Consider the following 50,498-nt stretch of genomic DNA (forward strand, 5'->3'; position numbering starts at 1 on the left):
TGATCAGATCGTGTATTTCATGTGTTCTGTCTTTGTGAATTGCGGCGTAATGAATGCCGTCATATAATTGTCTTAGTCCCTCCGCTGCATAATTTGTGCGGTTCTGAACTACAACAGTAGTAGATTTGTCAGCCTTTTTTATTACAATGTTTGTCTCGTTTCGGAGACTGGTCAGCACATTCCGCTCTTTTTTTGTTAAATTATCTCTAAATTTGTGAAAGTGGATTTTACATAGCTCCATTTTGGTTGCATAGAGATAATTTTCTAAAGCTGTGCACGTTGTGTTGCCGGGATTATAATTCATATTGATATATAAGGGATGCAATTGTTTATCATCCTCATTTGTATGAAAGAGTATCTTACATCTCATTTTCCTGGCAGTTCATTGAAGCTACAGATCAAATTCTGTCTTATATTTTGCGTCCCTGGTGTGGGAATAAATTTGAGACCTTTGCTAAGTAAAGATGTTTCAGCTTCAGACAGAGTATAATCTGAGAGATTGAGAACATTGTTACTAGTGTTCTCTGACAGGCGTTTAATACGCCTGATATTGCGAGCTTTTCTGTTGTTTTATATTTTTTCTGATTTTGCGTTTTGGAGAGCCTCCTGCCAGGCATGTTAGCGTAGTGCCGATCTGGGAGCCAAATCTGCATTGATTGCTAAGAAAAGTGAACAAGGTATGATCAACAGGGGTTCCCTGGGGGTGTAATTCAACCGCGCAGATTAACATGCGGGTTTATCTTGGGGGCACCGACAGGCATGCGTTTACTTCTTAGGTGCAGTAAAGATCTGTGAATACCTGCATGATGCAATAGGTAAAAAGCATGATTATATTGTTTGACATCAAGCTTGCTGCGGGACAAAGTATAGGTTCTGTCCAGCAGGATGGGGATATGGTGTGTGTTCAAACCCTGAGGTTAAGAGTGACACTGAGAATTCTTGTAGATGTTGCAGTCAGGTTAATTTCTAGTTGGCGCACTTGGATCTTATAAAAAGGGTTTTTGTAGTTTTGTGGAGGGTACGTCCTAATTAAGCGTAATTCCCCGCTATTGAAATGTGACCGAGCTGCATATAGGTGTTGAGTTTGATTTATTAGCATCCATGTGAAATTGTGAATTTCAATTTCCGCTGAGATCAAGGGAAGTGGGGGATTGGTGTGAGTTACGGTTTGTTAGAACCGAATGACAGCCTGAGAATTGGCTGTATGAGGTTTTTGTATCCCTTGCAGGTATGTGTGGATGGTGGACTTTGGTTTAATTTATGAGATGACAAGCGCATAAAAACGACGACATCCTAACATCCAGACATGTCTTAAACTTATTAGAACCCGACATTCCGGGCACACACTATATTTTAACGAACTTCTTTAACAAACTGAACTTTCTAAATCAAAATAGCAAAATATCATTTATTTCATGAACTCCTCTAATAAAGTAAAATACTTGCGCCAGATCCCACTATAGATCTGCCAGAACCAAACTAAGTTTAGCACAGAGGACAAAGCGAAATATACAATACACAATCAATATATACGATAGAGTATTGTCTTGCAATCAAACACTGCGCCTGTCATCTCATAAATTAAACCAAAGTCCACCATCCACACACACCTGCAAGGGATACAAAAACCTCATACAGCCAATTCTCAGGCTGTCATTCGGTTCTAACAAACCGTAACTCACACCAATTCCCCACTTCCCTTGATCTCAGCGGAAATTGAAATTCACAATTTCACATGGATGCTAATAAATCAAACTCAACACCTATATGCAGCTCGGTCACATTTCAATAGCGGGGAATTACGCTTAATTAGGACGTACCCTCCACAAAACTACAAAAACCCTTTTTATAAGATCCAAGTGCGCCAACTAGAAATTAACCTGACTGCAACATCTACAAGAATTCTCAGTGTCACTCTTAACCTCAGGGTTTGAACACACACCATATCCCCATCCTGCTGGACAGAACCTATACTTTGTCCCGCAGCAAGCTTGATGTCAAACAATATAATCATGCTTTTTACCTATTGCATCATGCAGGTATTCACAGATCTTTACTGCACCTAAGAAGTAAACGCATGCCTGTCGGTGCCCCCAAGATAAACCCGCATGTTAATCTGCGCGGTTGAATTACACCCCCAGGGAACCCCTGTTGATCATACCTTGTTCACTTTTCTTAGCAATCAATGCAGATTTGGCTCCCAGATCGGCACTACGCTAACATGCCTAGCAGGAGGCTCTCCAAAACGCAAAAACAGAAAAAATATAAAATAAGACGAGCGAACAACAGAAAAGCTCGCAATATCAGGCGTATTAAACGCCTGTCAGAGAACACTAGTAACAATGTTCTCAATCTCTCAGATTATACTCTGTCTGAAGCTGAAACATCTTTACTTAGCAAAGGTCTCAAATTTATTCCCACACCAGGGACGCAAAATATAAGACAGAATTTGATCTGTAGCTTCAATGAACTAGCCAGGAGAATGAGATGTAAGATACTATTTCATACAAATGAGGATGATAAACAATTGCATCCCTTATATATCAATATGAATTATAATCCCGGCAACACAACGTGCACAGCTTTAGAAAATTATCTCTATGCAACCAAAATGGAGCTATGTAAAATCCACTTTCACAAATTTAGAGATAATTTAACAAAAAAAGAGCGGAATGCGCTGACCAGTCTCCGAAACGAGACAAACATTGTAATAAAAAAGGCTGACAAATCTACTACTGTTGTAGTTCAGAACCGCACAAATTATGCAGCGGAGGGACTAAGACAATTAAATGACGGCATTCATTACGCCGCAATTCACAAAGACAGAACACATGAAATACACGATCTGATCAACAAGATTGTATGTGAAATGCAAATCAATTCAGAAATCGACACAAATCTCACAAAATTGAAACAAACTGATGTTACAATACCGATCCCATATATCAGTTACCTAATCAAATTGTTACAAATTCTGTTAGAGAACAATGAATTTGAATAGAGAACAATGAATTAATGGTCACCTGTATAAACAAATATTAGGAGCCAGTATGGGGGCGGTCCCGTCCCCCGAGATATGTGACCTGCGCCTTTTTGATATCCTTGAAAATATTATCAAAATATACAATCATAAAAACAAAATTCTGGCTCACTTTAGATACAGAGATGACGGTTTTATTGCCATGGACGCCACAGAAAGTGAAATGCTGAAGTTTTTTGAACTTGCAAATCAGGAGCACAAATACCTGAAATTTACATACAATATTCACTTAACGAGACTGTGTTTCTGGACACAAAAGTCTACAAAGGACAGAGATTTAAACAGTCCGGAGTCTTAGACTTTGAAACTTTCATCAAACCTACAGAAACATTTATGTATCTGCATCGCAGCAGTGCACATCCCAATGCTACCTTCAGAGGATTTATTAAGTGGGAAATTATCCGTCATAAGAGGAACACCTCTGACCCACATAAAACCAAACAATTAATTTCACAGTTCAAGGAACGACTTATATCAAGGGGGTACTCGGAATCTGAAATAGACAGTATTGTTTCAGAAACAAACAATTAATAGACAGGAATTGCTAAAAAATAGTAAGACTAAACCTAACAGACCGCCCTCTGTGCTTGTTACCAAGTACAATCCTGCAGTCAGAAAACTGGGGAAAACATTACGCAAGCATTGGAAATTAATTCAAAAGGATAAACAGTGTTCTGAGTTATTCCCTATGCCTCCTATCATTGGATACAAGCGAAATAGAAACTTAAATGAGCTCTTAAACTCGAACAGATAGCACATCAATTAACAAATCAGACAATCCGTGATAGCGAAAAGCATGCAAAGCAGATATCAGGGAACAGGTGGCTGTCAATTACCCAACACTCCAAACAAACAACCAATGCGCTTTCTCATGCCACGTGCATTAACTCTTCCAGCGCGACTATGTGACGGTCGCCCCGCCCGATTCTAACGAATCTCAACTGCAGCTCTATCTAAGAGCCGTTTAGTACAACATGTACCACAAAACAAGTCGAGCAAACAATTTAAGCTCGCACCACAGAGAATATTAATTCTCCTTGATATTGTCTTATTCATTGACATATCCAAAACATAAAGCTTTTTATTCACAAAGCTTAATTAGTGGAACAGTAACAGAATACATGTCCACTACAAATATCATTGCATGAAACACCACCATGCCAGAAATATACAACTAAAATATAATAACTTAATTTGGGTTGGACCTCTGATGAGTGGCAGACCCCGGAACATTCCTAAAATGTGCCCGAAACACCGATTCAGGTGTCAGGTCCTCGTCCGTCGGCACACGTGGTGCCGGGTGGCAACTTTATCTTACACTGTGATCTTGGTACCTCGTACCCCTTGCCACCCTCCCGTGTATCGATTTGGAATCCATTCTCGATCCGTGTGCTATGTCGGTTGAGGCACGTGTCACCATTATTGGTGTTCCGGGCACACACTATATTTTAACGAACTTCTTTAACAAACTGAACTTTCTAAATCAAAATAGCAAAATATCATTTATTTCATGAACTCCTCTAATAAAGTAAAATACTTGCGCCAGATCCCACTATAGATCTGCCAGAACCAAACTAAGTTTAACACAGAAGACAAAGCGAAATATACAATACACAATCAATATATACGATAGAGTATTGTCTTGCAATCAAACACTGCGCCTGTCATCTCATAAATTAAACCAAAGTCCACCATCCACACACACCTGCAAGGGATACAAAAACCTCACACAGCCAATTCCCAGGCTGTCATTCGGTTCTAACAAACCGTAACTCACACCAATCCCCCACTTCCCTTGATCTCAGCGGAAATTGAAATTCACAATTTCACATGGATGCTAATAAATCAAACTCAACACCTATATGCAGCTCGGTCACATTTCAATAGCGGGGAATTACGCTTAATTAGGACGTACCCTCCACAAAACTACAAAAACCCTTTTTATAAGATCCAAGTGCGCCAACTAGAAATTAACCTGACTGCAACATCTACAAGAATTCTCAGTGTCACTCTTAACCTCAGGGTTTGAACACACACCATATCCCCATCCTGCTGGACAGAACCTATACTTTGTCCCGCAGCAAGCTTGATGTCAAACAATATAATCATGCTTTTTACCTATTGCATCATGCAGGTATTCACAGATCTTTACTGCACCTAAGAAGTAAACGCATGCCTGTCGGTGCCCCAAGATAAACCCGCATGTTAATCTGCGCGGTTGAATTACACCCCCAGGGAACCCCTGTTGATCATACCTTGTTCACTTTTCTTAGCAATCAATGCAGATTTGGCTCCCAGATCGGCACTACGCTAACATGCCTAGCAGGAGGCTCTCCAAAACGCAAAAACAGAAAAAATATAAAATAAGACGAGCGAACAACAGAAAAGCTCGCAATATCAGGCGTATTAAACGCCTGTCAGAGAACACTAGTAACAATGTTCTCAATCTCTCAGATTATACTCTGTCTGAAGCTGAAACATCTTTACTTAGCAAAGGTCTCAAATTTATTTCCACACCAGGGACGCAAAATATAAGACAGAATTTGATCTGTAGCTTCAATGAACTAGCCAGGAAAATGAGATGTAAGATACTCTTTCATACAAATGAGGATGATAAACAATAAATTATTGCATCCCTTATATATCAATATGAATTATAATCCCGGCAACACAACGTGCACAGCTTTAGAAAATTATCTCTATGCAACCAAAATGGAGCTATGTAAAATCCACTTTCACAAATTTAGAGATAATTTAACAAAAAAAGAGCGGAATGCGCTGACCAGTCTCCGAAACGAGACAAACATTGTAATAAAAAAGGCTGACAAATCTACTACTGTTGTAGTTCAGAACCGCACAAATCATGCAGCGGAGGGACTAAGACAATTAAATGACGGCATTCATTAGGCCGCAATTCACAAAGACAGAACACATGAAATACACGATCTGATCGGGCTTGGTATAAAATGCGGAGGATGGAGTCTCCACAAAACTCCAAAATGGAGGGTCAGAGAGTGCAAGGGGTGGAGCCTCTTGTGTCAATTTTAATACATTTGCCCGTTTTATCTTTCAATCATTTTAGAAACTGAATACAACTGGGTTGCTTGTAGAGCTCTCGATCAGTGATAAAAAGTGCCTGTCAGAATTAATTACTGAGTGTAGATACTTGTATGTCCCAAAAAATTTATTGCAGATAATTATGTCATGCATAACATATAGCAGATCACTTTGTCTGCAAAATATCAACAATTAAAAAGTATATTTCATAATTGCTGTAAAAGCTACAAAAGCTTCTGTATGTGTAAACCACAAAAAGAAGATACAGTTAAATTACAACTGAAAATGAAATCTAGCACAAAAAAGATAACATGACTTTCAATTACATCAACAACAAATGAGTGGACAATTTTTTGTCATCTTTCCCTAGAAGTTTAGGTAATCTAGCCCTTAACAATATTAACATTTGGCCCTTCAGATATTTGATACCTATACTTATAAAATCTGTCAAGACCTCATGGGTTACGGCGAGATAGCAGTGTGAATCAGACACTTAGCATCTGTAATAACGCAAAACAAAATTTAAATCACAAGCACGGGCTGCATGCCCCTCATTTGTTTCTCATATCTGTAGGTCATTTCGATTCCCATTTTGTTGTCTCTTTTAAATCATGATGCTTGTTTCTCATTTTTTTTTTAGAGCAAAAAAATAAAATGGAATAAAAACAGTTAATGGCCAGAGTTCTCTATTAAAACAATCAGTTCATTTACTGAATCTATTATTTAATTATTTTTAATTTTCTACGCACATTTCCAACATCAGACAGTGTCTTCAACAGCAATCAGAATTCAGATGGTAATAGGTGTTTTATAATGAGGCCGATATTTCTTGTCACCTTTATATACATATCAGTCTATTTATATATATCTGTATATAATATCACCAAAAGATAATAATTTTGATTCTATTCAGTCAGTCTCTGTTATCGTTAAAAATTGAATAATCAACAAAGCTATTCCCCTCGTTGAAATGTTGTGTTCATTATTTTTTTATTACTGTTTCCTGTTTCTTTGTTTCTCATATAGTATTTTATGGACTTTATAAACAAATGTCATCAGATACTGTCAAATGGTCATCACAAAATCAGGTTTGGGGATATAACTGAGTTTCATTCACTCAACTTCAATGAAATTATTTTTTTAATTTTTTGGGTAATGTAACACTCTCTCAGGGAGTATCAGAAAATGAGATGACAGATCTAATAAGCACGTGCTAAATTTACGACAAGCACTATATGTTCCACCTCCTGCATCATCTAACACAAGAGGCTCCACCCCTTGCACTCTCTGACCCTCCATTTTGGAGTTTTGTGGAGGCTCCATCCTCCGCATTTTACACCAAGCCATCTGATCAACAAGATTGTATGTGAAATGCAAATCAATTCAGAAATCGACACAAATCTCACAAAATTGAAACAAACTGATGTTACAATACCGATCCCATATATCAGTTACCTAATCAAATTGTTACAAATTCTGTTAGAGAACAATGAATTTGAATTTAATGGTCACCTGTATAAACAAATATTAGGAGCCAGTATGGGGGCGGTCCCGTCCCCCGAGATATGTGATCTGCGCCTTTTTGATATCCTTGAAAATATTATCAAAATATACAATCATAAAAACAAAATTCTGGCTCACTTTAGATACAGAGATGACGGTTTTATGGCCATGGACGCCACAGAAAGTGAAATACTGCAGTTTTTTGAACTTGCAAATCAGGAGCACAAATACCTGAAATTTACATACAATATTCACTTAACGAGACTGTGTTTCTGGACACAAAAGTCTACAAAGGACAGAGATTTAAACAGTCCGGAGTCTTAGACTTTGAAACTTTCATCAAACCTACAGAAACATTTATGTATCTGCATCGCAGCAGTGCACATCCCAATGCTACCTTCAGAGGATTTATTAAGTGGGAAATTATCCGTCATAAGAGGAACACCTCTGACCCACATAAAACCAAACAATTAATTTCACAGTTCAAGGAACGACTTATATCAAGGGGGTACTCGGAATCTGAAATAGATAGTATTGTTTCAGAAACAAACAATTAATAGACAGGAATTGCTAAAAAATAGTAAGACTAAACCTAACAGACCGCCCTCTGTGCTTGTTACCAAGTACAATCCTGCAGTCAGAAAACTGGGGAAAACATTACGCAAGCATTGGAAATTAATTCAAAAGGATAAACAGTGTTCTGAGTTATTCCCTATGCCTCCTATCATTGGATACAAGCGAAATAGAAACTTAAATGAGCTCTTAAACTCGAACAGATAGCACATCAATTAACAAATCAGACAATCCGTGATAGCGAAAAGCATGTAAAGCAGATATCAGGGAACAGGTGGCTGTCAATTACCCAACACTCCAAACAAACAACCAATGCGCTTTCTCATGCCACGTGCATTAACTCTTCCAGCGCGACTATGTGACGGTCGCCCCGCCCGATTCTAACGAATCTCAACTGCAGCTCTCTCTAAGAGCCGTTTAGTACAACATGTACCACAAAACAAGACGAGCAAACAATTTAAGCTCGCACCACAGAGAATATTAATTCTCCTTGATATTGTCTTATTCATTGACATATCCAAAACATAAAGCTTTTTATTCACAAAGCTTAATTAGTGGAACAGTAACAGAATACATGTCCACTACAAATATTATTGCATGAAACACCATCATGCCAGAAATATACAACTAAAATATAATAACTTAATTTGGGTTGGACCTCTGATGAGTGGCAGACCCCGGAACATTCCTAAAATGTACCCGAAACACCGATTCAGGTGTCAGGTCCTCGTCCGTCGGCACACGTGGTGCCGGGTGGCAACTTTATCTTACACAAGAAAATTTGAAGAGTTCTCAGATGAAAATGAAAATGTGGTATGACAAAGATGCCAGAAATAGGGTGTTTAAGCCAGGTGATAAGGTTCTTGTATTTTTACCTATTCCTGGTCATCCTTTACAGGCCAGATTTTATGGCCCTTATGAAATTGAAAGCAAGATCAGTGATGTAAACTATGTAGTTAAGACACCAAGTCGACGTAAAGAGAAACGGGTTTGTCACATTAACATGTTAAAAGAGTATTTTGAAAGGTGTGACCGAAATTCTGTAAAAGCAGTTTCCACTTTAGCCAACGCTAAGACTGTTCAAAATTGTATTGAGAGTGATACGAGTGTAGAGATGAATGAGAAAGATTGTAATCAGAGTGTCCGCTTGAAAAACTCAGAAATTTTGGCAAATTTTGATGCCAAACTTGGACATTTGAACATTCACCAAAAAGAACAAGTTAAAAACTTGATGAATGAGTATCATCAAATCTTCTCGGATGTTCCGAAGAAAACTAATGCTGCTTGTCATGATGTCATAGTTGGCGACGCTCTGCCTATCAGACGACATCCGTACCGTCTCAATCCAATAAAATTGCAGTACCTAAGAAGGGAAGTGCAGTACATGTTGGACAATGACATTGTTGAACCTAGTAAAAGTAATTGGAGCTCACCGTGTATTCTTGTACCAAAACAGGACGGTTCCTACCGATTATGTACAGACTTTAGAAAGGTGAATTCTGTTACCAAAACTGATTCATATCCAATACCTAGAATCGATGACTGTATTGACAAAATTGGAAACGCGAAATTTGTCAGTAAATTTGACCTGTTGAAAGGCTACTGGCAAGTACCGTTAACAGAAAGAGCGAAAGAAATATCTGCTTTTGCTACACCAGATGGACTTTACCAGTATAAAGTAATGCCTTTTGGCATGAAAAACGCACCGGCTACATTCCAAAGGATGATACACTCCCTTCTTCAAGACCTTGAGGGATGCGAGGCCTACATTGATGATGTCATCATATACAGCGACACATGGGACGAACATCTCCGAATCATGCGTGCTTTATTTGCCATTTTAGCTAAAGCAAACTTAACTGTGAACCTTGAGAAGAGCGAATTTTGTCATGCCTATGTAGAGTATTTAGGTCATAAAGTAGGTCAAGGTTATGTTACACCTATTATGGCTAAAGTGGAAGCTATTGCAAAGTTCCCGATTCCTACAAACACCTACAAACACCTCAAAAGAGTTAATGAGGTTTTTGGGCATGGCTGGGTTTTACAGAAAATTTTGTCCAAATTTTTCCTCAGTTGTAAGTCCACTTACGAATCTTTTACAAAAGAGGGTTAATTTTGAATGGACAAAGGACTGTGAAAAATCCTTTCATAAAATCAAATATGTCCTTATGAGCAACCCAGTTCTGTCAGCTCCAGATTTTTCGAAGCAATTTAAGCTTACTGTTGACGCTAGTGATGTTGGAATCGGGGCAGCTTTGTTTCAAGAACATAGTGATAATGTAGATAGAGTTGTTTCTTATTTTTCAAAGAAACTTACGAAATGTCAACAAAAGTATTCCACCATTGAAAAGGAATGCCTTGCTTTGTTGTTAGCCTTACAGCATTTTGATGTTTATCTAAATGTTACTTTGCATCCAATTCTTGTATATACGGATCACAACCCCCTGACATTTTTGCATAAATTGTCAAATAAGAATCAAAGACTGACTCGATGGAGTTTGTTGTTACAAGAATACAACATAACAATTAAGCATATCAAAGGCAAAGACAATGTTATTGCAGATGCCTTGTCCAGAGTATCGTGAACATATATGATTTTGTATTAATGTACATATATTTTCATTTTAATAATATAAGTTTTCATTGACATTCAAACTTTTTAAAGGGGGAGGTGTTGTGAGGTGTGTTGCATTTGTATTGTTTCATCGTGTCTATTATTAGTAACATTAGGTTTCTTGAACATTCCAGAGTGGTGAATATGTTTGGTCATTTTTTCTAGAACATTCTTGAACTTTATTCATGTCCAGAACTTTCCAGGGATATCATGTACTTACAATTTCTAGAATATTCTAGATTTATATTACTGTATAAATATCCTGTCAATTCGATGCATAGATACATTTGTCGTAGAAGCATCATTGAGGTACAACTGGGATATAATTTCACTGGGACATTGTGTGCAGGAACGGACACTCTGATGTATGTATTTTTAGATTTTTGCTAAGTTTGTACTTAATGTTTGTATATTACTGTAAATAAATTATTGTTAAGTTTAAACTGTGTGATTGATCTTTGCTGGCATTTAGGGTTATTCTGACCCATAACATATCGAAATTATGAGCCGGACACGAGAAAAGCAAACAGACGGAGGGACGGACAGACCTACAGACAGACCCAAGATTGGCGTATAACAACAGACAAACAAACCATAATTTTATATATTGTGTAAACTTATATTGACAGAGGTGTAGTCAGTATATCCAGTTAACACATAGTGACAACAGTAGTTAATTCTCTCTTAGCAATGGACACGAATAAAAAAAAGAAGGATGAATTTTGTGAAATTATTATTGCTATGCATACATTTGGTTCGACATCAAATCTTGCAATTGTTCAAGATTAAAAACATCAAGGGGATGATTCTGTAAATATGAAACTAAAAATTATTTTCAAGTGCAGGTTTTTGTCGACTGTCACTGTCTTCCTTATATTATAAAATACTATAGAGCTACAATGCCATTAAAGACTTCTGATGATTATCAAATTTGACGATTTTAAAATCACATTAAAAATATAATTTCAGGTGAAGAGATGGTCCCTTGCACATGACCAAAAACCAACCACAGAATTCAATATCAGAAACCTAAAGTTGACAGGCCAATCTTTGGAGGGCTTGTTAAGAAGGCACGGGGGAGAGCTGCTTCTGGAGTGGAAGAAGTCCACTTTACAGGATACAAATTTAGGAATTATTTGTGTTAAGAACACGGTTAGTTATTTTATTACTTTTATCACAGGAAGGGATCAGTGTACTTGGTTGAAGCTTGTCAGTCACTTGTCCGTCGATTTTTAACTTTTGAACTTTACATTTTGTTCTAAATCAACTTGTTAAAAGGCTCAAACCCTCTTTAAAGGGGATAACTAAGAATATTAAATGGATGTCCATAACGCGTTTATTAAAAAATCAAACACTGGGCCAGAAAAATCTGAACAACAGCAAAAGCTTGAAAAGTCATGTTACTGGAAAAGCTGTAAGAAAAAAGGTTTGTACCATGCCAATGTACGAGACATACCAGAATCAGTTCATGTAAGACTTTTTTTCTCATTTCTTGTATAAGATATATAATATGGTTTTATTCAATATTACAGATCATTTTCACATGTTTGAAATTTGACAGGGAGCATCTATCAAACTTAGCACATGGTCACCCAATGGAAAATGAGAAAAGTGGCATCCTCTACTCAAAGCCTTACAACTAAGTTAGAAAAGATCGAGAAGAAATTATGGATACCATGTTTCATTTTGGATTGCTCTGTAGAGTTAAAAGTTTACACTTACTTCAGGATTAGGCATTTTTGCATTTTTGTTTTGTTAAAAAGACCTTGAATACAGATCAAACATTGTCAATTAGTGCAATAACATGATAATCAAAGACTTGCTACAGATTTTTCAAGAGGAAACTTGACCAGGACAGGAAAATATAAATGGTTGAGTTCAGACACCATTGTCTTCAGACAGAACGGAACTAAATTAAAAAAAAAAATGAACGCAAAATACACATTTGTCTTGGGGTAAAAGCGATGAAACCTCTAGATGCACAGTGCAATTCTAATATCTCATAACCATTGTATCATTTTGATTGTTGAAATGTTGAAGTTTCATACATGTACTGTATTCTTTATTTTTAAAAATAATGAATAAAAATGAGCAGAGGCTTTTGTGTTGTGTATAGGAATATGGAGCAGGCAGAGTTAATGCTAAAGAAAGAGGATTCAATGTATATATCTCTCAGTAACAGTTGCTCCTGGGCATAATGCTAATGACATATGATATGTACATATTTATGAGGCTTTAAAGGCTTATGTTCATGAAACTGTCATAATTGATCATGATGCAGTTAAGGTCATTAAAAAATTTCCAGTGAAAGTAGGTAACAGTGACCTGCTTTTGAAGTTACTTAGCTATATTTAAATAATGGAAACTATTTAGCTTAGAATCATCAAACTTTGTCAGTTGGTGCATTTTGGGTCCCCTGCAGACTGAAAAGTAGGTCACTGTGACTTACTTTTCATTTTCTATGGCTATAATGAAATATTTCAGGTACTATTTGGCCTAGAATCATTAAACACTGTATCAACTGAAACTAGGAATAAAAGCTATGATACTTTAACCTTTGATCTAGTAATAGGTTGAAGTCAAAATATTAATCTATGACCTATGATGAATATGATGCCCTGTACTCCCCTTTGCTATTCACTTCGTACACTGTAGTAACAAACTTATTCAGAGAATCTTTCCCTGCCTCGGGAAAATAAGAACAAGTCGGGCGCTGAAAGGGGGGGGGGCGAGGGTGTACACATAAGAAGGGGAAGAATGGCAATAGGGAGTTATGGTTAAAATTAAATATTGCACAATCTTGCAAGCTTCCTGAGATGCATGAATCACCCAGAAATGAAAGTCTAACATATACACACACAGAATGTATGAATTAGTACAATTTTCAAGTAAGCTTGGACTTTCCGTAAGTCAAACAATAAGTCATTCTTGGCGCAACGTTAAAATAGCGTCTGTCAAATAGTGATCAGATTTTCATTGGTTACAATATAAATCACATCAGAATCTTTTAATTGTTGTTGACAAAGATGAGTCGACTTAAGCCCGACTTCTGTGCCATGCGAGAACTTGTAATTGGCTATTTGACACACCAGTTGACATTCGCCTGAATTTTATCCTTTGTATATTTCAACAGTGAGGGAAAACTGTGTAAATCTCAGAGACTAATTATGTAGCATAAAAATACCATGCCTTAGTAAAAGTCCAAGCTTATCTGGGAAATGACTTCTATTGACCTTGACCTCTGTACCTCAAAATAAATAGGGGACTTCCTTCAGCATAGAGCACTTTATTTCAAAAGCTCAAAAGCTGCTTGGAAATTATTACAGAGTAGAGACAGAGTATAATTTACAATTTTTCACTTTCAGTGAAGATGGAGGGCAAAAACTTCAAATGTTAACTTCAAATTTTATTAAATTTTGAAAATGTGTACCAAAATTTTCTCTAACTATTTTGGACTATCAATAAATTTTAAGAGTTCTAACAAAAGCCTTCAGTGGATCCAATCATGTATATTGTATTGTAAAGGATACAAGGATATACCTCAATCAAAACAAGTTAAACTTGAGATAATTTTTCATAAGAACAATGAACGATATGATGACATTTGTGTAACCTAGATAAATTATATAGTGTTTGTACTCATTAAGCATCTACGGGAATCTGCAAGATTGTAAAATTGATTTAAGAAAAGCAAAGTTGAAATAAAAAAATCAAGTTTAAAAAAATTGTATTACTTTAAGACACGGAACAGGTTTTTGTACACCTACAAATATAATTACTTTTCATTTACATTTTATTTATCTTTGAGAATCGTTTTTTCACATAATGGGTCAAAATGGTTTTGTCACAAATATTACACTTGTACGGAATGATTACTTTAACACCAACTGTTTAAATGTATAATTTTTGTGGACCGACGGACGGACAAATTTTAAAAACTTTATCTACGGAATTTTTAGGGGCATGTAAAACATCGATATGACAATCATTTATCAATTACAAAATATTTACAGGGATGTTGAGGGAGGGATTTCAAATCTAAACATTATATTGAAAATTTTATCGGACATATGTTTTGAAAGGAATGTATTTAACTTTAACTTTCGTCTGTATTTTTTTTTAGTTTCCATCAGATTTCACAATGTAAGTTCGAGTTTGTTCAATGCTACCAATTTTCTTTTGGTTTATGTTTGTTTGTAATATGATAACAAAAGAAAAAAACACAATACAACATTTGCTAAATATTCATAAAACGAGGTAGACAAGAAAAGAAATGATTAAAGAAATTAAAAATAAGTTGATTCTTTTATATTTTATAAATATTATTTCCGAGTAGGCCTATCTGTAAAAGGCTTATTCCAGTTGTTGGTCTTCACTTATATTAGAACTGTGTCTGACTTGGAAGCGGTAGATGACCCCTGTTTTGTCACAGAAAAACTTGTGGACAATAGACCTCTCTACAAGCTCCCACAGTCCGTCCTTCTGATATTTCTCCATCATAGGCTCCAGGCTGTCACGGTACTCCTCTATATCTAAGTACTCTTCCCTCATCACGATAATTATCATTCCACCTGTATGTTCAATATGAATTCTTAACCGAATATAATACCTTATCATACACTGTAGAAGTGGAAAACAATACGGTGTTTTAAATTTCACTATGTTCACGATTTAAGAATTTTCCGCGAATATTAAACCATCGTGATTATTATTTCATGTCATTCCTACCTAGAAACAGTCATATTAAATAGTTTCTAATAAAATAATATCAAAAATCTAGAGAATTTTAGCCTTCAATATCTTGACGTTTTATTGAACACAAACTTTGTATTAGGTATATTATGAGTATGCTCGAAACATTCCGAACACGAGCGTTTAATATCGAACGCTCTGTTGTATACAAAATAAGTTGTCTGGTCAAATTCTCAGATCAAAATTAAAGAAAAGAGTGGCATCATAATTATCATTCCACCTGTAAGTTCAATATGAATTCTAAACCGAATATAATACCTTATCATATAGCTAATAAATAGTCTCTAATAAAATACTTCCAAATTTTAGCGTTCATTATCTAGACGTTTTATTGAACACTAACTTTATATAACGTATATTATGTGTATGCCCGAAACATTCCGAACACAATCGTTTAATATCGAACGGCCCGGCCCGTTGTTTACAAATTAAATCCTCTGATCAAATTCTCAGAGCTAAATTAAAGAAAGGAAGTGGTATCTAGGTAGGATGTGTTTATTTTTTCACACAAAAATGAAATTATTATTAAAATGTTGTACATATTACACCCATTAAAGCCTAAATAACCAAATCATATTGCTCGGTAGGGTGATCAGAAGGATGCGATATGGAACGCTAACAGAACGGGGGTTAATTTGAATACATATACTCAAATATCATAAATTTGAGAGTTTTTCGTTTCTTTATTTGTTATTACTAGAAATAAGTTTTCATTTTTTGTGTTTTAATTGAAATAAAAACGGGTTGGTCACGGGATCAAATCTCATTAAGCCTGCATCTCATAAAGCCCTTCGGGCTTTATGGAAGATTTGATCATGTGCAAACTCGTTTTAAATCCCAATAAAACTTATTAATTATATTTACAAGTGTAATTTATTTGTTAAAAATACTAACGTACTTAACTAAACTTTGAAACACATAACTTTTTTTCTCAAAAATTTAACTGTAGATATTGAATGTGTTTATAATGTGGAACGCTTATGGCGTCACTATCAAACTACGTAGATCGATTATGACTAAATAATCAACTGATGGTCAAATGACGAACTTGTTTTACGGACGGAGATGTAAAAACGCCTTGTTCAATTAGTGTTAAATAAGAGAAAACACTTGCAAATGTGAAAAATAATAATTATTACAAGGTATGTGGAAATGTTTTAGCTATATGATAACGGAGTTATTGAATTTATATTAGTGAATATTTGGCACTCGTTATTAGTAAACCTACATGTACCAGTATGTTTCATATTGTGGTGTGAATTAGGAACTTTACAAGATGTTCAATTTTTTTCAAACTTTTATATATTTTTGAAAAATATTAACAGTGTATAAAAGTTTCTGTATTTTTTTTAAATTTTCATTTATATCTTGTGTAATGTACCTGGTTTTGTAATTCTGATCAGTTCCACAAGTGCACCTGAAGGTATATGACCACTTCCAAACCCTCCCCAAATAACAACACATGAGTATGCATCTAAAATTTAAAGACAATCACAATTTTAACGATGTCATTTCTATAAGATTTACATTTGCCTTTTAGACAGTTTTTTGGGATGTTCAGGATAATGTATTTTACCGTTACTGATGTTTGGTTTATGTATTTTACCGTTGCTGATGTTTGGTTTATGTATTTTACCGTTACTGATTTTTGGGTTTATGTATTTTACCGTTACTTACCCGGTATGTTTGGGTTTATGATTTTTACCGTTATTGATGTTCGTGTGTATGTATTTTACCGTTGCTGATGTTTGGTTTATGTATTTTACCATTACTGATGCTTGGGTTTATGTATTTTACCATTACTGATGCTTGGGTTTATGATTTTTACCATTACTGATGTTTGGGCTTATGTATTTTACCATTACTGATGCTTGGGCTTATGTATTTTACCGTTATTGAAGTTAAGGTTTATGTTCATTACCGTTACTGATGTTTGGAGAAGGCTTTTTAGACAGAAACTCGCAATAAAACCTCTGGTAGATGTTTTTTTGCCCGTGCCTTACGTAACATGTTTTCACTGGGATCCAAAGCGTCAAGTTGTTTGAAACCTTTCTTGACCAACTATAAATTCAAAGAAAGGGCATTTTTTTAAATATAGAGATATCTTCGGACCGAATACTGTGGGATCACAAATTTTCGTGGGGGTTTAATTTTCGTTGTTTTCGTGGTATGACAAGACCCATGATTTCATGTCCACAACGAATGTAAAATTTCAAACACATAAATACTCATTAATTCTTGATCCACGAAATCAAATCCACAAGAACCAAGAAATTTTCCTCAAACTACGAAAATTTTACCCTACGAAAGCATGTGATTTTACAGTACTTGAGCTTAGTATTGTTTAACGATAGCTTAATAGGTGTGGAAGAACAAATAAATCAATTTGTACACTCAAATCTTTTGCTTGTCCTATTGTATGTACAATTGAGACAAAATTTTGTGATGAATAAACAATTTAAGCTATTTTAATAGAGAAACATGCTCATCATAACCAAAGATTATTTACTCGAGGTTATATCCACTGGAAGAAAACAACTATGCATCTGATTGATTGTTTGTAAGAAGTTCTACGTCCTATTTGAGAGTTTCACTCATCCATAAACGTCGCTTTTTATGGATGAAGGGCTTCAAATTTAGAACTAAACGCTACACCCTTTTCAAAAGCAGTCAAAATCAATGATATCAAAATATTTTAAATACTTCCCAGAGTTTTTAAACAGCTTCCTTTTTAATAAAAATGGAAGTAATCAATAAATATACCTTGGTCATTGCAACCTGGAATTTTGAAGAAAAAAACATTTCTATTGTACGCACTAGTACTCCAATATTGATATTTAAAAGATGTGTGAATTTCCGAATAACGACTTCTATGCATCCAATAATCTCGAATTTTTACGGGTAATTATTGCACCCTGTTATTAGCAGACGTTATGTTACCTCTTCAGCTACTTCCCCCGTACCTGCTGCCACGTCCAGAATTTGAACTGTATCTTTGTTGCTTGGAAAGCTTCGGTCAGTTGCTTCAGCAGTGTATAGTGGCCCATTGTATCTACCAGGCTGCAGGTGCTGAAACGATAAAGACCCTTGATATAATCTGTTTTAAGGAGCAACATCTTATTTCTTACATGAATTAAGAAAGTTATTTAAAGAGGCTCATTACACCACTTTTTGATGACGTACTACCCCCCCCCCAAAAAAAAATAAACCTCCATTGTTACAGGTACCTTTATAATATGATCCTGACCTTTAACACGCATTCTCTGTAAGCACCAACAAATTTACTATAGGGCTTGGAAACAACATGTCTCGGATTTTGATGAAATTTTCACCGTAGGTGTGTCTTGATACAAAACTAGTAAATATCGTGTCGGAACTTCCACTTGGTTGCCATGGCGACGGATCCATTGATTTCGGCCATTTTTGACTAAATGAAAACATGAAAATTGAGCAAATATAAATGAATATTTATCGGTATCTAAAACACTCTAACATAATTCATTTGATCATTTGATAACATGATCTTTTAAGGTACACAGAGCATATAATCGTTTGTTCTAAAAATATTCTTCTTATAAGAAAAAGGTCATGCAAAATGACATGGTTTGTAAAAATTTGAAAAATGGGAAAATTGTAATTTTTTGTGATCTTTGAGGCTAAATAAGAAAAATTGTCTGCGGGAATTTCCAAAATCTTATGTGTGTAATTATACTTGGGAATAAGTAGTGTCATTTCATGAATAACATAAGTGGGCTTTTGCTCCTATTTTTAGTAACATGTATCTATAAATAGATATATTTTAGAAAAATGTGAAAAATCAAATTTTGGCTAAGTTTTTATTGTCATTACTGCATAATTAGAACGTATGTTGTAAAATTTGAAATTTCAATGACAAGAGCTAGACACCACTAGCTGGTATGGACAACGGTTGAGAAGAATTCCCATGTCTATTTTTAGTATCAGGTGGCTAAATATAGATATGTCTCTGAATATTAGGAAAAATGGCATTTTTGTTCTAATTGGAAGTTTCATATAAAAAATCTTAACAAATATAGAGTTTTAAACAATATGCTTTCAGAATGTACATGTGGTTGTTCAAAAATTGCTACAAAATCGAGGATGGGCTTTTGTTTCATTTTATGGCAACAATGGTCTAAAAATAGAATACTCCAATAATTGAGAAAATGTATATTATTGCACCTTTTTAAGCACTTTAAAGACGTGGTTGCTGATTCATTAGGAAGTATATTGTACAATTTGAAATGTTAATGACAAGACCTGGATACCACTTGCTGGTATCGATAATTGTTGAGGGGAATTCCCCTTTCTATTTTTAGTATCAGGTGGCTAAAAATAGATATGTCTCTAAATATTAGGAAAAATGGCATTTTGGTTCTAATTGGAAGCTTCATATAAAAAGTCCTAACAAATATTAAGCTTTAAACAATATGCTTTCAGGATGTTCATGCGTTTGGTCAATAATTGCTACAATATTGAGGATGGACTCTTGTTTCATTTTATGGCAACAATGGTCTAAAACTAGATATCTCGACTATTGAGAAAACATAGATTATTGCACCTTTTCAGGCGCTTTTAGATGTAGTTGCTGCATAATTAGGAAATATTTTTTAAAATTTTTGATGTTAATGACAAGATCTGGATACCACTAGGTGGTATGGATAATTGTTGATGGGAATTCCCATATCTATGTTTAGTATCAGGAGGCTAAATATAGATATGTCTCTGAATTTTAGGAAAAATGGCATTTTTGTTCTAATTGGACGCTTCATATAAGAAGTCTTTACAATATAAAGCTTTCTTCAATATGCTTTCAGAATGTACATGTGTTTGTACAATAATTGCCACAATATTGAGGATGAACTCTTGTTTCAGTTTATATCAAGAATGGTCTAAAAATAGATTAATCAAATAATGGAGAAAATGTAGATTACTGAACCTTTTTAAGCACTTTCAAGATGTATTTGCTGTTTCCTTAGGAAGTATATTGTAAAATTTGAGATGTTAATGACAATAACTTGACACCTTAAGCAGGTATGGACAATGGTTGAGGGGGTTTCTCATATCTATTTTTAGTATCACGTGGCGTAATATTGATATGAAGTACTCTAAATATTAGAGAAAAATTGAAGTTTTATGGTTATTTGAATTTTTGTACAAAATGTCTTTATAAATATAATGCTGTCTACAAAATGCCTACAGAATGATCATTTGTCTGTACACTAATTGCTACATTATTGAGGATGAACTCTTTTTTTTTCTTTCTAAAGCTACAATGATATAAATATAGATTCCTGGAATAATCGAGAAAATGTAGATTATTGTTCTTTTTCTGGCAATTTTTAGATGTCGTAGCTGCATAATTAGATAGTATATTGTAAAATTTATATGTAAATGACAGTAACTGGCCACAACTCGCTAGTGTGGACAAAAGTTGGGGGGGGGGGGGGTCCTATTACTATTTTTAGTATCACGTGGCGAAAAAAAGGCCATTCATAGAAAAACTTAAAAAAATCTTTTCAATTGTTCTGTAAAATAATTCCTGATTGTCCTAATTCTAGTTTGTGATAATGTACCTATATTTTCATCTACAAGTTTATTTTCTCCAAAGACTTTCAATATTTTTAGACGAAACGTATTCTATATGGCAGTTTCTGTGGTCTGCATTGTTTTATAGGTACTATATATCAAGAACCCTTTGTAATTTTTCTTCAAAATTGTCACAGAGTATCTATGGATATTTGTTAAAACATGTACCAAACATAGGAATTTTCTCTTGAAACAAGAAGAGATACTAGGGAATCTAATCTCTAATAACAAGACCTTGTTAAAATGCCTTTTCACTGGTCTGTTACAGGGTACAGCTTTATTGTGCCCTAAAAAGTTAATGTTCTTAAAAAGTTGTGAAATTGGCTTTACAAATCATTGTGTAGATGAATATGATAGATCATTAAAGAATATGACACGAAAGGGGGTCGTTCAGGATACTAGTATATGACGTCATTAATTTCGTACACTTAAAAGTTTAATGCAGAAAAGCCTCAAAATGGCTTATTTCTGTGCTGATTTCCCTTAAGCCACAGTCGCCCTCTTTAATTTTGGGATATATTATGTAAACTGCTATGAAAAGTCACATATCGGTTATCGCAAAATATCTCTGGGCGAGAGTGTCAGAGTATGTCCTCTGAAAGAAAATATTCCACTGAAAATTGATGTATTCTGCAACTCTGAAAGAAAATATGGGAAAATACACAGGTTAATGACGTCACAATTATCATTTAGGAGGTCATTTAAGAAAAAACGATTTGTGTATTTTTACTGGAGGGAATTCTTATAATTCAGAAAGAGTGAATTTTGATTTCTTATATCTCTTTCATATTTTAGAAAAATATAGGGCTGTAAATATTTTGTTTTGAAACTGTACCTCGTTCTTTGTTTCTATAAATAGAAATGGAAGTCCTTATTGATTTTGCATATTTCAAATATAAGTAGAACTGAATATCATCATTGTTTTTATGCTTGTTAGTTAACGGTTACTACCGATATTCCATATATTTTATACTTATTAGTCACATTATTATTTTACTAGGAAAAATTGATTATACTCATGACATATGTTATCAATGAAGCTCCTTTAATCCTTTGTCATTTTTCTTCTTTTGCTGAGAAGTTGCTACATATAAGTGGATGTGCTATAAATAGAAAAGAGAGCCCCTCGTTCAGATAGTGTGCATTTCACTAAATAGTTTGGAAGTATTTGTCAGTCACACAACGTCTACCAGGTATAACATTGATTTTGCTTTCCAACATTTCCTGAAAAGGTTCAATAACCCATATTTTCTCGATTATTCTAGGAATCTTTTTAGACCATTGTTGGTATAAGAAAAAAGTCAGTCCGAAACATTGTAGCAATTCCTGTACAAACAAGTGAAAGGCTTATTTTAGAAAGCTTTATATTTAAGACATTTTCTAGGAAGATGCAAATAAGCCAAAAACTGCCATTTTTCCTAATATTTAGAGACAAATCTATTTTTCGCCATGTGATATTAAAAATAGAATTGGGAAACCCCCTCAACCATTATCTACATCGACTAATGGTGTCCAGCTATTGCCATTAACATCTACAATGTACTTCCTAATTAAGCAGCAATAGCATCTACAAAGTGCCTTAAAAAAGGCGCAATTATCTACTTTTTCTCAATTATTCGAATAACCTATGTTTCCATATTGTTGCTTTATAATGAAACAAGAGTCCATCCTCAATATTGTAGCATTTATTGTACAAACACGTGCATTCTGAAAGCATGCTATAGAAAGCTTTATATTTGTTTGGACTTTCTATATGAATTAAGCTTCAAATAAGAAGAAAAAATGTCAATATATTTATCCACCTGATACTAAAAATAGAAATGGTAATTCCCCCTCAACTATTATCCATAACTGGACAGCTAGTGGTGACCTGATCTTGTCATTAACATCTTAAATTTACAAAATATTTCCTCAATATGCTGCAATTACATCAAAAATGTGCTTGAAAAGGTGCAATAATCTACATTTTCTCAATTATTCAAATAATCTTTTTTAGACCATTGTTGCCATAAAATGAAACAAGAGTTCATCCTCAATATTGTGGCAATTATTATACAAACACATGTACATTCTGCAAAAATATTTAAGAAACCTTCATATTTGTTAGGACATTTCATATGAAGCTTCCAATTAGAACAAAAATGCCATTTTCCAATTATTCAGAGACATCTCTATATTTAGCCTCCTGATACTAAACATAGAAAAGGGAATTCCCTTCAACAATTACCCATACCACCTAGTGGTATCTAGATCTTGTCATTAACATTTCAAACTATACAATTTACTTCCTAATTATGCAGCAACTACATCTAAAAAGTGCCTGAAAAGGTGCAATAATCTACATTTTCTTAATTATTCGATTAATCTACTTTTAGACCATTGTTGCCATAAAATGAAACAAGAGTTCATCCTCAATATTGTGGCAATTATTGTACAAACACATGTACATTCTGCAAAAAAATATAATATAAAACTTAATCTTTGTTAGGACGTTTTATATGAAGCTTCCAATTAGAACAAAAATGCCATTTTTCCTAATATTTAGAGACATATCTATTTTTAGCCACCTGATACTAAAAATAGAAAGGGGAACTCCCCTCAACAATTATCGATACCAGCAAGTGGTATCCAGGTCTTGTCATCAACATTTCAAATTTTACAATACACTTCCTAAGGAATCAGCAATCACGTCTTTAAAGTGCTTAAAAAGGTGCAATAATATACATTTTCTCAATTATTGGAGTATTCTATTTTTAGACCATTGTTGCCAATAAATGAAACAAGAGTTCATCCTCAATAATGTAGCAATTTTTGAACAACCATATGTACATTCTGAAAGCATATTGTTTATAGCTTTATATTTGTTAAGACTTTTTATATGAAGCTTCCAATTAGAACAAAAATGCCATTTTTCCTAATATTCAGAGACATATCTATATTTAGCCACCTGATACTAAAATTAGACATGGGAATTCTCCTCAGCCGTTGTCCATACCAGCTAGTGGTGTCCAGCTCTTGTCATTAAAATTTCAAATTTTACAACATACCTTCTAATTATGCAGTAATGACAATAAAAACTTAGCCAAAATTTGATTTTTCACATTTTTCTAAAATATATATATTTATAGATACATGTTACTAAAAATAGGAGCAAAAGCCCACTCATGTTTTTTCATGAAATGACACTACTTATTCCCAAGTATAATTACGCACATAAGATTTTGGAAATTCCCGCGGACAATTTTTCTTATTTAGCCTCAAAGATCACAAAAAATTCCAATTTCCCCATTTTTCAAATTTCTAGAAACCATGTCATTTTGCATGACCTTTTTCTTACAGGAAGAATATTTCTAGAATAAACGATTATATGCTCTGTGTACCTTAAAAGGTCATGTTATCAAATGATACAATGAATTTTGTTAGAGTGTATAAGATACCGATAAATATTCATTTACATTTCCTCAATTTTCATGTTTTCATTTAGTCAAAATGGGCCAAAAATGGCCAAATTCAATGGATCCGTCTCCATGGCAACCAAGTGCACGTGTGGAACTTCCGACACCATATTTACTAGTTTTGTACCAAGACACACTTATGGTGAAAATTTCATCAAAATCCGAGACATGTCGTTTCCAAGATTTTTTGGTGCTTACAAAGAATGCGTGTTAAAACGCTATAAAAATAGAGAAAACATGCGGTGTTATAAACAGTGCTAACAAAGTAACGGATTGATTATGCAAAGACCAAGAAGGATTGCTTTTAAGCAGAAACAAAAGAAAACAACAGCCAAATCTTCGCCAAATAAGTATTGTGCAATTACATAGCGATGTATGCTATATCAATGACAAGCTTGTATGGAGGAAAATTGAGTTAAATTTTACACCCTTATTAGTCAGCCCAAGGGCTGACTAGTTATGGTACAAAGAACTTCCAATGCGCTTGCGTGACCTGGAATTTTGGGAGTGGTTCTGCAGTGAATCACTCCTGCTAATTTTATTTCAGTAAAATCAATATAGATAATAAACCAAAAAATACATATACAAATGTAAATTTAACTCAAAAAGGAATTTCCCGATGCTTTTTTTTGTATTGAAGGTTTCAAACAGTTTACTGATTCGAAGTTATTTAACTGGTTCGCACCTGATCATGTGTTCTACGCAGCAAAAGTATACAGTTGCTACTGTTGGATGAATTTAGTGTTTGACCCGTCGATTGAAGCTCTTTTCTTAAATATATTGAAGGTATTTTACTTATGTATTTAAATCTACAACACAAACATTGGTTTATTACATATTTTGAGCTTTTCAGATTTTACTGCTTTTACTTTCGTTTTCACTACAAATCATTTCGATCCCGATTCTAAATAGCAGACTTGTTAAGTCATACAAAAGATACTTCGGAAAGAAAACACAACTGGCTAAGCTTGCTCGTTTGCCCCCCCCCCCCCCTTCCCCGCTGAAATTAGAGAATATCAATTTCAGTCTGTCTGTCCGTTCATCTATGGTTCTCTCTGTCTGTAACACTTTCATTTTCCCGCAATATTGCAGTGAATTTTACACAAATATTTACACCTTATATGGCCTTTGGAAGACCCTCTTGATTTTGAGGTCAAAGGTCAAGGTATTAAATTCAGAAATTCTGTGTGTTTAAACACTTGTTTTCGCGCGATATCTCTATAAGCTATCAAGCTTTTGCAATAAAATTCTATACCACAACTCCCTATATGGCCATATATATATGGCGTAAGGAATACCCCTGTGTATTGTGAGGTTCAGACGTCAATGTCATAAATTCATACTTCTGTGTGACTCTGTGTAAAACTTTCATTTCCAGTCAATATCTCAGGAATGTTTTGAGTTTTTGCAATTAAATGTCATAAACCATAACTCCCTCATGGCCATGCCCTGACCCCCCCCCCCCCCTCCCATGGGCATGCTTTTTTTATCCGTAAATTGGCTTGTTTTTCATAAACTACGACCCAATGATCTAGGTTGTTGCAATCATATATATGTATCAATAGGTTTATTATACTGAAAGGTACCCCCCATCTGGATATTTGACATCTACATTACAGTATAAGTGGTGTTGTAATGAAATCTAAAATAAACTGTGGATGTAATGAGCCACCTTAAAAAACTTTAAAATTTTCAGAAACTAATTCAATAAACCATTATTAGAAACAAATGTCTCAATTTTCTTGAAAATTTAATATATTAGTTACCTTAGTCTGCCTTATACATGTAAGAACTGAAAATTTAACAACCTTTTTCCTCTAAACTGGGGACCAATGAAATTTATTTCTAAAGATATTTGTTAACGTATAGTTACCGTTTCATAATCTTCCCAGTTGTTGTAGTAATCGATAACGTGTTGTTTATTAAGACCGCCAGAAAACACTTGGGCGTTGGTTTCATAGGCCTTTTTGTCTTCTTTGTCCATATTCTGGAATTTTTCATATAATTTTCAAAATTGATAAATAAATATTTAAATGAGAAATACTTCATACAATTTACTATTCTCAGCTTCTGGGAACCTTACCTGAATTGTTATATACTTCTGTCATATAGGATTAGGATATCAATGAAGTGAAAATAATTTAAATAGCAATCATCATTTTCTGCATACTGTTTTATGGAAAGTTCCGTCTTTTTTTTCATATGCTGAGATCGTCTAATAAATATGAAAAAAAAAATTCATACAAGCCTTCTTCAAATACCCCGTTTACTAATCGACCTCCTAACAAAGGGAATGCTAAATGTGTTTGAGCATTTACATGTTTTGTGTAAAATATTAATATGCTTTCTTCCGATGTATAACTACATAGGGATTTTGTTGTCAATTTGTTTCGAAGTTGTTTTATATATTTAAGATCCAGCACTGTGTTCCTGTTTTCTAATTCATTATATGTCTTGTGAGTGTCTGCCTGCAGTGTCAAGAAGTTAAGATAGATGAATTATCCTATCTGAGAACATATTAACCTCCAAATTTAGGGCATAATCTTGACCTTCGGCAACCATGCGTGCAGAAATGTAATCTTGAGTTTTACGTCAGTAGATTTAATAACAGAAATAAAGTTAATTATATTCATCAATTACATAAAAAACATGCTATGAAGATAACGAGAATGCATTATTCATAATAATCATGCTATTCCCGTTTTTATAGGATATCTGCTTTATACGTATACTTTTGTTCAAGCATTCGTTAAATTGAAATTTTTAATCATTGAATTCAAAATAAATTCACATTCCCCACACTACCACATTTTTTGTTACAAGTGCTAAATATGCCAACGTTTTGCTACAATAACATCCCATTCACCTTTCATGTCTACAAATGTAAACCGAAAGGATGGCTTATATAGCAAGAAACTGAACTGATCGCAGTCCGCTCTGTTTCTTATGCAAATGAAATACATAACTGAAATATGTAAGTGCTTTTATACATGCACTAACCATTCATAAAGTCTTCTTTATTTGAAGTTAATTATGTTGCTACCCAAGTATAGGCTTTGTCAGATTACACAAGTAAATAAAAACTACACTATCATCAAAATCCATTCAGAAGTAATCGCCATTTTTTTTAGATAATCTTAACATATACTATAAGATCAAAATTAAGAGATTTAAATTGGTCTTGTCACAAGAAGTGATTTTGTAAGGCATTGTTACTTTAAAAACAACCGTTTGTATTATTTAAGGATATACAACACACCTACCCCCAAAAATTCCTGTCGTTTAATTTTCGTTATTTTTATATATTCAGTACATGACTATATCTATTGCATGTATGCATATTTTCAACAAAATCGTTCGAGTGGTTTTTGGACAGGAACTTCCGAAAGTTACCCCCCTTTAGTTGTTTACAAGGAAAGAAAATTTTTAATCAAAGAACTAATTAAACCTTGATTTTAAAAAAAAACAGATTAGATATCAAAGTCAAATTTTATTGACTTATTCTTTTAACAATTTAACACAAAAACATAGTCATCTTTTTTATATACATATCATCAAAACAATTCTTAAAGAGTTTAAACTGAAAAAATATGAATTTCCTAAGCCTTGAAAATTGCGTATTTTTTAAATTCAATTTTTTTTTTTGTGAAAAACCCTGTCGTTTAATTGTGCTAAAAAACTTTCTTTAGGTAGCTGATAGTAAAAATAATCTTCATATTTTTTTTTATAATTTTTGTTCGACCAGTTTTGACTTAATAGCGGAAAATTACCCCCTCCCCCTTTCTCAATAAATCACGTTCCCGCGCGTCTTTCAGACAGGGGGTCTATCACTTTGTTATATGAATCTACTAATACACATTAAAAAAAGTTAAATTGGAATGTTGCTTTTGCTTCAAAAGTATATTAACTTACAAATTTAAAAGTTCTCATATGGAAAGCGTATTTAAATGTAGATATTTAGGCAATTTTTGAATACCCCTATCACCCCCACCCCTTCCTTTTTCGCGTCGCAGACCATTAGCGTTAAACGAAACGTAGTTTACAGTGCAAATATACCGGTATTTTGTCAAAAATCCCGGGGTTATGCATTAGTTTTTAAATTCATGATTACAGAATAAATATTGACTACTCTTTTTATATGTATCAGGAAAAAAATACTGAAAGACTTTAGTGTTTAGTCCATAAACGTATGCGTTATACATTCCATATCACATGAAACCTGGATACGAATTCAAGTTTTGTTGAACTTGATGTTGATTTTTAATTTTATTTCTTTAATTTTATTCATTATAAAAATAGTGTATGTTCAACTCTTCTGTGATATAAATGGAATGATTGTAGTTTCTTTCATGTCATTATTTCAAACGAGACAGTATATATGTGGCCATGGGGATAGATACATCGACATTTGCATTAGATCATAGATGTACATACCGGGTACACCCCTCGTGATATTGTAGCCGACACATTTCTTACAATGTCGTCGCTTCTAAAGTTAATATGGAAATTCCGTATTCCTCCACATTAACTTCAAAATATCAAACATTAAATTCTTCATCTATTTCAATTGATATCAAACCCCACATTGATGTTTTTCAAAATCTTATAGAGCTACGTTTGTTTTGAATCGAGGAAATGCGAACCGACATCGTTGACAGAAAGTTAGTGAGAAAGTTAAAGTTACGATTTGCTGAAATAGCTATAGGATATTCATAAATGAAAATTTCATTACAAGTGAACAATTCTTTTCAATTCTATTACTTACATTGTGTATATGAGGTTTTTAGTATTCAATTGTCGGATTTATCAGGTCTTGCTGTAAATGTATCTGATTCTGTAAAACCGTGAAAAAAGGGAGGAAAATAAACATCTCCTATATTTTCATAGTTGTTCCTCTTTGATCAGTAAGGATCTGAGAACAACATTGATTTTACATTTTAAAAAGTTTTTTGTTTCTTTATTGCTGTTTTATTAAATTAAAGAAGGAAAACAATATATATATCGTGTATGCACAAACTGTAATGAAAACCATTAATCGGAATGTTATATAGCCAATTGTACATAATGAGAATTTCGGCAATGTAGAAAAAAAAAATGCTGCGCTTTGATAAAAAATACAATTAATTGTGTATGAAATGAAATAAATATTAAGGGATTGTATTTTATATTCTACTTTTTACGGAGTTTAATCGGGTTAATTAAAAAAAATACTGATTGATTGAGTATGGTACGCACAATTACAGCCAAGACCCATAATTGATATACATCGGGATCGTTTTACTCGTCGCTTTGACGCTTTATTTTTGACGTTAAACTTGACGTCAAGTCAAACGTTTAATTGAAATTGCAAGAGTTATCTTCCCCAGTGTGTTGTACGTCTTTAACCAAGGATATGTTTTTCCTGGGCAGACGAACTGACAGTTACCCTTTCACCCAAATTTTTGAGGGGCTTGAAATATAAACATGACAAATATTCTTCCCCAATAAAATATACTTAGAAAGAGGTTGAACTAAATAAATTCTAAATAAAGTATAATATTGAAAATCTGTATAAGGCATAATATTTTCGAAAGAATGTATTTAAAATTAAATAACTTTGTTTTTGCTTCAACCATTGTTTGTCATGTTAGTCCGAGTCTGTTTAATTAAACAAATATTCCAAGTTTTGGTTTGTTTAATAAAAACATTTGTTTCACACATATATTTTCACAAGGAGAAAAAAAATAGAGCAAAGTTCGTAGCAAAGCAACAAGTAGGTCTTCCTTCCTGTTTGAAAGAAAGTAATTTTCATTTTTCAAAAATCCGTTGTTGACGTAAACAAATTGTTTAAATCCTCCGAATCTATGTTAATTATTGAAAAATTAAGCCATTGATTGCTTCTTGTTGTATAATGATATTGACGGACTGAAAATTTAATTTTACGCTTACAGTGACAGATGTAACCGAAAACCTTGTGAAGAACGACAGTTTCCGACTATTTCCGGGTTGACCGGATATGACGACTCCCATAGATTGAGCTTAACATTTTGATCAAATTTATTTCTTTGACGTATTACAAATTCTCAATGTGTTTGAAATGTTAAGAAAAAACTTTCGGTCCCTCTCAGCCCTTAACTGTAGGTGCCAGTGCCCATAAAAAAACAACGTATTCGAAGCGATTCGGAAAAATGGATGAAGAAGGATATGGAAATAAAGAACAGTATTTAATTTCAACGTCCATTAAACAAATATACAAAATAAGAGTAGAGCAAACACGGACCCCCAAAACATCAGAGGTGGGATCAGGTGCCATGGAGGAGTGAGCATCCCCTGCTGACAGGTCACACCCGCCGTGTGCTCGTTGTCATAATCAGGATATAACGGAAAAAATCCGTGGTCAAATCAGTGTATAAATAATAGACTAACAATTGGTATGAAAAACGTCAGTCAGCATTTCATTCAATGATAAATTGTATTTGCTGACAAGGTCATTGTATCGACCATAGAATTTACGAAATGATGACTTTAAACGAGACCGCTGATATTCTTGTTTCATCAACTTGCTTGTCAATAACTTACCTCGTTTAAGAAATTGTTCATACGTAGAGCATGCTCTTGCATATCGAATCAACTGAGATATAAATACTCCGTATGCAGGTGATGAAGGTATATTGCTGCATAAGTAAGGGAAGTTGACGATAGAAAAGTTAAAGTCATCACGTTTATCATATAGCTTGGTTGTTAGATTACCATTAGTGTCTTTTTCAAGTAAAATATCCAAGTATGAAGCAGAAGTGTCGGACTCTGTGGTATCTTTAATTTCAAGCTCACCAGGATATATCGTGTCGACGTAGGAAAGGAAATTATCATTATTAATAGACAATACGTCGTCGATATATCTAAATGTCGAGTTGAAGGCCACAGCAAGTGTTTTCTTCTTTTCACGTAAAAGATTTTGCGTGAATTCTGCTTCATATGAATATAAAAATAAGTCTGCTAATAACGGAGCGCAATTTGTACCCGTGGGAATTCCAATAGATTGTTGGAATACCTGGTCTCCAAAAACCACATAGATATTGTCCATCAGAAACTCAAGCATATTCTTGATGTCAACTTCAGAGTACTTATGTGTACAATCAGAATCTGTTTTAACAAAATAATTTTTCAAATGACCAATGACGAGGTAAGTAAACTTACGAGTTCCATTTTTGTTGAAGAAGCAGCTGTCAATGATATCAAAAAGCCTGGATTTTAATTTGTCGTGGGGAATTGTTGTGTATAAAGTTGAAAAGTCGTAAGTTTTTATGCTGTTGATTTTTGTAAAGTCTTGTGATTTCAAATTGTCCAAAAGTTCTTTAGAATTTTTAAGTATCCACATCTGATTGACACAACTTCTTGAATATATAGTTGTACAGTACTCTTGAAGTTTTTCCTTCACTACTGTCAATATTTTAGTGAGAAGTAACGAAAGAGGCTTGGTTGAACATTTACTGGAACCTGCAATGTATCTTTGTTTGTAAGGACTCTTATGAAGTTTCGGAATCCAATATATATAAGGTAGTTCAAATTCATTTTGGCTCTGTGGAATATTAAAAGTATTCAATACTGACAGGTGATTCTGAAGAGATTCTTCCTTAGAAATGACGAAATTCTCTCGGAAATGCGACAGCGGGATATCCTTCACCTTCGGCCTTTAAAACTCGTGTTCAATAAGATTGATAAAATACAGAGTGGTGATAAACAGGGTAATAACTACAATAAACGATGCAAAATGCGAGTTTGTGAAAAATGCTATTAATCAAGCCAACACAAAACCAAAGGACATGTAGAGATAATTAAGGCAAATTTGAAAAACACAATCAGCATCGGCTGTACCATCATGCTTAGAAGTGAATGGCGAATCGGTTTTCAATGTTAAAGACAAGGCCAATAGTTTTACGAATTCTTTTGTGTCATTGGACATGAATTTGCTGAGAAATTTGATAATTCCTTACCTGAAATTGAACATTTAATGCCTAGGGGGTCTTTTGGTATTTCAAACATTGCCATAGATTTTGTAATAAAAGAAATAAAAGCAATGTCTAATTCTAAGGCTACAGGATTGGATGCTATTTCTGTAAAATTGTTAAAAATAACCTGAGATGTTATTGCCGAAATTTTATCTTTTATGATGAATAAGTGTAAAAGAAATTGTCACGTTTTATCTGCATGGAAGAAAGCAAGAGTTACTCCCCTTTTTAAATCAGTTGAAAATTTTATTCTTAACAACTTTCGACCAATGTCAGTTTAACAAATTGTTGGCAAATTCATAGAAAGGCATGTTTTAAAATCTTTTACGGGTATTTGAATAATAATAATCTTTTAACTGAACATCATTATGGTTTCAGGACAAAGCATTCATGTGAAACGGCCTTGCATAACATTATTGATAAATGGGTAAACAATATAGACAATGGCAATTTAAATGGTGTTCTTTTTAATGATCTTAGAAAAGCCTTTCTCACTGTAAATCATGCAGTATTGTTGCGAAAACGTTTGTCATATGGCATACCATGGTATGTCACAGATCTTTTAACTGGTTTCAGTCTTATCTTAGTGGAAGATCACAATGCGTGAGATGGAAAAGTGTCTTATCTTATGAAAAAGATGTTGCAATAGGAGTGCTATAGGGATCTATATTGGGGCCTTTATTTTTTTATTTTATTTGTAAATAATTATCCAAAATATCTGACTCTTATGTCAATATTTATGCAGATGATACGTCACATGATGAGTCACATTTATCTATTGATGTCTTTGAAAAAAGGTTGCACTGTCTAGTATGTACAGAATTTATTATATCATTTATTATATAATAAGAGTGTAAGTGTTTATAATCTGGGATTGAGGTGGGAGAATTTATTCAGATTTGAATATTTTCTAAACATTAAAAAGAATGATAATCAGAATGTATTTTCCCTTATTAGTTACGAGATAAATAATATATTTATTTCGACGAAGTAAATTTGTAAACAATAATATATGCTTTATACATAAATTTATAAAGTTGCTTATCACTTGCTATCGACAAAACGACAGGTCCATTTTTTAGAACATCGAATTTTACTTTATGCATAAATACGTACTCGACTCAGTTCGTGTTTTGTATTCTTCGAATGAAATACATTAAATGAAGATTTCCAAGTCTTTCATTATTTATTTCCCGGGTGACAATTGAACCGTGCGACGATTGATGGTTACATCAATATTTTCTTGTTATAAGTTTAGGGTGAAATCGGTTGAGAATGAAAAAAAGTTTTGGCATAGTTGATAATACTTTCATTTGGAAAGGGATGATAATTTTATATAAATAAGGGACTAGTGCTTAAAAAAACGTGTTAGATTAGATTTTTTTAAACAAATCTAAAAAGAACTTTGGACAGTTAACTGCCAATATAAGTTTGCTTTCCTGTAAAATGAACTGAAGCAATTTTATTTCAAATTTTAAATTTTAAATTTAAAAAGCTAAGAAACCTGAAGTAAAATATGAATCCTGTTTATCGGGAATATGCAGAGCATACTTGAGTTTTTTTCATAGAGATCAAGTTTTCAAAGTATTTGAAAAATTTATCGAGTCTAATTACTTGAAATGCAGTATTAAAAAAGTGTTACTTTCAAAGTGGGTTGATATGGGTTGAATAGAGACGACGACGATCACACTTTTTTAATAGTTATAAATAAAGCATATCTATCAAACAAAGAACAAAAGAACAAAATGATTACAAAATCTATGATATTACCTTTAGTATAGCCAGGATCCAACGTACAATGCGTACATTTTTGTTTACTTTTATACATAAGTATTTCAATAGGATCGAAAACACCTACAATGTAATAGAAATGATCTCAATAAATTGATAATAAAAAAGAAATAAAAGATATTAACTTGACAATTTGTAGAAAAGAGTTTATTGAATATCAATATGGTATGTCATACATCGCTCTTTAATTGTTATAATTATTTTGCACTTCAAAGAAAAATATGTTTCATATAACAAGTTTGGCTTTCCAGAAGGCCTTAAATGTCATCTCTTTTGCTTCATCAACGTCACAGAGTAAACAGTGGAGTGTAATTTTTTACTCAGCTGTTACAGATTTTTCTACGCAGCACAGTTAAGGTTACAAATGGAAATATCGGCGATTTTTAAAGATAGAAAATACATACGTTATTAGGGTAGGTGATTCTTTTTAGGAATTTACTGATATAAAAAAAATGTACTGTGGTTTAAGTCTACATGTTGGGGACATATAATTTTTTTATTTAGAATTGTTATGGCCGGGTTAGAATAGGTCCTCAGTACCCCTTGCTTGTCGTAAAAGGCGACTAAATGGGGCGGTCCTTCGGATGAGACCGTATAAACCGAGGCCCCGTGTCACAGCAGGTGTGGCACGATAAAGACCCCTCCCTGCTCAAAGGCCCTGAGTGCCGAGCATAGGCCTAAATTTTGCAGCCCTTCACCGGCAATGGTGACGTCTCCATATCAGTGAAATATTCTGGAGAGGGACGTTAAACAATATATAATCAATCAATAGAATTGTTATGCGATGTCGACGTCACATGACTTTGGCAATTATTACTAGCAGTTTAGAGGTCATCTATACATTTCAATATTGCAAGGGCATAACCAAGTTAAAAATCTTAGTTCATTTTATAATCCTTTACAACACTATATGTAGTTTGTTAAAAGTGCTGCGAACCTATATAGATTCATTTTTTTTAATTGGTAAAATTTAATTTGTTGGACGGCAGGTTGAATATTTTGCTGGTCAACTACATGAAAGGTAGCTATAATTAATTTATTTGCAAGATTTCAAGAGGTTCGCAGCACACTGAGTTATACTAAAATAATGTTTTTTAAAAAACCTCTTTAATCTGGAAATTATCAAAACTACCACTACTGTAACTAAAAGGCACTGAGAATCCAACAAAACCCTGAGGAAGTACTGAGTGGTACTGAGCCCGGCACTGAGAAACTGAGGAGATCCTGAGTAGCACTGAGGTTTTCACTGTACATTCTGCTGTGCTACTGAGGAGCACTGAGGTTAGCACTGTTGCTACTGTGGAAGTACTGAGGGGTACTGAGGTCATTCTGAGGCCACTGAGCTGGTACTGAGTAGCTCTGAGGTTTAATACTGTGGCTACTGAGGTAATCCTGAGTGACACTGACGATTTTTTTTCAAAAACTTGCTATTTTTTATGAGTTTTATTGTAATCTAATGCTCAAATTTCTTTATTCTTAAACCCTTTTCAAATCAAAATGTGTAATTTCAAGTATCTTGAAACTCCCCGTCGACAATAAAACTGAAATTCGCCTCTTATTCATTTAATTAATTAAATTATTTGCGTACTTTGGAATTTTCAAAAGGATTAAGTGTTCTATGCATATTTTATTAAGAAATTTGTATCTGATTTATTTGTCGTTGATATCAACCAATTAATTATAAAAATAAAAATATTTTTGAATATAGTTTTTCAAAATTTATCCAACCAATGTTAAACATCATGATAAATAGTAGTTTCCGTCTAATAAATCTCGATCCACACCTGAAAATCTATAGATTACGTATTTGTTGTGCAAATAAAGATGTGTTAAATCAACATATAATTTGAAAATGAACATGGGGATTACTGAAAATTTTAATATTTCTATGTGCTTGCATAATAAATAATGAACACCGATAGCGGAAAATAATACCGGTTTATTTTGCTTTAAGTCCGAGTTTTATTTCAAAGAAGTTTCATTTACTATTTATTTAGCACACGCACACATGATAATAGAAAATCATGTGTAAAGATTGAATACTCATAAATTTAAACAAGAAAGTACATGTAGTTAGAATAATTAGGGGAGCTCTATGTTAAACCAGGGACCTATATACTAATATAGGTCCCTGGTTAAACACGTGGCGCTAAAATTTTATAACAGTCATGTAGTTACTGAGAATTATAATATGATATCTAATAATGCAATTGTCATTTTTTTTTGGGGGGGGGGGGGGCAGTTGTCTGTCAATCAGACTGATAGCAAGTTCACTTAAATCATAATTATGTTCATCGCTTAATTCACATGTACCAGGGATTTATCGTTGTCATATGTTTTCTTAAAGACATCAAATGCATTAGATGAAAATAAACTTGAACTCCGTTTAAAAAAATCTATCTTTTATTTATTTTTACTGGTTTTAATTACGATTCAGTATTTATTCCCTGTGATAAAGTCCTACTGCCGATCGGTTAGTGTACAGCAATAATAATTGTCACGAATGATTAAGTAGACTCCCTTCCTTTTATAAATATTGATACCCGTTTACAGGGAAATGAATTACTCACTTATGTTCAACTCAAAATGTGACTTTTATCTTTCTTTCATTTTGAAAAATAACAATTACCATCAGATTTATATATCAAAAAAAAACTCTTGATAAGCCATACTGTGAACTCTTTTTTTATTTTATTTATTAAAAAGAATTAATCGGAAACAATTATTTAATAAATAATTGTGTACATGCAATGTATTTTTTAATTATAAAAGAAGACTTTTATTCAAACACAGCACCGTATTCATGAATATTAATATGAATATTGTACACAAACGGCAGCGCTTTGAAGTTCTACACTGGAGCTGACCGGGAACGGAACCTCTTTGAAGTACTACACAAATGGAAGCTCTGTGAATTGCGCAATACAGTAGCGGGAAACAAGACAATAGGTGTCACTTCAATATATATACAGACGGGCACCCGCCGGATATCACTACAGTCAGTTACGCAATGTTGACCCAACATGTAGACTCAGAGGACACCCTCAGATCAACCCGGCCCCTCTTTTTCATTCTTTCTCACACACTTTAAAGAAATCTAATTAAAAACACAGAAAATTAAATTTTTATTAGATTAAATTAGCGATGCATTTATAATTATTTTCTATATAATCCAACTGGGTTTCAAAACTATATTTATTTATTTATTTAATCATTTTATTTTTGATACAAAATGTATAATCAGATCTGTTATAAACAAATATCTAAAACAACAGTGTTCGTAGTTAATTAGACGTTTCTGTAAGCGATAGACATTATAATTCATTATCCCAAGACCCCCTTCAAACTAAAGAAATAAATCGAACTAATCAGAAAGAAAAAACTAATTAAAAGATTAAATATGTTACCATAAATGAAAAAAAAAAACGAAATGAGAAGTAAAAAAGGACACGAGGCTTCTATGTTCTTTTATAACAATTGCCTTTCATGGTATATCAAGTATACAGTATTAAGTGTTTGGAATTAATTTATTGAAGGTACAAATTTCTCTTCAACAACCTTAAACATGTATGCACGATGTACTTAAAAATTTGTCTGAATTTAGAATTTATTTTCTCTCAATGCAATTCAGGAAAGGTCGCATGATTCACTGTTGTAAACAATCGGATGTCACTGTAAATTTCGGACATCGGGAACGAGAATCAAAATACTTTATTTTCAGTGATGGTTTGGTAAAGATTCTTCACGGGCGATAATTAACGGCATATCATTTTTTGTCACAGATACTAGTATTTGTTCTTGAACTTGTATGTAATATCAGTAAATGGACAGTTAAGGGCCTAGTAGTAATAGAAATAAAAATCACATGCAATATACGAAAAGCATAAAAATTTGAAAAAAAAACGCATAGTAGTTGCAGTCCTACGTGTATTGTACAACCATCTGAGATTTACGGCAAATTTACAAAGTGAATGAAAAAAAAATGAATTCCACTTTAAGAAAAATTAGTATGATCTGATTATTGGCAAGTGAAAATATGTATTCATCCATTTATTTGATAAGACAGTTCTCGAAAATAAATGAGTAATATTACGAGGTAAATCCAGTGAAAATTAATTTTGAACAAAAGTTTTTGTAATTGATTTTTTTATTGTAAAGGGGAGGACGTTCTTAGTTTTCAGAACTTGTTTCCGATTCTTTCTTGTAACATCTAAACAATAAAATATTTTTAAACAAGCCAAGCGGTAACTTGATATAAAATCTGACATTTCAGGTAGGAAGTACACGAGCACCAAATCCCATGCTTGCAGAGAATCACGTTTTTAACATGTTAAAGCCAAGTATTCATGTGACCTTGACATAAAATTAAAATAAAATTTAAAAGAGTAACAAATAAATGAAATGACAGACCGTGTAAAGTATCGCTTGTATATTTACATGTAAGTTGTATATCATCTTTACTATAATCACATCAAACAGAACAAAATGACTACCGGTATTATACATTGTCAATAAACTGGAGGGAGGGGGTGTTACTGCATGACTGACGCAGGTCTGCACAATGTGTATATCGTGCGAGGCCTAAAAGTTATAGTTCAATGCACCAAAAACTTCTTTTGCAAAGAAAATTTACCTTACACATATTCATTTTAACATTTTAAAGAGTCAAAGAGAAACAATTACGAATTAATGTACATTCACTCGCACAGCAAGATTTTCATACACTTCTGGTAATTGAACTGTTGTAATTGCATTAATATATTTTACAGATTCAATTGGCGCTTAAAAGATTTAATCTCTATCTGTATTATCCATAGTTGTCATGGAAGAGTTTTCATTTTGAATTCAAATTTAAACCTTTCAATTAATCAATTAAGTACAGGTAAGTATAATAATGCTGACAATCTATGAACTTACGCAAAGCTGTGTACCTATTAATGCCGGTAAATAATATGACTGTACATATAGTGTTAATGAGGGGGTTGGGGTATTTTCCTGATAATGTATCAGAAATTTAGAAATAGAAGTCAATAAACAAGAAAAAACATTTTCTTCACTGTTACGAATGCAGTACATTTTGCATGTACGGAATTTCGATGTACATTTTCTATACATCTGTCAACGAATGTAGCTTATCAATATTATAGCTATCTTTTTTTATGATAGACAGTCGGTATACATTACTTATTGATCTTGACTTGGGTATATTATTGCGGTGTTGACATTAAATTGTCAAACACTAAATACTGTACCACAATGAGGAAAAGCTAAAGTCGGACAACATCGAATGTCGGACAGTTTTCTCTTTCAGAATAAAATCGTTTCTAAATTAAGTGTCATGTGTATTTTTCTTTCAGTATCTCCGTCTACAGGATGATTTTGGTTGTTTTGTACATTTAAATAGTCGTGAAAATGTTTAAAAAAATGTCTGAAATTTGCAGGATACATACGCATCTCATGGATCCGGATAAAATTCGCATGCGCACCGAGCATGCACCTGTCGACAGTGACCTAGTTATCCTTGGCGAAATCTTCAGTTTGCCGTCGATACTCTGTGATTGCCAGTATATTTTGTAATTAAATCATACTTTTACATGATAAATATTAATTATTAAAGACGATGAAGACAAATATAACTTCTTAAAATCATTTATTTTGATTTGGCGATTGTGGCCACGACCAACATAATACAATATATATTTTATTAATCGTTATAACATAACTTCTTATAAACCTTATATCCTTATCCTTATAAACCTTATCCTTATAAACCTTATATCCTTATCCTTATAAACCTTACGAGGGTTGTCCCGTAAAATCGTGGACAAGTTGTCTAGTTTGAAAAATAATCATCACTGCGTTCTTAAATTTTCACTACTCTTTAGTACATATATTATGAATATACAGAGCAAATTTCAAATAGATATATGCATAAATAAACAAATTATTAGATGTTATGTTATGTATTGTATCGCCCTACGGCGCACGGATGATAACGTCAAAGTGTCTAAAACAGCGTCAAATTTCATCTTTGCTAAAATAAAGTTGGATAAGTCCCACTTAAATTTTAAAATTCCACTGATTCACCTTCGAGGGTGTTTATAACCAGATAAGGAACCCATCTGGCACGCACATGCAATCTTTTGAAAATTCATTAGCAAGTTTTGGACAGTATTCTCTTCAGCATTCAAATAACAGAGAATCTCATATCAACGGTCGACAATGACAGCGTCTTTTGCTATTACAATAGGAGTTTGTCCGTATATCTTGTACTACCTGAGAACTCAATCAAAAAGAATTAGCTAAGAAAACTTTCATTTTATTTATATTCTAAAGATCTGGTGATTTTTGTCATATTTTATTTCTTCTGTATTCATTTAAAGTCTCTTAAGGTGGCATTACAACATCCAAATATAACTGAACTGCTCTCCGGTGCGCCGTAACGTCATCAAAAATCGCGGTTTTTCGTGTCTTGTGTTTACCACTTTCCAATTTCGAATGCTCGGGAAACTGCCAAAAATTAACCAAATGCCTTGAATTTTTTAGAAAGACAATAAAATTGATTAAGGAATCGAATTATGATACTTTTGATCCCATTTTTATGTATTGAAAACTTTTATTACGAATTAATTCTTGTGTATTCTCTTATATAACCTTGTTATTTTTACCGTGCGCCGTAAGATCGTACCCTGTGCATATTTAAACATAATAAAATCTTTATTTTTGTCTATATATTATCAAAAACATAATGATGCACTTAAATATGATGAATAAACGTTTACTGAAAATTTTAGCTTAGTGCGCCCATTACTTTTCGAGAGAAACGCTTTGTCCACGATTTTACGGGACAACCCTCGTATATCCTTATCCTTATAAACTTTATATCCTTATCCTTATAAACATTGTATCCTTATCCTTATAAAGTCCTGAAGATTTGAATACTGACAACATTCAAGCTGGTACTGGGTTAGCAGATACTCAGCAGAAGTTGTGAAAAAATAATTGTATCATGGAAGGCTTCTCGAAAAACCGCAGTGACTCTCCTTCACATCTCTTTATATGCAGGTCGTGACGAATGGAATTTCTAACACAAGTATAACTGTCCAAACCAATGTCTCTCACATTTCACATGACACAGTTCAAGGTTGCCTGAAAATATTCAGAAAACTACGGCAGAAAAATGCAATGGCAAAATAGATCAAATTGACAAATGCATATAAATATTATTATATAGATATACTTGATGTTATAAATAAGGGGAATGGGAGGGTGGGATTTTTAAGCTAAGAGACAAACAACACCCACCTCTCAATTCAACTCTAACAAATATTGTGACGTCAAAATTTAACAACAATAACGTCATCTATGGCAGGGCATTACGCGTTCAAATCCATGGCGCGGATCTGAGACGTAGTATTAACCATCGCTATAATAATTGGATTTATTTCAAAAAGGAAATAAATCTTATTATTAAAGACGATGAAGACAAATATAACTTCTTAAAATCATTTATTTTGATTTGGCGATTGTGGCCACGACCTACATAATACAATATATATTTTATTAATCGTTATAACATAACTTCTTATAAACCTTATATCCTTATCCTTATAAACCTTATCCTTATAAACCTTATATCCTTATCTTTATAAACCTTATATCCTTATCCTTATAAACTTTATATCCTTATCCTTATAAACATTGTATCCTTATCCTTATAAAGTCCTGAAGATTTGAATACTGACAACATTCAAGCTGGTACTGGGTTAGCAGATACTCAGCAGAAGTTGTGAAAAAATAATTGTATCATGGAAGGCGTCTCGAAAAATCGCCAAATGGTTGTCCGTTGAAAATGACAACCACCGCCAACGAAGTTAGGTGGAATGAGAGACGCAAAAATATATGTAGGTGTGACCACATCTTGAAGCCTAAACTACGTATGTAACCTTTTATAGAAAAACATATTCTTGCAAAGCCATTTGTAAGTTATATAGCAAGAAACAATTACCGATGTACGACAGGTGAACTCCATCACTACTAAACATTTCATTTGAATCCCAAGTAATCTCTGGGTATTTGATAAAGAATCCACCATTGACAGTAACTAAGTGATTCATAAAATTATTGAGTCTAACAGTAGCAAGGTTTTGAGATTTTGAGTTTGAACTAAAACGCCATGAAATTCTTGGCAAAATATTTGACCAACCAATTGTTGTGTTGGGTAGTAGCTCCTCAAGATTTTTGAGAGTTGAACACATATTTGACCGTAGTTGCAGCAACGGAATTTTACCTATGTCATTCCCTCCACAATGAATGATTAAAATTTTTGGAGGTGATTCATAACGTAACAAAAGTTTTATTTTTGGAATAAGGTCAAACCATTTCATACCTCCCTTTCCCTGCCAAAAAATTCTGTATTTTCTTCGTTTTAAACCTAAATCCACACCATCAAAGGATTTTCTTGCATAGTAGAATGCCCATTTAATAATTGAAGAACCAACAATCCAAATAACCTTTTCATCTCCTATATAAAAATATGAAAATTCAATCAAGAACATACTAAATCCTAATATACCGTTTGAAGGCATCTGAACTCCATCTACCTTGCTTTTTAATTTCTGATTCTGACTGACCGGAAGAAAAACTATCTGACGCAGCACCAATACGGAATGAGTGAGATTTGTACTTGGAGTTTGGAAGACCGGCTATTTCAAGACACTTATTTAATACTGAACAGAATTGAAACCTTGTTAGAGGACTACCATCCATATGTTTAAATAATTGACCGTCAAATTTCGGCCTCATGGTGATGTACCTTTTCAACCAGTCAAATGGACAGATAGAATTCTTTGATTGATTCAAACAAACGGATGTTCCTTTCCCAAGTTGGTCAGTTTTTGAGAAAGGAACTCTAAGCTCTACGAAGTTTTCCCCAGATGTTTCATTTTTTCTAAATTTTACATGTTCAATAGAAATAATTTGATTTGCTTGATTTGAACTACTAAAGGTAAATTCACCGATTCTAAGAAAAGCATGATAGACTACCGAAAATGCCGTTGAAAAAAGAATGGACTCAAAATTCGATGAACAAACTAAATTTGTTGCTGTTATGTTTCTCAAGAATATGTTTTGTAATAGGAAGTCTACAATCTTTGGAATGGTTTGACCTTTTGATTCCTTCCAATAATTTTCTAATTAGAAAGTTTTTTGTATTGTCACAGAAACCCAATGTTTTGCATTTGAAACTTATTCCTGATATATAGGATGAAATAGTAGAATGAGCTAAACCTTGCAGGGATAAATGAGCAATAAACATACAAATGTGTGGAACAGGTGGGGGCCAAACAGTACAAAGTTCATACAAAATTCTGAATTGCTCAAAGCTTTTTAGACTTGTGGAATATGTTTGCCTTGTATTTACTGATACCGAATTAAGTGTCAAGCGTTTAATTTCAGTTCCAAGATCAGTTTTACAAAATCTTCTGGAATAGGTGTCGGATCTTGATTGGAGGTTGGGGCAAGAACTCGAAAACTGGTCCACTGTTTGCGAGAAATAGAATCCGCGATAGCATTATCATAACCATCTATATGACAAGCTTTAAAGTAAAAATTGTTTACCATGGAATGTAAACCCAATGGCCGAACCAATTCCATAACTCGAGGAGATTTTGATGATTTTTTGTTTAAAATGGAAACTAAAGCTTTGTTGTCAGTATGCAACATTATTTTTTTGTCTAGAAATTCATTCTTAAATAAGAAAATTGCAAGGACAATTGGCACTAACTCTAAAATGTTATGTCTAACATAATGTCTGGATTCTTCCAGCTATCTGGCCAACCAAAATATGCCCATTGCCCATGAAGGTAAACGCCGCAACCTAAATGTTGATTGCCTGTACTATCAGTGTAGAGATGAAGTTGGTCATTAGACAACCAATTAACAGTCATGAAATTTAAACTGCCATTAAACCTGTGTATGAAATCTAACCACACAAGAAGGTCAAATTTCATTCCCTTTGTTACTCTAATGAAATGACTTGGGTATTTTATTCAACACATAGCATCACAAAATCTTCTATTAAAGGCCCTAGCAGATGGAATAGCTTTAGCACAAAAAATCAGAGAACCTACCAAAGATTGTAATTCTCTAAGCGTAACTTTTGTTTTTTGTAACATATCAAGCAGTAATTTCTCCAGGTCGATAATTTTTTCTTCAGGAATTCGAACAACCATCTTATCTGTATCGATTTCTATACCCAGGAATTGAAGTACCGATTTTGGGCCCTCTGTTTTCTCTTCTGCAAGAGGGATGCCAAAAGCAGAGCAGGTATTTTTGAATGATAACATTAACAGGTTACATGTTTCTAATGTGTACCCAGCAAATATGAAGTCATCTAAGTAATGGTTCAGAGTGTGAACTCCAGTTTTTTCTTCTACTACCCACTGAATAAAATGTGCAAACTTTTCCCATAAAGCACAACTAATTGAACAACCCATTGGTAGACACATATCGTAATAATATTGATCATTAAACTTGACACCAAGTAATTGATGGTCAGAAGGGTGAACCGGAAGTAATCTAAAAGCTGCTTTCACATCCATTTTTCCCAGATAAGCCCCCTTTCCCAGTGACCCTACCATGTCTAAAACCTCGTCAAAAGAAGTGTATTGAACAGAACAAGCTTCAGGGTCTATGAAATCATTAACACTGAAATTAGAAGGATATGAAAGGTGGTGAATGAGACGCCAACCCCCATCCTTTTTTGACACTACTCCAATAGGTGATAGCCTTAAATTGGACAAAGGTTCATGATTGAAAGGACCTGCTATTCGACCCAAAGAAATTTCTTTGTCAATTTTTTCTTTTACCTCTTTTGGGTGATCGTTCACAGAAACTAAATTTTTACAGGTTGTTGACACTCTTGGACCTTCATAATATAGATAAATGCCTAATTCAAACCCGTTCTTTAATTCATTAGCTACAGTTTGATTTGGAAAAAATGACAGATAAGGACACATATTATTCAAGTTAATTGGTGTTAAACCTGTTCTTACGAAAGGGGCCTGTTGAATATTTGCTGCCTGGCTGACGAAAAGTTGAGAAGGGGGCTTGAAAAGCCCTAGAGGACGATGTCCTTTGTACAGCTTGTTTATCAGGACAGTGAATTGCAGGATGTTTGTTTTGACACTTTAAACACTGGTGTTGATATTGACAATTTTGCATGCGACAAGAGCCTTTGTTGTTGTATTCATAACAAAATTTTGAGCTGACCTGAGAATTTTTATATAATGAGTTAGTAATTGGGGTTATGTAAATAAGCCAAAGCTCGGGGTCGATTTTGTCCCAGGAAATACTGATATCTTTGGCTCTTTTCAGTCGAAATTGTCGGTCGTATTCTCTCCAACCTAATCCACCAGAAACTCGACTGGCACCGAGTTTGACATTAGCCATGTATTTGATAAGGCTGTGAGTTTGATCAATATGTGCTGACAAATATATACTCATATAAATAAAAAAATGCATCCAGCCAAGTGTCAATTGTTGTAATTTTGATTGTATTTGCAGGTTTTAGTGTGAGTTGACCATTTGTAAATAGAACTCTACTCTCCTGTGCATCAATATCTGTTTGCTTATTCAAAAGTGTATGCAATTCTACAAACTCCCCTTTCATAATTTTTTGTTTAACTGACTGTGCAACATGCATACCTAGATCATCATTTACACTGGTTATGCTCTGAGGCATTGAACATGTAGGGGAAATTGTGTCAAAACAAATGACTTGATCTGAATCGGAATTTTGTACATTGTCAGTTGATGTAATAGGTGTACTAGAGACTTTGCTACCTTCAGTCGATGACGATGGTGTGTCGAGCCGTTGAGATATGATCGTCTCTATCGTCTTGTTAATTTCAGGTAGCATCTTTTCCGCTACTGAAGAAACAACTTCCTCAAGATCTGGCATTGCCTCCTTGATTGTATCCGAGTTTGGAGTTGGGCCTGAGTTATTTACTTTCCGACATCTTTTCTTTACGCCCGGAAGTCTGGCCTTCCCTGCAAATTTCCTTTTACCGTTCGTTGCCGTTGGCCTCCCTCCTTCGTCAGTTGAGTGTGACTTTTGTCGTGGTTGCATCTCTCTCAATTCAACTGTAACAAATATTTTTAAGCTAAGAGACAAACAACACCCACCTCTCAATTCAACTGTAACAAATATTGTGACGTCAAAATTTAACAACAATAACGTCATCTATGGCAGGGCATTACGCGCTCAAATCCATGGCGCGGATCTGAGACGTAGTATTAACCATCGCTATAATAATTGGATTTATTTCAAAATGTGATTGCCAGTATATTTTGTAATTAAATCATACTTTTACATGATAAATATTAATTATTCCTATAATAATAACTTTATGGTGGATATTTATTTATAAAACCATGAAAATTAAACTGTCCAACTTTACATACTCGGTCATTTAAAGTCGGAGCGGACAGAACATTATATTGAATAAATTGTATTTTAATCGTCATATTTAAGAAAAATTAGAACAATTTATTATAATGTTATTAAACTTACTGGCAATTTAAGAGTATTTAAGCTTTTGTAAATCAAATTCTGCCGATTCGCTGCAACTTTTTGGAAGGAAGAAATAAAAAAAACCCGTTTTATCACTTACCTGATAGAAATTGTTTCATTTCAGAAAAAAACAATGAAAAACACGTAAAGCAAAAACGATCTCATTAAATTTTAACAGCAACAGACTGATATATTACTGCAGAGAAATGAAATACTGTATACATAAACCGAGGAAAATAAAAGAAGGGGAAAGAAAGAGAAAAAAAGAAATTTTTTTAAAAAAAATCAACAAATACAAATTTTTTTTTTCGTGGCTTTATTTGAGTTTCATGTTTATAACTCATCATTCATTCAGGAAAAGGAAAGGTTTCTTTCTTGAAAATTAAATAAGTTACAGATTACTGATTCTTATGTAAAGATAGTGGGGTATATAGTTTTCTGACTATAACCATTTATATAAAATGGGATTGATTTTGGGGACAATATAAACAAAAAAATATTATTCACACGATAGCCCATTATAGATTATAGATCGCAAAATACATGCACTATATGCTAATTTAAATATCTTGATATATAAAATTTATGGAAAAATCGAAATAATCCACACGATTACTAAGTATTTTATACGTAAAAATAACTAAATGTTCAAGAATCTTTTCCCGGGCACTTGGTTTCATTTTTGTAAGCTGGGGAGGGACTAGAAAATTAAATTTAAAAAAATCAACTTTCCTGAGTGAAGAAAGAGAACGACAAAAAAGAAGGCGTGGGAAATGGTCCAAACTCAAAGAAAATTCTATTTTTGAGGTTGATGGGAGGATACGTTTCATTTGATTACACTTTTCAAAACCGAATTTTATCCATACATATTTATTTAACAGATTTCCCTGATTTGAAGGTAATAAAAAGGTAGCGATGGGACAAACAGCCTTTCAATGAACTTGAATTTTCAATAGTGTAAAGTTTTTTTTTATATAATTCCAAAAAAAAAGAATAGAAATAATTTTTTTTAGATTCAGATAAAACTGTTTTAATTTTTCAAGTGTAAAGATCTTTCCTGTTAAATTAGTATTTCCCGCAAAAAAAAAAGAAATAAAATAAAATTCCCCCATTAATTATATATTAATAGTTTTATCAATATTTTGTGTCTTAGACGTCTAGATTAATTTTATTAAATGTTTTAATCAGCCTTTATTAATGAAAACCAGCAATATCTTTGTAAGGATGTTACGCCAGTGGTGTGTATACACCGTTCAACACAGCCAAATGTTACCCCTGGGCTGAAAACCCTCCCAAATCACATAGAATATACAAAAAATACACTAACACAGAAGCAGGTGTCTTCGCGACACGTGCCCCAACTTGTGACACGTGCGGACAGGTGCCCGTGACTACAAGGGCATCGCATTGATTGAAACTTACCTGATTAATTTGCGATGATTTTAATTTATGTTTCTATGAAATAAGCTTCTCTTTATCTATTTCTATTTAATTTCATACATGTAATACAATTTTGTCGAAAATAGAATATTGAAAGTGTCAATTTAATTTAACTTTGCTTTGCAGAATACACAGATTTAAACTAGCTGACAAATTAACCTAAAGTTCATGATAAATTAAAGTCAAATCTTTTGATATCTGGAATACCTGTTGTCCTCTTTACCCTATATCATAAGCATATGTGGTAATCATAACTGTGCAACTTTGATCATTTAAAGAAAACAAATACAACGCAGTTAAAATTAGTTATCATAGCAAAATACCCCCGGGTATTAGATAATTGTTTTGTACCAGTTTAGCTTAAAAAGAAGACTAGAGAAACTCTTTTTTCCCCCAGAAAATGAAATTACCAGTAAAAATAGGAGACATTTGGAGATTCAAGGAGTTTTGAATACTCCCGCACTTTACTGCAAAATATAATTTTCACTCATAAAATGAAATGAGATTCAAATAAGGTCAACACACACCATATCAATTAGATGAGCATTTCAAGTATTTTCAATTCATGCGAGATTAGTCTTTACGAAAACATATGTGTAATATATATTTTAACAATTCTATTTTCTATAATAAAATATTACCCAGTGTAGCAATATTTATTGTTACAGACAATAATTGCAAACTTGACAAATGCATGCAAACGTTCCTTGAATATTAGACTTGAGAATATGAAAATAGAATGAAAGATATGCACTAAAATTATATACTTCTGTAAGTCATGGAATATTATTGGAGGTTCTGTAAATCAAAGATTAAAGAAATAGTTATACTATAAGGAAGATATGGTTCAAAAACAATTATTTGTCTGTCCACACTTTATCTTATTTTATTGTCATATTATTGAGTTCTGAACACCTCAGTGCCTCTCAGTATGTCCACAGTAGCCTCAGTTAAAACCTCAGTATCATACAGTATCAGCTCAGTTCCCTCAGACAAACCTCAGTGCCCCTCAGTACTTCCACAGCAGCAACAGTGCTAACCTCAGTGCTCCTCAGTAGCACAACAGAATGCACAGTAAAAACCTCAGTGCAACTCAGTACTTCCTCAGTTTCTCAGTAGTAGCCTCAGTACAACTCAGGGTTTTCTCAGTACCACTCAGTATTTCCTCAGGGTTTTGTTGGATTCTCAGTGCTTTTTAGTTACAGTAGTGTACAACGCTTCATGGACACGTATCTCTCACTTTTACGAAGTAAACCTAATTCATAATACTTAAAGCTGACGTGATTTCTTAAAAACGCAAGATTTTCATCTATGTACAACTTGTTTCATACCAACGATAACGTATTCCGCCATATTTCTTTCAGATACCTTGTCTCATTGTAACGATGTATACCCCAATGCGCTCGTTACAGTTGGATGATTTTTTGGTTTGGGTATCGATAAAGCACATCTCCGATTGTAAAGCATATGAGAACACATAAGGAGATCAAGACATTTCAAAACCACAGTAAAAAAAAATAATAATCATATTTCTGAATGATCATTGATTTGAATCAAAAGAAAAAAATGCAAAAAGATTTTTCCTATATATATTTCTATGTAAAACTTTGATTCCCCATTGTGGCCTCGCCCTACCCCTGGGGGTCATGATTTGAAGAATTTAGAATCTAAACAACCCAAGGATGCTTCTACATAAGTTTCAACTTTTCTGGCCCAGTTGTTCTTGAGAAAAAAGATTTTTTAATGACCCCAGCCTATTTTTGTCTTTTCTTAATTATCTCCCCCTGATGAGGGGACTTGGCCTTCATTTTTACAATTTAAATTCCCCTTCACCTAAGAATACTATTTGCCTAGTTTGGTCAAAATTTGCCAAGTGGTTCTTGAGAAGAGGTCGAAAATGTGAAAAGTTTACAGACGGACGAAAGGACAGACAGACGGACAACGGACAAAATGTGATCAGAAAAGCTCACTTGAGCCTTTAGCTCAGGTGAGCTAATAAAAAGTAGTAAAATCTGCAAAAACATTTTGAAATTATTATCATTTGAGTGGCACAAAACAACCAAAGTCTTTGATTTGCAGCCCCTATGCAATTGGTGCATATAGG

The 50,498-nt window shown here is 33.6% G+C and overlaps 2 protein-coding genes and 2 pseudogenes across 2 annotated transcripts; all 4 read right to left on the bottom strand.

Annotated features, from left to right (window-relative positions):
• Positions 1-15,140: 15,140 nt before the first annotated feature.
• LOC134234653 (methyltransferase-like protein 27) lies at positions 15,141-26,585 on the bottom strand (annotated as a pseudogene).
• Positions 26,586-41,601: 15,016 nt separating this feature from the next.
• LOC134234656 (uncharacterized) lies at positions 41,602-43,276 on the bottom strand. The gene is made up of 2 exons (XM_062716721.1): positions 42,058-43,276; positions 41,602-42,011 (listed from the first exon to the last, which is right to left on the bottom strand). Exon 1 carries the CDS (start codon positions 42,966-42,968, stop codon positions 42,330-42,332), a length of 639 nt encoding a protein of 212 aa, XP_062572705.1. The 5' UTR covers positions 42,969-43,276; the 3' UTR covers positions 41,602-42,011; positions 42,058-42,329.
• Positions 43,277-44,429: 1,153 nt separating this feature from the next.
• LOC134234654 (uncharacterized) lies at positions 44,430-45,398 on the bottom strand. Its single transcript, XM_062716719.1, has one exon. The coding sequence runs from the start codon at positions 45,396-45,398 to the stop codon at positions 44,430-44,432; it is 969 nt and encodes a 322-aa protein (XP_062572703.1).
• Positions 44,713-46,510, bottom strand: LOC134234655 (uncharacterized; annotated as a pseudogene).
• Between the last annotated feature and the right edge of the window lie 3,988 nt (positions 46,511-50,498).

The sequence above is a fragment of the Saccostrea cucullata genome, unplaced genomic scaffold, assembly GCF_032062105.1.
Source record: "Saccostrea cucullata isolate Sc308-1 unplaced genomic scaffold, CSIRO_AGI_Scuc_v1 ctg3827, whole genome shotgun sequence".
Lineage (NCBI taxonomy): Eukaryota > Metazoa > Mollusca > Bivalvia > Ostreida > Ostreidae > Saccostrea > Saccostrea cuccullata.

Excerpts from the sequence above, each read along its gene's own strand:
- LOC134234654 (XM_062716719.1), bottom strand. The coding sequence starts at position 45,398 with ATGTGTCCTTATCTGTCATTTTTTCCAAATCAAACTGTAGCTAATGAA.
- LOC134234656 (XM_062716721.1), bottom strand. The coding sequence starts at position 42,968 with ATGCCTTCAAACGGTATATTAGGATTTAGTATGTTCTTGATTGAATTT.